Here is a 72,089-nt window from a genome sequence, read left to right on the forward strand (position 1 = left end):
GTGGCAGAAAAAAAAGATTCCAATAATTTGAAAATAGATCAATAGAGAGTATGCAATCTGAAGAACACAGATAAAAATAATGAAACATTAACACTCAGAGAAATGTAGGACACTCTTCACTATACCAACATCCATGTAATAGGAGTACCGAAAGGAGAGAAGAGAGAGCAAGCAGCAGCAAAAAAAATATTTAAAAAGAAAAAAATGGCTGAAATGTGAAAAACAAACACAGGGAGTCCTGAGGGAAAACTTACCATGAGGGAGTCATAGGCCCTGATGGACATTCTGGACCCAGGCAGGCCCTGGGTTGTCTTGAGAAAGCCAGCTCTGGGCCCGGTACAGCTGATGCTGGCAATCCTCTGGCTTAGTTATCCTTGGCACAGGGAAGTGACTCACTTCCTGAGTACATGACATTGAAAGGACAGCTGAATAATACATGAGAGTGAGGGAGGGAGGTGCATGTGTGCCCTTATTTAGCACAGAGCAAGTGTGTGCAATTTACTCACAAATTCTATTCTTTGGAACATTGTGTACACAGAAAGTAAAGGAAAAGAGAGGCCCAAATTAGTATGGGGATGAGATGGTGTTAGTTCATGTAGAGGTTTGTAAGCCATAGGGGTGATTTTTAAATTTTGTTCGAGATAATTGTAGATTCATGTGCATTTGTGAGAAATAATACTGAGAGAACCTGTGTATTCTTTATTTTATTTAAAAAATATTTTTATGTTTAAATTATAGTTGACTCACAATATTATATTAGTTTCAGGTATACAACTCCATGATTACCCTGTTAAACCTAGTACTCACCTGGCACCATACATAGTTATTGTAATACATACATATTACAATATTATTGACTATATTCCCTATGATGTACTTTACATCCCCATATCTATTCTGTAACTATCAATATGTAGTTCTTAATCCCTTCACTTTTTTTCACCTATCCCCTCAAACCTACCTCCTATCTAGCAACTATCAAAATGTTCTCTGTATCTAAGTGTCTATTTCTGCTCTGCTTACTTGTTTGTTTGTCTGTTTTAGAGTCCACGTATACATGAAATCATCTGGCATTTGTCTTTCTCTGTCTGACTCTTTTCACTCAGCACAACACCCTTTCGGTCAATCCATGTTGTTGCAGGTGGCATAATTTCACTTTTTTATGGCTGAGTCATATTATATTGTATATATGAACCACATCTTCTTCATCCATTCATTGATTGATGGACACTTAAGTTGATTTCATATTTTGGCTATTGTAAATAATACTGCAACAAACATATAAATATATGACTTTTCAATTTCGTGTTTTGGTTTTTTTTTTTTTTAATTAAATACCCAAAAGTGGAATTCTTTGTCTCTTGTTATAACCTTTGTTTTAAAGTATATTTTGTCTGGTATAAGTATTGCTACTTCAGCTTTTTATTTCCATTTTTATTTTCATATAATATCTTTTTTCATCCCTTTACTTTCAGTTTGTGTGTGTCTTTTAATCTGAAGCGAGTCTCTTATAGACAGCATAAGTCAGGATCTTTTTTTTTGTTATTCATTCAGTCAATATATATCTTTTGATTGGAGCATTTAACCATATACATATAAAGTGATTGTTGATAGACATTCATTTATTGCCTTTTATTACTCACATTTTGATCTTTTATTCTTCTTTTTCTTCTTAAATAAGAACATTTACCATTTCTTGTACCACTAGTTTGGTGGTGATGAACTCATTTAGTTTTTTCTTGTCTGGGAAACTATTTGTCCTTCCATTCAAACTTTGCTGGGTAGAGTGATCTTGGTTGTACATCCTTGTTTTTCATCACTGTGAATATTTCTTTTCAGTCCCTTTTGGTCTGCAAAGTTTCTGCTGAGAAATCAGCTGACAGTCTTATGGGCGCTCCCTTCTATGTAACTAACTGCTTTTGTCTTGCAGCTTTTAATATTTTCTCTTTTAACCTTTGGCATCTTAATTATAATTTTCATGGTGTGTCCTCTTTGGCTTTATCTTGTTTGAGATTTTCTGTGCTTCCTGGACATGTATGTTTATTTCCTTCACCAGGGTAGAATATTTTCCATCATTATTTTTTCGAATAAGTTTTTGATTTCTTGTTCTTTCATATTTCCCTCCAGCAGACCCATAATGTGAATGTTGGTACACATGAAGTTGTCCCAGAGGCTCCTTATGCTATCCTTATTTTTCAAGTTTTTTTTGCTGTTCTAATTGAATGTTTTGTGTTTTCTTGTCTTCCAAATTACTTATTTGATCCTTTGCTTTATCTACTCTACTACTGATTTTCTATAATGTATTCTTCATTTCAGTTGGTGTATACTTCATTTCCTTTTTGTTTTTTTAAATTTTTTATTTATTTATCTTTAGAAGGGAAGAGAGAGAGAAATATCAATGTATGGTTGCTGCTCCTGCATCCCCTCCTGGGAACTGGCCTGCAACCCAGGCATGTGCCCTGACTGGGAATTGAACCATGATCTTTTGGTTCACAGGCCCATGCTCAATCCACTGAGCTACACCAGCCAGGGCTATACTTCATTTCTGACAGGTTCTATTTTATACTTTCTCTCTCCATTTTTATGTTGTCTATTTTTTGTTGAACTTTTCACCAAGTTTTCCTACATTTCTCTTAGGTTCATTGGACATCCTTATAAGCAGTGTTTTGAATTTTGTATCTATACCTAGTAGATTGCTTACTTCCATTTTGTTTGGGGATTTTTGTTCCTTTTTTTTAAAAAAAAATTGAGACATATTTCTTTGTTTTCTCATTTTGGCTGCCTCCTTCTTGTTGTTGTTGATATTTATTAGGTAGAGCTACTACATTTCCCAGTCTTGATAGAGGAGCCTCGTGTAGGAGTTGTCCTACAGGGCCCAGTGGTGCAGCCTCCTCGGTCACCTGAACTGGGCCCTCCAGGTGTGCTCTCCCATGTGGGCTGTTTCCACCCTGCTGTTGTACTTGAGCCTTGATTGCTGTTGGCATGCCAATGGGAGGGATGTACCCTCAGCCTATCAGCTACAAGCACTGGCATAACCACAGTGGAGGGTCAGCTGTGCAGAGGCCAACTCCACAGAGCAGAGCTTACTTTAGCAGGAATCAGGTGCCTGCTGAGTCCACTCCTTGAGTGTGTTGCTCATGAAAGTGGTTGAATGGTGCTTCCATGTGGGTCTGAAACTGTCCATGGGTGCGCTGGCTCTGGAGCCTGCTGGGATGTACAGGTCAAGGTCAGCCACCACCCAGCATGAGCTACAAAGCAATGTGCAGGTGGCTGCTACATGTCTTGGGCTTAGAGGTGCCTAGGAAATGACAAGCTGTGAACCAAGTTTGACCACCACTAGTGCCAGGCCTGAGACCACTTAGCAAGAGGTAGAGGATGTGCAGAAACCAGATAATGCTTGCTTGAGAGTTTTTAGGAAAGTTGGCAGAATGAGCTGTTTATATGAAAACTATTGGAAGGGTCTTGGGTTGGCCCATAAGTTAGATGGGAATGGATCTCAGGGAGTCACCAGGGTGGGGTGAACAGTATTAGCCAGGTTGATGGAGACTCACATAGGGTGCCTGCCTGTCTGGTGGAGGAGGTCTTAGCAGAGGAACAATGGCCTCTGCCAGCACCTCTCTTTGGGAGAAAGCTAACCCTCTAGCCTTCATCCTAAAACCAGATAATTTAGGGTCTCCCTGTGTGCCTCTGATGCCTTTTGAGTTGGTTGCCCCACTGCTGGAGCTGAAATGGAGTGAGCCTGAGTAAATCTGTGTGCTGGCCCTTTAAGAAAACCTGCCTGGGATTCAAGGAGCCCTCCATCTCCCTCAGCCAGAAGTCATGGAGATCTTTTCCTGGCACTGGAACCCTGGCCAGGGGTTCTGGTGTCAGGCTGGGAGCCTTGGCTTTTTAGGGAGGACCTCTGCAGCTGAGATGTCCCTCCTGATTTTTACGGGCACACATGGGTGTAGGGCCAGTTCGTTCTGTGTCTTGGTCCTTCCTCCCAGTCTTGAAGAGGCTTCTTCTTTTTATCCTTGGTTATAGGACTTCTGTTTGGCTAGATTTCAGGGAATTCTGACTGATGATTTTTTTTCTGTAGTTTAGTTGTAATTTTGATGTGGTTGTGGGAGGTTCCATGTGCCATATTTACTGCCATTTTGACCAGAAACTCCTAAACCTGTATATTCCTTACCCAATTTCCCCTATTGGCGACATCTTGCAAAACTGACATGCACTATTGCAACTAAATATTAACATTCATACAGTCAAGGTCCAGAACATTTTCATCACTAAAAAGAGCTCACATGTTGCCCTTTTATAGCTATATTTACTTTCCTGCAGCTTCCACCTCCTCCTGACACCCAGGCAAACACTAATCTGTGCTCCACTTCTATGAGAGCAATGACACGTCACTGCATAGTGAGATGGGAGAGTTTGAAGAGCAATCAATTGTTTAAGATCAGTGTTTAGAAGCAGTTAGAAATTTCAAAGAAATTTTATGCAATTGGGTCAATACTGGTTTTAAATATCAAGCAATATTGTTAATTCTTAACATGCATTTAATATTTAGCTATAAAAAATTAGAAAGTTTGAGTAAACAGTTGATAAAGAAGTCAACAAATGAATTAAATAACAAAATTGGTCAGCAAATTAAGTCCTAGTTAGTTAAAAGACATGTGCAAGAAGCTCTCCTAGAAGGCATCAAGAAGAGTTACAAGTGTGGGGGGAAACATTGAAAAGTAAGGAACGACATGGACTATCATTTTTAATTTATTACAACAAGCAGGTGTTCCCCGCACACAAGCATCCCTTCACTAGCTAGTCAGACCTTGACGGACTGAAAGAACATGGCCTCTGTGGGTCTGGAATGTACTCAGTGAGAAGGGAGGATATCCAGGGTGAGGAGGGCAAGAGTCTCTGGGGTAAGCTTGAAATACCAAACACCATGACCCAGATGCTAGACAGCTAGAGGAGAAAAAGCGCACAAAAATCATAGGTTGCAAACAAAATAGAAACTCGACTTGTTCGATAACCTTGCCCATGAACAATGAATGTTTTCATATATGAATAAGAGTGAAGAGAGAGTATGGATCTGTTATTTTCAGACTTGGTGCACAGTCGAATTACCCGAGGAGCTTAAAAATGACCAGTGCCTCATTATCCTCCTCAGAGCTGTGGTTTAGTTGGTTGCGGTATGGTCCATCCAGGCACCAGGATTTTTAGCAGCTTCACAATACTGATGGACAGCTAGCTAATCCTGAGAACAATTAGTTAGATGTAGACTAGTTCAATATTGCAAGATAGATGATATAGGTATTTGTAAATGATGATTCCTTTCTTTCAAAAAATTCTTGAGTTAGAGGAAATAAGTTATTTTATAAATAAGACAATTAGAACTGAAACAAAATAACCCCTATGAACTTACAGCATCTGTAGAAATGCTTCTCTGCTCTCCCTCCACATTTGAATCACTGCAGAGGGCACTTGAAATATTCTAGTACCTGGCCTCCACCTCAGATCTGTGTGGGCCCCTGTCCCAGACAACCAACATTTTTGAAACAGAGGATTCTAATGTGCAGCCAGGCTTGAGAGCTGCTGAAGCAAATTGCAATATTCAAGTAGATGTTACCACGTGCCTGAAATAGATGTCTTAGCTCATTTGGACATGTGAGCTCACTCATTTAAAGTGAGTTCAAAGTTCCTGGTAACTAATTTGAAGGGGAAATATGTTACATTGTTTCTATTTTCTAAATGAAGTTTATAAAACTCTTAATTAGAGATGATATATTTATGGAATGAAATTTAAAAATTGATTTTTCCTGGGCTGACTCTCCTATAAAGTCTTAAAAAATGACTTAGGGCTTCACCCAGGTCCTTACAAAAGACACTGGTGTGTTGCTCTCATAACCACTTTTTACAGAGACCTGTTATGGATGTAGAGAACATATTATTAAAATGGGTCTGTAAAGAAAGTTTTAGCCAGGTAAAGAAGCCAGGAGACCTGAGAGAGAATGTCTGGGAACATTCCCGAGACCTGATTTGCACAGCTGCTCCAGGGTTCCATGAAGACACAACGTAGAGATCTCTCTTAGCTTTAGCCAACTTCCTGAGTTACCTGAAGCTGATCTGTGGCCTGGGGAGGCTGATGAACGTAGAGGGAGCAACTTGAAGGGGAAAGGCTACTGCTGAGACATAGGAGAGGTAAAGACCTGAAAGGACCCCAGTCATGCATTAGGCCATAAATAAAAGGGACCTGAGTGGCCATGATGAAGTGTGACAGTAAATTTTAAAAAATATTTTATTTATTTAATTTTGGAGAGAGAGAAAGGGAGGGAGAGGGGGAGAGAAATACCAATGTGCGAGAGATACATCAATTGGTTGCCTCCTCCATGCTCTCAACCGGGGACCTGGCCTGCACCCCAGGCCCGTGCCCTGACTGGGAATCAAACTGGCCACTTTTGGGGTTGTAGGCCGGTGCTCAGTCCACTGAGCCACACCAGCCAGGGCATGTCACTAAATCTTGCCAAGCACATGTGCCTCAGAGCATATGGCTCTTGTCGTAGTCAATGAAAATACCTGCTCTACAGCTATCTGAAAGAAAAGTCACCCATGAAATAATGTCCAATACATACTCAATAAGAACTGAAAATATCTGAGAGTTGAAAAGGAATCTAACAGACAAGTTTATTTTGGAATTGGTTCTGTCCTAAAGTATCCCTTCTGATAACATTGGTTGCCTCTTTACCATTGGGGCATTTCTCTTCATTGGTTTGAGTTCTCCCTGAATTTCTTGGTGCTTTGCCCCACTAGGATTCATGGTAGGAAACTGTTGGTCCATTTTCCTGGTGAAGAATAAGAAAAAAGAATCAATAGTTTCCCCTGTTGGGGAGGTTCATATTGTGAATTCTCAATGTTCCAGCTAAAAGTTTCTAAGCGCAAGTGGTGTAACTTCCTTGTGCCTCATTTAATTATCTACAAAATGAGGATACTTGGCAATTGACAAAGTTGTTGTAAGAATTAAAGAAGATGATGTTTGCCAAGGGCACTAAACAATCTCTAACACAAAGTAGTTGCTCAATAAAAGCTAGCTATTTTGTGGTCATCACAGATTTTGTAATCATCATCACTATCATCACCACCACCATCATCATCACCTTCTTCTTCTTCTTCCTCATCATCATCCCCAGACTGTAATGTAAAGGCTTCCCAGATAGCAAAACATTAAGACAGAAATTTATTTCTGAAGTGTCAATTTTACTAAAAGATCAAAGAGTTGGGATGAGAAGAGACACATTTCTCATTAAAATTTCATAAACCCATAAAACTTCGTATTAGCCTCAAAACCTCAAAGGTCACACATCCTTTCTCCTCTGTCATCAGTGGGATTTTTCTGGAAACTTTGGGGAGAGTGATGGTGTAACAGAACTCTAGGATCGAGTACAGTTTCTTTCTTTTTGAGGAGAATTTCTAATTCCTAGTAGAACATATACTGCACTTTGAGTTCCCAGTGATAATGGTGTTGACATTGTTGACAGGATGGTTGAGGAGTTAACTCAAGGGACCGATGAACAAGCTAGGCCCCTTATGTGCTTGGCAAGGGCTGCCACAGGGAAACAGATGCTGAAGCTGTGGGGTTTTTTTGGTTTGTTTGTTTTGTTTTTTGAAAAACAGCTGGGAAAAAAAAACCTACCAAGCCTTGGTGAGGGCCACGGCCGTTGACCTGCTGCTGACCAAGCTGCTACAGGGAGCCCCAGATGCGGTTAATACTGAGATGTGGTCTTTCCAGGATCCTCCACACATTCCATTACCTAAGTCTGAGTCACTTGAAGGGAGAAGAGTACATGTGTATGTGCATGCAAGGGAGAGGACTGGGGAGAGTTAAAATTAGATTAGGATTTATGGGAAGTGATGCTTTTTTTTTTTTAATCACCAAGGAGAGGGACTAATGGTATCTGTGGTGCATCCCAATGGGACTAGCTGCCTGGGAAATCAGAACAGATCTTTGAACCAAATGGAAGAGAGCCAGTGGTAAGTAGGCAACCAAAGTATTGGTGTCCTAGGCAAGAGGACCAGGGAAAGACTTGGAGCAACTAAGTGTTGCCAGAATTAGTAGTCTCGAGTTCTCTCTCAATTCTCAGATTTTTGGAAACTTCATTAGATGCTTGATGGAATTGAATTCTCTTAATTTTCACAGAGTAGTTATTCTGTATGGACTCAAAGGTGAGCTACACTGAGTGGATGCCAAGTTTTATTCTTTAGTTGTGACCCACGGGAGGATGTCTCATTTGCACTGGTTTTCAGTAGAAATGGAGGCTACAGGTAAAGCTGGAGTTTTCATCCGCAGTTTGCACTTGTCAAGCCCTTGACCTCATACGAAATCTACAGTCTTAAAAACGCTGGCTTGGCAGGCAGCTGCCCACGGGACTCGTGCGACGTTTTGAGCCCTGAAATTTTAACCAGCTTATGTTTAGTTGCCTAAGGCTGTTAGTATATGAATTATACTAGTACCTACTATATTAACATCTATAAGTATTCGAGTCGCCCTCTATTTCCCACTTTTACTTCTATTAAAGAATCTAGTAATAAAGAGGTTAAACATTAAAAAAATAAAAATAGTTACATAAACTGAACTAAAGTTTTGCCATTTTTCTAAGATTGAATGGAAAGAACATTAAAGTCCACAAAATACCACAGGGACAAATTCTTGTTTTCACGAAGCTTTTCTATTTTGTTTCAAAAGAATCTGAATAATATCCTGTTATAACAAAGGATTGCAGTGAATGTCTGAAATGAAAATGGTAAATGATTTTGGCTCAAGTATATTTAAGGTGACTAGAAAAAATATGAACTTCTATGGCCTAAAGCATAAAACATGGGCCTCCTAATAAAAACATATAGCTGTAATAAATTACAGAAACTTGATAGAAAAAAGATTAAATCACTTTATAGTGAAGGGAATGTTGCAAGAAAACTTCTGCTTTACCTCACGTTCAGCAACATCAGTCACTGACTCACGGCTATGAACAGCCTTCCAAACGTCTCCTCTGATATCATTCTTCTTGTATTTGATGCAGGCTAGTCCAAACCATCACAATTTTATTTCCTTGAATAAATACTGCTGTGATAGCTTAATTGGGCTAAGCTATAAAATGTGAATTCTTAAACCAATGACACTGATATTTATCATTGCATATGGAAAATCTGACCAATTTCCAGTAATTACTGGGTATAGGATGAACTTAAAACCCTGATCTTATAAAAGCTGATTCATGTAAAATTTGTAGTTCATCAAAATACCATGAAATAGTTTTCTTTTTCAAAGTATAAATTTTTTTTCATGTGAGTTTCCACACATCTTTTGGGGGGATGTATGTGGATAATTATCCTCTTTGTCTTCACTCATTCAAAATATTGGTGGCTCTTCGTGGGAATTGCTCATTCACAAATGCTGGAGAGGCACAGGCTCAAGGAGCCACGGATCGTGGGGGCACCTGTTCTGCACTGGCTCTTAATTTGTTTAGGATTTTTTGTCTAGGACGTGTTCCTGGTTAGTCAGTGTCCCCTACATATGTCCCAAATAAAAAAAATTCCAATCATTTAGGGCCCATGAAAACTTTTTCTTCCCTAAGAAAATTTTACAATTTGTGTTTTCCAATACTGAAAAATAGTATATTGACATATTTTCCAGCTCGTAACCAATGATACCCACTCATAGAAAAGATACAGATAGGAACTGATTTGCTGGTTTGTTTGTTTAAAGATTTTTGATATATTCTTACTTCTAAGTTACCAGCTCCTTAACTTACATCCTTTGCTGTGGACCGCCTTGGATTTCGCGTGGAAATAAAGTTGATGTAAGCAGACTGACTCTCCATGACTTCCCCACAGTCCCTGCCTAGGCATGGCTGGGCTCATCCAGATTTGGGATGGTAGCTGCCCAAGTCAAAGTGGATCTCTTGTGTCTGTGCAAACAGACAAGCATAAAGTAGTCCCCCTTCTCCAGGGGGGGTGCATTCTTAGACATCAAGTGGGTGCGTGAAACCACAGATGTATGGAACTCCATATACACCATGTTTTATGCATACATACCTATGATAAAGTTAAATTTATAAATTAGGCACAATAAGAGATTAACATCAACTACTACTAATAAAGTAGAACAAGTATAATAGTATATTTAGTAACAGTTACATGAATGAGGCCTCTGCCTCTCTCTCAAATATCTCACTGTATAGTACTCGCCTTTTCACTTTCAGGAAGCGCTTTCCGGCTTCTCCTTGGCATACACGAATCGAATCCTCAGCACTGCTACTCTTGTGCTTTGGGGCCAGTGCTGAGTAAAATGAGGATTACTTGGCCAGACACCCCTTGAAAAACAACCCGGTAGTTCAGGCAGCTACTGCGTAGTGAATGGAAAGGAGCGTCTCCCCCAGGGAAATAGGCGTGGGATGTCGCGAGATTTCATCACACTACACAGAACAGTGTACAATCTAAAACATAGGAACAGCTTACTTCTAGAGTTTTTCATTTAAAAATTTTGGTTTGCAGTTGACCATGAATAAATGAAATGGCAGAAAACAGAACTATGGATAAATGAGGAATTACTGTACACAGAAATAAAGCCTTTTAATGGTTACTGTCCTCAAAGAAGTTTTTAGGATCAGTAGGCTGGGCCTGCCCACATTCTTTCAAGACCCACTCTCTGTCACAAGAAAATTCAATAAACTCATCTGTGCTAATTATTATAGCCTTTCTATCTGACAAGGGTGCCTTAATGCGAGGAAATTCTGAAGACAATAATACTGCAAAGCATTGTATAACCCTGCACAAAAAGTCCTAGCACTTTGCAGACGAATGAGAGATAATTTAGGATTCAGGGGTTTTGTTTTATATCTCTCCAGTTATCTCCAAAATAGTTTTCTCCCAGATTCTTTATTTGATGACTTAAATGCATTTTCAGAGGTCGACGACAATGTAAATTATTCTCATTTAGGGCAATGCAAATAACTTTAGTCTGGCGGGGAAAATAAATCTCTGTTAAGTGGGAATCTCATTTGAATGGGTCTTAACTCCTTAACTTCTCCTGGGTCCTCTGCTATCTGAGAGGTTTTATATCCAATCTGAACCCATGCCTTCTCGAATCAATGCTAATTTCAGACAGCTAGTCTGAATGTAGGAAAGAGCAGCTCTGAATCAACCAGTGGTGCTTGGGAGGAAGGGTGGGTGGAAGAAGAGCCAAAGCTCTGATAGACATCCCAGGTCCTGCGTGCTGTCTGTTTACTGTCTTGAAACAGCAGGACTCTCAAGAGCCAGCCTTCCCAACAGGACAGTGATGTTATCTGCTGGCAAACTTGAAAGCAGAATAAACAGCACATTCCTCTTCCTTCAAGTACGTCACACTGCTGATTTTTTGCGTGTAAGAATTTACCAGAGAAATCTGGAGCCACTAAATGTTACTTGCTCAACCATTACCCTGTAACCATAACATTTAGTTAGCTCTTTGGAAGAAGGAAGCAAGATGAGGCATCTTTTAAACGATCCAAAAGCCTTCTAGATAGCAGATGCACCCACTGGAACGTTGATGATGCTTGTCATTTTTTGAGTCTCTAACTCAGGGTTAATTTTTATAAGCATGAAACTGCTCTGAGACAGGAGGTAAGCTGGACTGCCTCAGTATCAGTAATTTCTCATTCTATCAAAGATTTCCTAGGATATAATACAAATCCTGAGAAAGTAGGATCTTTAAAATATTTAGAACAATAAGCATCCATTGTTAGGTTTTTAGTCAAACCAGTACTGTGTCCCTCTAAAGCTTATGTGTTGAAACTTAATCTCCAATGTGATGGTATTTGAAGATGGGGCTTTTGAAAGGCCATGAGGGTAAAGCCCTCATGCATGAGATTAATGCCCTTATCAAAGAGACTCCAGAGAGTTCACCTGCCTCTTATGTCATGTGAGGGCAGGGGTTGAAGATAGTCATCTGTGAACCAGGAATCGACTCCAGCAAGACATCAAATCTGCTGACCTTCACCTTGGACTTTCCAGGCTCCAAAAACTAAGAAATAAACTTCTCTTGATTGTAAGAAATCAGTATATGGTATCAGTATATGGTATTTTGTTATAGCAGCCCAAATAAGATGGAGGATAGAAAAATACCAGGCCAGCGGTGGTTGCTACATCATGTACAGTAGTCTGGAAAAACTGACATGTGAGTGGATGCCTTGAGGAAGTGAGAAAGAACATTCTTTCAGAGAGAATAGGTACAACGGCCCTCGGCAGGATTGTTTAGGGCATGTTCAAAGAACAGCAAAAAAAACCCCCAAAACCAGTTCTGGCCCAAAGTGTCACTGGTGCTGAAGCTGAGAAAGCTGTTGTAAAGCATTCATTCCATTGTATAAATGTGCCACAAAATTTAGCTATTTAAATGATTACTGATGAAATTTAAGTTTTTCCATGCTTGGCAGAAATGAACAACACTTATGTGAGTATTTTGGTGTCTGTACCCTAGTCACATAAGCAGTTTCTCTGTAAGTAGACATTTTGGTCATACTCATTCTAGGTCGTTCCCAATTGTTTTTCGAAGTGGGTGTTAGGGTTTTATCATAAAATGTTAAGATTTAGCTTTCTTCCATTATAATCATCACATATATTTTCCTTCTCTTTTTCTTCCTGTCTATTTATATCACTATTTTGGTTACATAATCATCCATGTTTATTTTCGCAGGGTAAATTTGCTTATATCCAATCAATGTTGCCATGTTTATCTCATTTCTCCACAAGAAAAAATCAGAAGGGCAGAGATTAAGTATTGCCTAAATTACTTTTTGTTTGCTTACTTTCTACGTAACTGTCATTCATTTATCCTTAGACACGTTCATGGCACTATGAACTCCTATAAATATGATAAAATGTAACAGTCAGTCTCTCAGTTCTGTTTTCATTTTCTTGGAGATCTCCTTCCTTTGCTCTTCTGCTCATGATCAGATTGGTTGCATTTATTAATTTGTCTACCCCTCCTATTAGGAGGGCAGGGACTATTACTTCTGCATTTTTATATGCCTATATTTTAGAGAGTACACTAAAGTTATACAGTATGACAACTCAAAATTTATTGATTTGATCTGCAAATTGGGCTGTGGATATTTATACTGATATTTTTTAGGTAATTAAACTGAGTCTGTGAGATGTTAGCTGACTTGTCTGAGGCCACCCATGTGGCCCGAACAACGAAGGCTGTCATATTGTTTTTGACTCAGGGTGGTGTTTCCATTTAAAAGACAAGTCTTTCTAATGCAATGAGATTACCCCTTGGGCTCAAGTAAGCCTTGAATCTTGGAAGTGTCCAGCTGTCCAGCAGGACTTTCCAGTTTGGGCATACTTATTTTTGATCTGTTGATTACTGAGTGCTGTCACTTCTAAGGCTGACTAAGGAATGAGAGCAAAGGGTCCAGCATCATTGCTTTCCACAAGCTCAGCCTCTGTGTGGTTTGGATTTCTAGACACGCCAATCTTTGAGCTGCCACAGTTTCTGCCTACTTGACTATAATAAATTGCGTGGGCACTGTTATTTTTATTGTTACTTGACAACTACTTGTTAAAATGAACATGGGCTCTTTCTGGTGATTACTTAAAGAGAGTACTACCTATGTTTTCCTCACCTGTACTTCTCACATAACTGCTAGAATTCAGAACTCCTGTATCAACAAGTGCCGAGCTAGGTAACTTAGGTAGGCAGCTGAAGTTCAACAAAGGTCAGGGATAAATCACAGAAACTTTTGGAACTCAGTTTAACATAATTACATGGGAAAAGGGTAACAACTAATTCTTGATTATTTTGGGCAGGTAAAGAAAGGGATTATGGGCTAAGAGATATTGACACAGGAACCTCGAGAGCAGTCAGTATGTAGTCACTTAGTTTTCATTTCGTTTTTGTCTTGTATCTACTTTTGTTATCATTTGTCTCCTATCAAGTAGGAACCTTGCATTTTATTAATTTTATCACACCTTGGACATAACGAAGACTCAAAAGGAGCTTGTGAAATAAAATGAGTAGACTCAAAATCTCATTTCAACCTTTACCCTTTGACCTACAGTACAAAGTGATTAAACAATCAAATGTCCCAAAAGCAGGCAACCAGAGAAAGACAGACATGAAGGGCCATTGGAAACTATCAGCCAGGTAATCAGTCTTAGAAAACTGAATGTCTGTATGTATACCTGGTTCTTTGCAACAAATAAAATATAACAACAATGCAGTATAGGGACCAGAAATTTGGCATTTTAATTGAAAAACTTTCATATTTTCTTGATAATAGTATATTTAACATAAATATTTTGTCTACTTATAATATTTGTGTTTCCTTAAAACACTTATTCAATCAGCATTTAATAAGTTATTGCCCACACAATGAAAACACGCTGGTCTTATTTTTTAACAATTTAAATTTTATTGACTTTGTTTGCATAATAAGGAATCCATGACTATAGAAGTTGCCACTTTAAGTGACCACAGAACAACAAAAGATATAATTATTTTACATGATCATTACAATTTTATAAAGTTAGCTACAGCATACATATGTTTTACTATAAACTATATTCCTTTGGCCATATGTAAGCTGTCAGTACTGAAAGGTGTTTGAACATGAACCCCTGTTAGCAATGTATAAAGGAGAAAACAAACTAAGATTGTTTATAAGTATTTTACCTTTTAAAGTCCATGTTAACACTATTTTTGTCTGTTGCTATATTATATAGTTCTTAATACTAGGAAATGTGTTTTAACATTAAACAGTGGTACCTTTTCCTATCTTGATCTTAATTATGCCAGGAAATTACATTCGTTCATTATCAACCTTTATCAGAATGCTAAAAGTTTGAACCAAACATTTTTAGAAAAGCTTCTGAGCACAATTTCATGATAAATAGTGCATATGTATACTCTATGCACAGTCTCAAAATTTGGCAAGATGACTGCAGACCTCAATTCTGACCAGGAGAAAGATAAAGTATTAAGGATGTAAATGAGGGGGGAAAACCAAAACCCAGTACATGATTTTAAAAAATGAGCTAAAATTTAAATAGAAATACAAATATATTAACAAACTATAAAAATATTAGTTTAATATATATTTTTTGATTTTTGCTTACAATCCAAAGTTTGAAATATCTCTTGTGATGACAGGCAATTGAAACAGTGATGGGGAAGAAATTGATAAACAAGCTGTGAGGGGAGTGGCAAGTAGATCCATGTGACAGGTGAGTTAATTACTGTCCTTTCATTTCGGCCACACTGTTGGATTTTGGTTTACTGAATCGTCTATTACATGCTGGTAGAAAACAACATTGCTAGCTTATTTCCAGCATGTGGCCCTGGGTTAGCAAAAGAAAAAGAAGGAGAAACTCTGTTATATTTTAAGAGTGAGTGAAAGCTCTTGGGCCCAATTTGTCCCTGAAGTCACTCTGGGAACCCTGTGCTGTGTTTGCTGGAACAGCACCAGGAACTTTTGCATCCATGTGACGGGGCAATGACGAGTGTCAGGCTAAGAATGGGAATCTGTCCCCGTGAGTTTCCTGCTACCCCCCCACCTCATTTCCTCCCTCTTCCTTTTTCTCTTGCACTTTCACACACATCTTGTCCTATTAACTTAAGGCACTTTGCTAGGGAGATGAAAGAATTAGGCAAGAATGCACAAAGTAAGAGGTTCTTACCATCTCAAAGAAACATTTTGCCTGTGACAGAAAAGCACCATGTTGAGAACTTATTTCTATTAGTTACTTACAAAAATAATATAAAAATTAGTAATAAGCTTTACGGGTAGCTGTTAAATTGCCTAATTAGTGTGATCTTAAAAAACAGTATTTTAACTATCCTATTACACATAGGCCAAGGAGCATTTTAACGACAGCATGGGTGGGAGCGGACGCTGCCCTTTCCTCTGCCATGTGGACGTTGCTCCAGGCAACTCACATTCTGTCGGTGGTGGGGCTACCAGCATCCCCCTCTGCAAGGGTAGGAGCCCTGGGACCTGCCCTCAGTTTAATCACCTACATGCTGTGCTGGCGTGGCAGGGTATTTACAGATGAGAAAACCGACAAGTAGTGTTTAAACTGCAATAGTGATACTAAAGGAAGAATGTTTTAATATTCCTGAAAAACATTATAGGTAGCATTTTCTTTGCAGAGTATTTAAATGGGAGATTTCAAAGTAGTCTTTTAGCACAGCATTCTGAGCTTTCTCTCTCTTTCTGCCACAAAGCATGGGGTATTTCCTGAATGTAGAAAATGAAGTGGTTTTCAGAAAAGTTTGATCCCTCTCTCTGATATTCCCTTCTAATCATTTAAATGTCTCTAATGTAAAAAAAAAATCACCAGCTAAACTGCTTATACATTTTGTATCCAATGGGGTGACACTATTCATAAGAGTTTTTAATAGGATTTTAGAACATTTTAAACTAAGTGATTTAAACTTCATTTAAAAATCCTGTTTTACAGTGACCCATTTTCCCTTGATGTCAGATTCACATTAATTTAAAAATAAACCTCTTTAATAGAAATTCTGAGTGAGATTGACTTAAATGTAAGTAATGTAGGAACATGCTGGAAGTTATGTAGCACTACATTCAAATGCTGACTGTCAAAAATTAAGTGCCTTCTCAAGGAAGCTTTCTTAATTGTCACTGCTTTTCCTCTCCATCTGCACACAGCTTACAAAAACGTCACGTGTAACTCAATGATCACTCTTAAATTCTTACATTGTTTTGTGCAAACACACAGTTTGTTTTCTTTTGGCAAATGCCTCATTGCTTTAATGACTTCTGTCCACAAGGAAGAAAATGGAATTAAGTGAATATTCCTTCTTTCAAGACGAGCTATATTTATTACTGGAACGGAAGTTGTCATATCCGTGCTCGTTAGCTTTGAACTTCAAGCACGACTGCTTTTCCTCCAAAGACTGTTTCTCTTCAAATGACTGGCACCAGCAGCATAAGCAGGACTGTGGAAGACAAAGGCACTTCTTACGTATTTACATTGGCTCTCCTGTCACAACTCCTCCTGCTCTCTAGGTTTCCCACTTTCTTTGCATGACTGGGAGTTCTTGGGCCACTTTCTGTCTATGGTCTCTTATTTTTCCCCTTAAAGCCATATAATCACATAAGCAGCACATGATTATGATTTTTTAACAAGAAGAGCACAGAAGAAAAAATATATATAATTAAAATTCCTCAACTTTTAGTTAAAATGAAAAGAGAAAGCCACTCTTAATTCTTGATATTTGACCTTGACTCCTTGAGAAATTTTATAAATATGTAACATTTATAACATAACATTTTATAAATATGTAAATCAAGACATTTCCTACACAAGTAGAACTATCACCACATACATATACAGGTGACTAAACATGAGCACATGTGTGGAAGTGTGTGTAATTAATTTTAATAAAACCATAGTATATATACTACTTACCAGCCTGCTTTCTCTCACTTGACAGTGTTATAGACATCTTTCCCTATCAATGAATTTAATATTACATTGCCAGTTTTTTCAGCCACATGCTAATCTCATTCAATACTGTTACATAATTAGGTTATGCAATATGTCAGTGTTTCCATGTTATTTATCCAGTTTTTTTCTTGGATTTTTAAAAATTCAAACTTCTTTCATTCTGTTTGTTTTCTGAGAATCTATATGTATAAGAAAATGGGAGGCCCACTGTTTTATGTTCTGTAAAATAAGGGTGTTGATCTAGGTGAACTTTCTCTTCTAGCTGTAAAATCTATGAGTCTATGAGTGGGCAAGGAAGTTTATAGACTGCATTAGAGTTTACAGGGAAGCTAAGTTCTTGGCTTTCCAATAACGAACTACCAAGAACAAATGGATCATTCCCAGAGAAGGGGAGGAAATATATTTTTGTACATTGGCTCACTGAAGGAACAAGTGGATGGATGTAAGAATGTTACAATGCAGGCAGATGAATGAGGAATAACTAGACACATTCCACACTGAAAAGCACATCTCTGCTAAGAAACGGGACAAGAGGAGATGAGACCTGAATTAAATTTGTTTGTTTGACTTGCCATTCTCATGTCCATGTGAAAAAGAGATCAATGTGGTTATAATCCAAATTGCGCTGCATAGTCCAAAATCTACCCAAAACAGTGTCAGTGTATTTAATTTATGTTTAGCTCTTATTCATCATCTGATGTCTATCAGACATCAGTGCTTGTAAATTTTATTAATTGTATAAGCAATTCTAAAAGTAAAAGCTATTAATTTTATAACTGAGAGGTTGAGGCAGTAAAGATTGGTTGACTAAGATTTATAGACAGAAATCAATTACAGTGATTTGCAAACAAAAGTCATATTTTATAAAAGTCATCCATGGTGTAATGCAAGGGAAAACTGTAAATTTACTAGAGCTCTCTGGACAGATAGAAATATTAATAGTTTGGAAGGGACATATTGGATGCCAGTTAAGAAGACCTTTTTAGTTTGAAATACTCACTTACCTTAAAGCAATTTTTGAATCTTTTGCTCACCAAATACAGAGCTATTGGGTTAATGCAGGAATTCAGGGACGCCATGTTGATGCCAATATAGTCCAATACCAACAAAAAGCTGCAAAATATAAACCAAGACATGTCTGTGAAAAATATGCTGTTCTGAGCATGTATTCTTTACAGACCCTGGTGTTTTTGTGAAGAAAAAAAAATTACCCATATACAATGGTTTTGACTTTATTAATGGTCTTTGCTGGTAATGTTCTTTCTCTCTCTCTCTCTCTCTCCTCTCTCTCCCTGCCATGCCACGCACTCTCCCCTAACACCATGCCCAATTCTCTTCTTTAAAACAAAATTTTATTTAAAAGTGCTGTGTCTGGCTGGAAAAAAAAAAAGAAAAGGTTTACCATGTGCAAAGAAGAATCAGACCTGATTTTTCAAGCTTGCCACTCATTTATCTGGACAACTCTGGCTCGCTATTTACTCCCAGGTTCCTGCCAAGTTCCCTCTACTCCTTCCTTTGAAATAGGAGTGGAGGAAAAAAAGTGGGGATCTTAATTGCTTATGATCCTTAATTGCTTAAGGGTCAGAAAAATGGTACTCCCTGCTTCTGCCTATGAAAGGAATCAATGGAAAACTGCTGCATGACATTTATTTACAAAACTATCTCTACTTTACTTTTCTTACCTCAAGAGTTCACATCTTTTGGGATCAGTCTGGTCATAAAGAGTGAGCTTCAAAATCCTGCTGAGGTGAAGGGGAAGCCAACAGAGGGCGAAGACCAGGACCAGGCAGAAGACTGTCTTGGCCACTTCCCGTCTCTGAAAGCAGACCACAGTCAGACCCAAGAAGGATGGTTCATCACAATCACGGTGTTGTCCTTTCCCACACAGAATAGTCAATATTGTTTACAGAAAGTCAGTGGTGATTTGTGAAAATTCAGGACACTGAGCTTTACATTGAATGGTTAGTGTGAATTAAAACTAAAATGACTAGAGATTCACCTTTAAAAAGTAATGGCTCTTTCTAGATTCCTTAGATGATATAGAATATGTCTAGATACATAATGTAAAAAATACCAGAGCAAGAAAAAAGGAGATATGTTCTGGTTTAAAACAACTATAATTTACCATCACAATGCCTTTGTTGTTCATAATCATAATTGTAATCATGAGTTAGCAAATATTTCTACTTTCTTACCTGCTTTAGGTGATCGTTTAAAGCAATTTGCATTCCACTCTTCTTTCTCAACATTTCACAGGTCATCAGGGTATAAAAAAATGCAGTGATGGCCAATGGCAAGCAGAAATAGAAGCTGAAGAGCCACCAATCTTTAGCTGTCTTATAAAACTATGGGGAAGAGAGAACTTTGTGATTAATAGTCTTCTGTCAGAAACTCTTACATGACAAATGTTCATAACAATTCATCATGGAATAATTATATTCTAACGTAGATCCATTTTATAAACACTATGTAGAATCTTTCAGATCATCTCTACTGAACAAATAATGAAATACTTATATTAAATAATACAAACTTTTCCTAAAAGGCATTTCAACTCTCAAAAGCAATGTGCTATAAATATGCCTTAAAATTTAATCAGTTAGACAAAATTTAAAATATTTGGCAATTCAGATATTTTTATCTTCATATAAACTAGGTATCTTTAAGCTATTCTTTTTATGAAATATATTATGTAAAGACATCATAGTGTTTAAGGGAAATTTTCACCCTTTAACACAATTATTTCATGGAAAAAACAGATACCAAAAAGGTCTATGTTAATCTCAGTATGTTAGCTCAGTAATGTATAAATCTAACCTACCAATTAAAAAATCAAAGTTGCTTAAGACATGTGCCTTTTCTCTTATACCTTTTCTGTGTTTGTTTTTAAATTGTTGCTGTCTATATATCTGAGTGGGAGTTGATAAGAAAGGAGAAAAATCAAGTTTCTTCTCAACTTCATATTAATGTCCCTCTTTGTTTTTTTGATTACCATCATACATGTCCTGCATGAAGTTTTATAGCTTTCTCATGCGTGGAATGGGAAATAATCATTGGTGACCCTAAGGTGAGCCCCTTTGCATTAACTTCTCGTCATCCATTGTGTTGGAAAGAGCTTTTTGCACTTGGGATCTATCTTCTGATGACCAGCATTGCTCTTCTTTTCCTATCGCTGAATTAAATGTCCTTGAATAAATTATCAAGGTGAAAGCTGCGTTGCGATGGAAGCTTTCTCTTTAGAGAGAGGACAACCTTCCCTTTCAGAATCCATCCACACCTGGGTGACTTCGAGTTGATAAATCACTGAACTAGCTACTCCCTCTGCTGTGTTGTCTTATGTAAAAATAAAGTAGCTGTCGGTCCTTGTGAGGATTTGAGGAGAAAAGCTGTAAATTCAGACTCGTTCTCTCGTGTGAACCTGGCTTATCTGTATCCCTGAGTGCCTGAGCATTCTCGGAGAAGCAGGGGCCCAGCTTATGGCAGTTTAGGTCATTAGTCACTGTTGACCCTGCAGACCAGGGATCTACACTCTTAATTTATGCCAAAAACAGTCATAAATCAACAGGCTCCAAGAAGGGGACATCAGAAGAGAAATAGCTAAATATTTGTAAGGGAGGAACAGGGAGGGGGGAAAAAGTAAAATTTACCTGCATGAAGGCAGTTTTCTGAATGGGATGAAGCAAGCAGATCCTCAGATTATTTCCCTTGTAATCAATGGTGATCATATCAAAAGCCACGGCCTCAGGGATGGCCAGGACCACAGAGACCACCCAAATTAAAACAATTTCTACTGCTGTCCATTTTGGAACCCCGATTCCTTTAATCCGACTCCATGAGGCCACGGCTCGATATCTGCAGAGCGAAATAGAATTCTTTGTCAAGCTGGCAGGGCCTGGTTTTGTTGAATCACATAGTTTATTTTCTAAGTAACGTAACAATCACTAGTAAAGTGTTCGGGATATATCTGATTTAAACACACACTCTCACCTGTCAATACTTAGAGCACACAGACTCAGCACTGTGATTCCCACGGAGGCCTTCTGAATGAAAGGCACCAGCTTACACATCTCAACTCCAAAGGGCCAGTCCTGGGCGAGGAGCTGCATGGAGGAGACATGAAGGTGAAGTTCTGTTAGGGAGATTTTCACAGGGCACCCTCTGAACTGTATCACTTAGTGGAGAGCAATTAACATGCAGAGTAAGATAACACACTTCAGTTCTTACTCTTCTCCTCCTGGACTACTCCTTTGAAAAGCACCAGTGTTCGATGTATGAAACAGGAGAACATATTGGGAATAATGACGATGCAGCCAGTTCATGAGTGTGTTACACATCTGTAGTAGCTTAGGGTGGGATCTCTACCACGGGGACTACTGGGGCCAGTCCCTGAAGCTCCCCTTACAAAACTGAACCTGAAGTGCAGAGAACATTGCTTATTATGTTATGGAGTCTCCAGTGCTCAGGTCACGGCCAAATCAAAGTATAGTTTCATCAAAAATAGGTGATACACATTCCTTAGCCAGGAAGAGTACTCCTATGGAGAACTAATTCTTTACCTTAGTCAACTTACTTGACTGCACAGTAGCTCAGCTGAAATGCACGTTGCTTCTGGAACACACTAGGCACACTCCAGCCTTCAGACTTTACTCTAGACCATTCCCCATCCTGAAAGTCTCTCTCCCCACAGAGCCAGTAGGAAAATTCCCTTGTCTCCTTCCCATCTTGCTCAAATCTCATCTTTTCAACAGAATCTACCCTGACCACGCTAAGAACGGTGACCAGTCAGGCCTTACCTTACTCCACCTTCCTTTTTGTCTGTGGTGCTTACTCACTCCTATCGCTTTTATTATAATATTTACTGGTTGGTTTTGTGTCTGGCACTTCTGGAATATATGCCAGAATATGGGCTCTGCATCTGCCTGATATACTACCTGGCTCATAACAGAGGCTTAAATATATATTCCAGCCCCCAACATGTGTGGGCACTGGTTATACAATGAGCAAACATAGTTCTTGCTATAATACATATATGTGTATGTTTGTAATAGATATAACATACACATTTCTCTTCATTTGACTTTCCATTATATAACCATTTATTGTTAAGCTCAGTTATTTTCTTTCTGAGGACAACTGGGTGTGCCCCACACTGGTAAATGAATCACTTTAGGTAAACATCTGGATCGAATATTCATGAGGTTTTGAAAATAAAGAAAAATATTTGAAATCTATGTGTCTTTTTTAATGTTTTTAAAAAATAACCTTCCAAAAGTGAAAACTATTTTGAAACACAATTGAGTCTTTCCTTTTTTTCATTTGTGAAAATTCTTTGTGGAGTTTGTCAAGCTGGATGATTGCTCTATAACCAGAATAGCCACAAAGGTTGAAATGTATGTCTCAGTATGAATATAAGTTGGAAATCCAACATGGGACCAGTTTCCTTTATAAGTCATATGTGAAAAATTACACTGATATGTAGGACAAATATTGGCAAACTTTCCATAAATATGCTTATTCCAGGGTCCTGAAGGCTGAAAGGGCCAGCCAGGTAATACAGAGAAGTGAAGGGAGCCGGGCATAAGAAAGTCATCGGTATTAGGAAGAGAATAGGGAATGGTGGGGTCTGGGGAAAATGCTGTCTAAAAGGAGCAGCTGCTAGTAAACATGACATGATTTTTGCCAAAGGACTCCAGATATAAACATCTCTTGATTTTTAACCAAAAATGAAAAATTTTATATGAACTGCCACAATTTATAAAAGTTGTCAACTAAATTATGTTTAAAACACATTATCAGATAACATTATATTAACAAAATATATCTGTGGGTCAGACTAGAGCCTCTGTCTTGTGATTTCTGGATTAATCAATGAACACATAACTGCTTATTTGTTCATTCACCCAATAAACATTTATTGAGTATCCATTATGTACCAGACACTGTTCTGAGTCCAGGGTGCACATCATATCAGTGAACAACTTAAACTCCCTGTTCTCATGGCGCTTAAGTATAGTGAGGGAGGCAAACAAAAACCACATAAACATTTAATATGTTGTCACACAGGGAGTGTCATCCTACTAAGGGAGTTTGGTGGAATTTTGAGTGCTTTCTGATAGGCCTCTGAGCAAGGTCTCTCTGAAGAGGCAACATCTGAGTAGAACACAACTAAAATAAGAAAGTAAGCCACACAAAGAACAGTCTGGACAGAGAAAAGAGCTGGTGCAAAGGCCCTGGGGTCAAAATAAGCTGGGTGAGCTGAAAGGGCAGGAAGAAGTCCACCGAGGCTGTAGTGGAGTGATCCAGACCAAGTGTCTAGAAAATGAAGTTGTAGAGAAAAATGTTTGACTTCTTTCCTTCTTTCTTTCTTTCTTTTCTTTTCTTTCTTTCTTTCTTTCTTTCTTTCTTTCTTTCTTTCTTTCTTTCTTTCTTTCTTTCTTTCTTTCTTATTTCTCTCTTTTTTTTTCTCTTTCTTTTTTGAGGAAATCCATTGCAAGTTTTTTTAAGAAGGGAAACAGAGTTATCTTATTTATTTATTTTTTAAAAAGCACTCTAGCTGTATTTTAAAAAAGACAGTGATTCACTCTAAAAAAATCAATGTAACATTTATGCGGGGTCAAGAAAGGAAGCTTGGATGAGAGCTCGGGGTTGAGCTGGACCCTGTGGTGGCCTGGAGCTGAGGAGAGTGGGTTAGAAACCAGAGACTTTTTGAAGGTAGAACCAGTGAGACTTGTTGATGGGTTGGATGTCGGGTGTGACAAGTCAGCAAACTCAAAAAGGTTTATCATGTGAAAAGTCTTCCCTACTAAAATAGGGAAGACTCAGAGTACCACAGGTCTGAACCAGCTACTGAAACTGGAAATGGTGGCATTTGTGTGGCCTGTCACTACCAGAACCAATAAGGAGAGACAAGGATTGAATCTTTATGGGCACTTTACTCACATGCCAGATTCAACAGTGGGTTATGTACCCTAAAATCCATCTTAACATCTCATCTCAAGCTAACCTTTATAAGGAGAAGAAAGGGGTAGGTAAGGGGTTTGGATAAAAGGTTAATTAGATAAGAGTTTCAGTCCTCTGGAGGTTTTCCTAGTATTTCGTTATCTGCTGACCAATTATTCTTTATCTGAATCAGGGACAGACAGACAGTCCCTCCCTGGAACACAGTGGCTCAGATACCATCTCCACCTCCACGCTTGCAGACCCCCTGGGGCACAAAGACTGAATTGCTGGTCAACCTCCTGGAGTCCTGTAATTCATGCCTTCCAGTTCCTGGAATAACCACTTTCCACATGCATTAATCATTTAAACCTGTTACCTGGAACTACAGCTAAAATCTTTAACTCTTGATTCCCCTAGCACTACAAATTCAAGATGCTTTCAAATAACTGTCAATTGCCCTTGGAAGCATTAAAAAAAAAGTTTCAGCCAATTACAAGGACTCTGCCAGACCCAGCTTGGTATAAATCGTCTACACAATATTCTGTTTAATCATACTGATTGTTCTCAGATATATCAGGGGTAAAAAGGAAAAGGAAGAAAAGAAAGTAAAACTTTTCCCTTCAAAATGCAGTCTCATTTCCCACTTCTTGAATGTGGGTTGAACTTATGATTTGCTTAAAATGTGGTGAGAGTGATGATGGGCAACATTTGAGACTAGTTCATCAAAGGCTTTAAGGCTTCCTTCTTGCTCTCTCTTGGGTTGCTCACTCTGGGGGAGGCCGGCTGCCATGCCGGGAGGACACTCATGCATTCTTCAGAGAGGCCAACATGGCAAGGACCTGTGGCCCCTTGAAAACAGCGCGCACTAATTTGTCTGGTGTGTGAGTGAAAAAGACCCTCCAGCCCTAGGTAAACCTTCAGATAACTTCAACCCCTGCCAATATCTTGACTCCACAAGAGACCCCGAGCCAGCGGCTCCTGAACTCTTGAACACGGACGTGGTGTGAGATGCTAAATGTTTGTTTGAGCCACTCAATTTGGGGGTAATTTGCTATTCATCACTTGACAACTAATATATTTGTCCTTGATCTCTCACTTAATAGATCCACATTTGAACCCCATGTTCTGATTCTGGAGTCTGCAGTATTTTTAAGAAGCTGATCTTGAAAAAAAAAAAAGAATGTTTAGAATTAAAATCAATATGAGTATTTTTATGACCGGGTCTATGTGTCAAAATTTTCTTCTAACAACCTCATTATTTTATCTACTAAAAGTCCAAACATTTGGATATTTTCAAGTATTTTATTGTCTCAAACTATTTCCAAATATGCAAATATCAGTATCACAGAAGTATAGCCATCGGGTGGATCAAGATGAATGAGTGTGCAGGCCACTGAAGGGAAAGAAGTCTGGCCGATGAAAATGAGCTCTGTTCTGAGTCCAGACCCTGTTTTGTGGTTTCTATTGTTTTTGGCTCAGTCTAGAAACTGGATCGTTGCTCTTCATACCACTGGGAGGCCTGCGGCTCAACCTCTGACCCAAGTTATCACAGAGGATGAGGAAACACAAACTGAAAACTATAACAATTTTCTTCACGTTCTGCACAGAGATAGCCAGAAAGCTAATCACAACTGAGAGATTGCAATGTTCTAATCTATCCTTGCAAAGGGAACTGCAGGACAGGAAGCAGCAAACTTTTTGAGCTTTCAGGACTTCAGGTTTCAGGTGAGACCCAAACGCTGCTGGTCCTTAGGGGCCACAGAAGCTGGGGGACTGCGTGACCACTGACACGTTTCTTATTTTGTAGCGAGAGGGACGACTTCGATGATCTCTGCCCCTGCAATCAGATGGCTTTGTGAAGACATGGAGACATGGTTGATGGCCGTGGTAGAAACCACCCCTTCACTGATGCTCATCTCTCCCTTAGTGGCCTCCAGCAAGAAAGTCTGAGCAAGGCAGTGCTTGGAGCTTATTTAAAATGCAGGGATCAGAAGAGAACAAGGGGACAGCGACCAGAGGGGAGAGGGGAGGGAATTTCAGGGGGAAAAAAGGAAGGATTTACAGGAACTAGCATAAGGGGGGTGGAAAGGGGAGGGAGGTGGGGAGCACGGGGGGGGGGGTGGGCTGCGAAGGGAGTAAAAGAAAGAATACTGTAGTTGAAAAATAATTTAAAAAATAAATTAATTAATTAAAAAAACGAAATAAAATAAAATGCATGGAGAACAACCTCTTGTTTAATGGTAAACAAAGCCCTGGGTGAGGGAAAAACTGTGAAATTAAAAAAAAATCACTCTCAATGAAGATGCCCTTTTTAAAATTTCATTTAAAAATGTTCTTATGGGTTTTTGTAATTCCTAGAAATTAATCATTTCACTATTTAGTGACAAAAATAACTTACAATTTGATGTCAAACAATATAGTGCTCCTCTTTGTGGAAGACATTGATTTCCTTTACTGCAAGAGGGAACAACTATAATTTTAAACCCAGTGATAACATTTTCATTCTTTATGTTTCATTTTTTCCTTTGGACTTTACCCCATTAAATTAGATATCTCCAGGGCAAGGTCCGACTTCTGAAGACAAATCAAGCATGTAATCCAACAAATCTCTGTAATCAAAGAAAGAATACTAGGGCTTGCTATTGTTTCTAGGTCCCTGCCACATGAATTAATTTTTTAGGTCTTGTTTAAAATTATGTTTGAATACCTATAACTTATCATGTAGCAAATGTGAACTGGTTGGGGAATATTCCCATAACTAGTGCTGGTTTTCACATCCTAATGGCTCATCCAGGGGAGAGCTTCTGTTACTTTGGGTCCAGCAGGCAGTGTGGTGTCCGTTTGAAGAATGACAGCCTTTGCTGGTGCTGACCCCTCGTCCTAGGCTTCTACTGCTTCCCTAGCACATTTCTGTTGTATGAATAAACACAAATAAGTAAATAAATAAATAATCACCAAATTGAAAAGAGACATGACCATAATAATGATAAAGTTTCTATTCAAGGGTGGCCATGATTTCATAATTTTATGTTGGAACAACTGTTTAAGAAAGGAAAAGAAGACAACAGAACCAAATAAATTATTTTTGTATTACATTATAAAATAAGTTTTAGATTATAAAGTGTTTTTAAAATTTCTAAAAGGATAAATAGCATGAACAGGAAATAAATATCTTTTCTTTCAGGGTATTGTTAAGCAAGTCCTATGAAATCTCTCCAGGTGGGGGGGATTTACATTTTTCATGTCTCCTTTTAATTAAAAATCACATTCTTGAGGAATTAAATGGAGGAAACCCTGTAATGCACACCACCCTGTAATGCACACCCAAAGAATTAAGCCCCTTAAAAGTCTGAAAATTCCAAAGTTAACCATTTTATGCTAACAAATGTTCATTTGCCTCATTAACCATATATGCCATTTTCTTTTACTTTTTCTTTTAAAATAAGAGTAAACACTGAGTTTTAAGTGCTTATCTGTTTAAGAATATTCTACTACAGCTTTAATGTCTAGTATGGTGCCTGGCATACAGTGGCCACTCATTTAAATGCTTGTTGAATAATACGAGTGAATGAATGACCTGATGAATAAATGAATTGGATCTGAAAATAGAAATCTTACAAAACATTGGTCATGAGCTTTTCAGTTCTCATATCTCGAACAAGTTCCTTCGAGAACTGAGATAACTTTGCATGTATTGTTTCGGCTTATCTAGTCCACATCCTCCCCCTTCCAGATGAGCAGGTCTTGGTGATGCAGAGCACCAGAGCCTTGAGGTGTGAAGGCTGGCTAGTCTATGGTCAGAGTTCTGCCTTCCAAGCAGTCTAGACAAGGTCAAGAGCAAAAAGTTCTCTTCCACCCTCACTTTCCTACTCAAACCTGTCAAGGAAATGACTGATATAAAGTAGAACCCACTGTTTCTCACTTTCTACTGGGTCCGTGAGGAGCTTTAGTTGTAAGTTTGGTGGATGGGAACAGTATTAATGAAGACAAACCAGGATTCATTTGCCAGGTTGCTGTCTGTTCCAACTCATGATGAACTGTGACCAAGTCCTTTCAAATGACTGGTATTACATTTTTACAGTAAAAATCAAAAGAGGGAACGAATGAAGTAGTTGTATTTCACAACTTTAGAAAAGGGTGAATTCTTCCGTTTGTAAATCTCTGTTTCCTGAAGGAGATAAGAGTTGCTCTGCATTGGAACTAGCATTCTAATAACATAGTGTAGGCTCATTCAAGGATTTTCTCATCAGAGCTCCCTTCCTTTTTGTAGTCAGACATACAGAGAGAATTCTAAGGGAAGCTGCTAGTCAAGGGCATAGGAAATATTTTCTTGGCAATCATTTTACCAGTGCCCTAGGGGACAAATATCAATTCCAAGTTCCATCTTGCATCCATTAAAATGCACTTAATCACTTAAAGATTAGGTCATGTGGCTCAGAAATTGTGGGTCAGATATGATGTTGGGTTATCTCCCAGGAGTGCCACTTAAGTGGAGCAGACTGTGAACACTGCCCTTTGCGTTGTGCAAGACAGGGGCTCTCTGCCTGAGGACCCCTTGCAGGTGCACCCACAAAGCAGAGGGCCTTCTGCTGCTCTTGAAAGATCCTTATGACTTGCTGACATAGAACAATGACTCCACGAACCTGAACTACATTTCTGGAAACAAAATCTCTAAAAGAAGAAAAGAGATAGAAAAAAGATAAGTAAATCAGTCATAGGAGAAATTTAAGTTCACTTGAAATGTATTTTTCTGCCAGTGTTACATCGAAATTTATTCCCAAGCCTGTAACAGGTAAATTAATAAATTATCTGAATTAAAAAATATATATCCACAATTTGTGCTTAAGAACTTTCACTGACATATTAACATTACATATTTTGAAAAGTTTTACCTAAGAGCATTAAGAAATGCTATTTATGAACCAAGCTTAATATTAGAGTCACTTATTTGCACTGGCTTTTCTGAGAAGACCGCCATGATACTTGAAAAAAACTGAAGAATTATGACCTCATGTCCTCCTGGCTCACAAGGAGACTCAAACTGAATGAATTCAACAAACCTTATTAAGTAATTCTATGTCTTGCTCAAACTGTATTCTATTCAGGGAGTACCTTATGGGACACGCACTGGTAAGCAACGAAGAGGAAAAGTTTGCTAAGGAATCCAAAAGCCCTTTAAGACAATTTGAAAACACTGAGTGAAGAGAAAGAAGACAGGGTACAGTGTAAATATCCAGAGCAAGTTTTCCTCCTTTCTGGAAACTGCAATGGAGCTAAAGAGGAGAGAGGCAGAGGAGTGCCACAGACAGGAGGCAGGAGTGCAGCTGCGAGTCTCAGGGACAGAGAATGGCTTGAGTAATGCTTCAGTCAACTTGGTTAATACATTTCCGACTCAAGAACGATCCTCTTTCTCTCTCTCTTCTACCATCACTTTTTGCCCATTTTCTTGTTTCTTTCCTTTTTTCACCAGAGGATCTATAGGGAAAGAGGAAGAAGAAATCTCTAAAATAAAAGCATTGAAAAGAAAAGAAGTCTAAAATTAGAGAAGTTGTTGGCAAAGGTATACCCATACGCCACACTCAGTTATCTTCCAAACATAACCAACCTCTTTTTAACTTGGTCAAGTACAGAAGGAAAATGTTTCACATCATAAATTACATCTTGAATCTTATTTCAGCTCAGGCTTTATCTGTCAACACCCTTTAAAGCACTTAATCACTTATTAGCATTTGGCATGACTCTTCAAAAACAGTTGACTATAGCATGTTAGCCACACAGAGATAACCTTATATGGTTTTCTTTGTGAGGTGAAGAACATGGGGTCTTGGCCCTGACACAACAGGGCCTTGGCTATTTCATCCTCTCGCACAGCCATGGAGATCTCTTCGGTCTTGAACGACTCATTTAAAGTGAACAAAGGAAAAATGTGAAGCCTTTGATATGTAAGGCTTACCATATTGAAAGAAACATTTCCTTAACATTTTAAGAGGCTTAGATTTATGAAGTGACCGAGCTGTAGATCAAAGACAAACACAAGGCATACCCCAGAGTTAACCTAAGGAGACTTGCAGTGCCTGAGGCCAAGTCTTTGCCGACCGATTTGTCATGGGAATCCACGTGTGAAGCCGTAAGTTGGAAAAAGGAAGTCTCGAGTTTCTGGGTTATATGAATTCTGCTATTGTCTTGTTATTCACTTATGACCACTATCCTGATACAGAAAGGGGGACACGCTTCCCACCTTCTTTTTTCATCTGGACAGTTATAAAAATTTAAATTAGAGAAATCCCACGCCTTGTGTATAATACCGTTTGTTAGCGCATGTGTACTGCTGTTGCCTGTTGCAGGTACCACATGAGGTCGGCAGGACAGTTTTCTTTGAATTACTAGAGTTGATGTCATTCAAAGTAACAGTCTTCCTCTTTATTAGTACTTTTCAAAAGATAGTACTTTAAATGTGCTTAATTTTTTCTGATTAATTTTTTTTTTGCTTTAAATAAGTGAATCTCAAAGATATCTTATGTTCCACCCTGTTCAGTGTGGCTCAGTTGGTTGGGTGTCATCCTGCAAAGTGAAGGGTCACCAGTTCGATTCCCGGTCAGGGCGCAGGCCTGGGTGATGGTTCCATCACCAGCTGGAGTGTGTATAAGAGGCAACTGTCAATGTTTCGCACATTGATACTTCTCTCCTCCTCTTTCTCCCTCCCCTCCCCTCTCTTTAAAAATAAATAAATAAAATCTTTTTGAAAAGGTATTTAGTTTCTATTTTAGGTTCAGAACTATTCTGCTGCTAAACATCACAAAATATTAATAAAATATTAGTAAAATATCTCCTTTACTTAACTAGCCATGGAAACGGTATTATTATCCTAGAAGAAATTAGACTCTCCTACCCAATGATACCATTGCTTCTGTTTACTGATGGGAAAATTATAACTTCAAAAGTTCAGTTTGATAGTGTTTTCATTAACTTTTACCTCTAACTTATGAAACTAGTGAATTATACACAAATGTGTTAGGTACTACAGGCAGCCCAAGATCAAATAGTGAGAAAGGTAACTTTGTTCTGAGAGTTTTGACTGTGTCACAAAGAGAAAATATCTGATTACCTGCCAAGGTCACTCGACTCCACACTCATTTGTGGGCTCAGTGAAGCAATTCCACATTTTGACCTGCCAGCATGTTGATGATAGACGTAGCCCTTCCGTAAGTAGTTAAACGTTAAAGATCAGCAGTTTTGCCTCTCGGAGCTATGAAGGCAGCCTCCTGCCTCTCGTACTAGCCTACAGAGTCTTAACAGCAAAGCCATCTGACCACCAGCTTAATTTTCAATAAACTCTCCATCGCCATTGAACAACTGAGTACACTCAGATCCTTATCAAACTAATGTCCATAGCAATATTTACCTTATCAGCTTACAAGCATATTTGTTTTCAAAAGCAATTTGCTTAAACATGAAGAAAACTATATTTGAAAATTAACTCTATTAACTCAGCCATGTAACTATAGCACAGAGAAACTGTTGAATAAAATCCACAAATAACTTACAAATGCATTATTTGCTTAAGAAATTGTAACTTCCAGAGAAGTTAAATGAAGTTAGAGAAATTTTAATTTTAACCTGCAATCAGTGTGTAATGAATATTAATCACCACTATACCAAACCAAGGCGAAGCAGCTGACCCACCAACTAATGATACGGAAACTTTCACAGCATCTCAAGTGCACCCAGCTCTTCTGCTTCCCACGCAGCTTTGATGTTGCTTCTAACTCGGGACTCAGAGAGGCTCTCACAGGCAACAGGCAAACGTCTAGATTACCCATTCATTTTAGTCTGCACAGGAAGCACACATATAAGTAGCTGGGGAATAAGGAGAGATGTGTCCTCACATTAAAGACTGTGTATGTACCTGGCTGTCGGGTCAGGCACATATACAGACCACGTAAATATTGGCATATGTAAATTTGAGATAGACATCAGTACACGTGTATCTCTATGGAGATGTTATATCAAATAGTGATTCAGACTAGGCATGTAACAACGCTGAAGCACAATATGACAATATCTACCAGAATTACAAGTGCACATGCTCTTTATTACTGGGATGGTCATTCTAGTTCTAGAATTTACTCTTCAGATAGAGTCACTCAGGTGTGTAAAGCCATATGTACAAGGATGTACTTATAGTCATGTCTATAAGGGTAAAAGCTGAAAGAAAAACCTAAACAAATTTCCATTCTTATTCATACACATGCCCTCCATCCAACTTATTTACTATTTGCCAGGCACTATACCAAATGACCTTTACCTATCTACTTGTGTATGTATTATATATATATGTGTGTGTGTGTTATATTATATATCTACATATAATTATATGTATAATTACGTATCTGTATATAAAATATATATAATATAGAAGTGTAATATTATATGTACTATTATATACATCTGTTGTCTATATAGAATATATATGACATTCTCTTTGGATGACTGTGTTTTTCATTTTTCCTCTGGGCAGTCTTATGCAATATGGCATGTGATAACCCTGGTGTGTGCTGCTGGGAAGGATAGATGAGGCTTTTATTTGGGGAATGTTCACATGAATATTTGTGCCGAGTGTCCTACAGGACCTCTCTGGCCTTCAATGCAGGATTTCCCCCCGACACAGGCGACCTGGTGAGAGGACCGCCTCCCTCTACCCACAAGCTTCCAGAGTCCCAGTTCCTTGGGTGAGTGGATGCAGAGCAGATGCATTTCCTAAGGCCCATCAGCCCCTCACATCAGCACACCCCTGTGATGTCCTGTTTGGTTCTGCAGCAGTATCAAGGACTATGGCTTCCAGCAAGGTTTATGACACTTTGTGGTTGCCTACTTCATTGAACTCTAGGTTTACTGAGCTCCAGATTAATGGAATAGATTCACTTTGACATTTCTCGGCTCCTGGATGTGCCAACAAATTGGCTAAGATTCTCTGAACCCCCAGAAACTTTGAGTGGATGCATATGTATGTATATTATATTACATATTAATTATAATGTACATGTGCATTACATATAGTATATTAGTTACATATAATATAAATAGTTAACTGGATCCTCAAAGACAGTTGTAGTGTCCCACACAAAAAATTAGAAATCATTAGTGTAGGAATTCAAGTCTCCACTTTAGAATAAATTTAAATGGTATTCATAAGTTATTTAAATTACTTTCTGTGACATATAATACCTGACTACTCTGAAATTCTAAATCCATTTTCAAAAACTTACTTATATGAATTCACAATCACTTAGCACATTAAATAGCTTTTTTAACAAGTCCTAGATTAGGTGTTTTGGGAAATAAAGCCTTTGGTAAATGGCTATTATCAATATTATAAACTCCAGACTATCTGAGGGGAATTTCAGGATACATATTCCAGACCATTGGAAGGGGATTTCAGGAGACAGAAGTCCTAGCATGATTCAAATTAAAACAGAAAGTGCTTGCCAAGTATCTCCCTGTGTGGCAGTATGTCACAATTCCACCCACACTCTCCGATGCAGCCATAATAATACTCCAGGCTGGAGAAAGACGTGCTGGGTCTGAGCTCACTCACGGCAGGGGGAAGGAGAGGACCACAGGTTCTAGGGCTAGATGGCTTGGGTTCAAGTCTCGTTTCTTCACTTCCTGGTGGTGTGACTGGGTAAGGTACTTCACCTCTCCAACAGGTGTTTTCTCCATGAAATGGAGGGGGACCACACAAGTTTTGTTGCAGTGATTCAATGAAATAAACCAAGTACCTAGTGCATAATAGGTTGTAGCTGTTATTGTTATTTTAGATCTCAAATGACACCTATGTATACATACTGTCAACCATAGGCTACCAAGTAGGATTCAATGATGGCAAGTGTAGTGATGAGACCTAGTTCTTTCTGATGGATTTCTTTATGACCAATATAGAAGGCTAGATGGCCAGTTGTAAAGACTCATTAGCTTGCTTATCTCAGAGGTAAAAGCAGGATTAACTGTTTAGGATTAGACTACCGTAACCCTAAACAGGATTAGACTACGGTAAATGGCTTCTGGCAAAAAGGATGTAACTCTCTACAGAAATCTAAAAGGAATTTGAAATGAAAGTAATCTGTGTGCTCCCTTGGAAGTGGAATATTCTTTGGCTTATTGAGTGTAATAATGTGATGAGAGGAAGAATAGAGTGTGGACCCGGAAGAGCTGATTACATCTTGCCTGAAAGCAGCACCCTGACGTGTCTCAACCTCAACTCCATTCAGACCTTCAGCTGCTGGCTGATTTAGGAAGGTTTCTAACCGGGCTGGACATGAGGGATGTACTGGGACCTCCCAAAATGAAAGTATTACAAAATTCTATGCTAGTTGAGCAAAACTAGATGTAATCTCCCTTTTAAGAGTGATGTTATTTCACATATTTTAAAATTTCTCACAAAACCTGGTACTCTGATGTTTCTGAAGTCAGTTTTGATGAATTGAATTGAAATTCCTCTGCCAAACTGAAGTGGTAAAACTTGGTTTATGGAACTCCTTAAGAAATACATGGGTCACTTCTATCCCAAATGGAACTGTGGCTGTATTTAAGGGGCTCGATTCAGCCTGTGCTTCTTCCAGAAAACTTTGAGTTTATAAAGCACCAGTTGTCACACAGAATTTTAAATTGTTTTCTATTTGTCCCCTATTTCTAGAAGTATTTCCTTCTATAGCCTAGATAGTAATTGAAATCCCATCTCCATACCTCAGGAGTCTCTAGAATTGCCTTAAAACATGGCTATTTGGATTAGGATTTTCAGATTCAGGAAGGGCAACTTAAAATCATACCTTGTGATGATTTCTTCTGCCACGAGATCAAAGCATCCCTTACAAATCTTTCCCAACACTACATCCCATTTTTTTCTCCTGTACTGAGTCCTGGACTAGCTTTAGATAAATCTGCAAAACACATTTCTATCCCCTTATACTTTGGTTCTGTTTTTATGCACCACTTTCTACTGCTGATCATTGTGGGGAAGCAGTTTTATATATTTGCTCAGTTCTTTCAAATTTTCCACCTCTTTCATTTAGGCTAGTTTTCCTTACCACCACAAAACCTCAGTAAGTGGGCACAAGCAGCCTGGTGTAGGGTTGAGCACACTGAAGCCCAGAGACACAGGGGTGTCAGACTTCCAAAGCTGTATGGAGTCCGGTAGTAGTATGGGGGTTTGTGTCCTGGCCTTGCTCTCCATGCCTGATTTCTCCGATGCCTGCGGTACTCACATAATAACGTGAGCTACTGAAATCACTCTTTGCAGACCTTTACACTGAGTGCTCTTGGTCTGGTCCATGAAGTAATCTGTGGGGCACAGCCAGCACGTCAGAACCAGACAGATTCGCCTGATTCCTGCCTCCAACTCTTACACATTGCGAGACCGTGATTATCCCACTAATCATCTGTAAAGTGCAGTAACATTAACTTGCAGTAATATTAAGAAGGAGTAAATGTACAGTGCTTGGCTCACTGTAGGCCTCCAATAAAAGGTAGGAAAGATATAGTCATTCACAGCAGGGGAACTGTGTCCTACTTACCAGCCTAGGTCTATTTCTTCTGGGCCACTTGTTTCCTAAAAACAGATTTCAACTCCTCTACCCAAAGGGTCCTCCAAGGAAATGCTTCTCAAGATTAGTTTGCTTAAGTCACTCAGGTATCTTAAGAGGCAGATTTGATTTAGTAAGCAATTCTAACAAGCTCAGGTGAAATCAGTCCTGCTTTTGGACCACACTCTGAGCAGAGAGAAGGCATCCAGTGAGCTGGACTTGAGGACAAGATTCTTCAGGACCAGTGGTTCTCACATTTCACAATCTATCATAATCACATGGAGGGCTTTTAAAATAAACAAATATATATGGTGTCCCACCCCAGAGCAGGTCTGAGGTGGGGCCATAAAGTGTCATTTCTAACAGGTTCCCAAGTAATGCTGATGCTGCTAGTCTGGGGACTACAATTGTTCTATACTTAGCAGGGGCAATTGAAGACCAGAAGGAAATTTGGTTCCAGTGATAACTGACTTTCTCGAGAAAGCTCCCTCCAAAGGCCTTCCCATTTCCTGCTCCCTAACCATTCACCTTCCCCTCCTGCGACAGTTGCAGGCGTCCTTTACCTTGTAGACATTGATAGGGATGTCAATGATGATGTGCAGCAGGTCTCCCAGAGCCAGGCTGGCTATCAAAATATTGGGGCCGTTCCTCATGCACTTGTTCTTGTAAATGATTCTCAGCAGTGTGGAGTTTCCGATGATGCCCAGCACAAACACTAGGCAAGACACCACGGTGTTGATGTACTTGAAAGTCTCTTTGATCTCAATGGATCCCTCGCACCGGGGAGTGTGAGGCGGGGCTCCAGCCGGCTTCCTTGCTTTAGGCATCTGCGGAGGTACTGACGACCAGGGCACGCTGGTGTTGGACCTCGTCGGCCAGGAGAGCTTAGACGGGGGCGTCGTTATCTCTCTGGTCCCCAGAAGTAGCGGGGTGGCCCCAGCCATCGGTAATCCCGTCTCTTCTCCTTGGACCTCCGCCACGCAGCATGCAAAGATCAGGGCCACTAGGGCGCCTCCGCAGAGGCTTGGCAGCGGCTGCATGCTGCTGCCTGCTCCAGTGAGCGTCCAGTGGCCGCTCCGAAGCTTTCGCTCTGGAAACCAGCAGCGGAAGGAAGACAGGACACTAGGTCAGCTACCTTAGCCACGCCCCTGCAAACCGCTAGGTCGGAACGCGGCGGCGCTGCTACGATCCGCGCGCAAAAGTAACTCAAGTTTGCGCACCAGTAAACAGGCCGGTCTGACCCGCCCGTGTCCGTCGGCTGAACTTCCAGAGCCAGCTTTTTTAATGTTTTTTCTCCGCTGCGTCACCCGCACCTCCCACCCCTCAGAGGTAAAGGACCGGCAGTGGGGCGGGACATTCTGAAAGGGGTGTGCCCCCGAGAGAGGGACGGGTGTCCAAGACAAATCTGAGTTCCTTGGTGTACCAGGAGGAAGCATAAACGTTTTGGCTAAGGACGCTTGCGACTGGGGAATCAAGGCACCCAGAGGCCAAGCACCTCTGCGAATCTCTGCATTTCGCTCCCTAGAGAACCCGGACACCCTGCCTATCAGTGCCCAGACTCCTCCTGGTGGGCGACAGCCGCTACTCCACCGCCGCCGGCGCTCAAGTTCCCAGGCGCCCGCAGCAGTGCGCGGGCTGACTCGGAAAATCCTGGAGACTTTTCTGTTCCGTCCGCTAGGGAAGACTATCAATTACCCACCCTCCAGGTGGCTTTAACCACTCACACTCCCTCCTTTATTACAATCTCAATTCCTGTGTCTAATTGTTTTTTTTTTTAACCCCCAAACTAGTAATTCAAGCTGAAGCCCCAAGACAAGGTTCAATCACTGATTTTAATTCAACACGAAGACCGTTTAGCTCCTGATGCGATGCACCAGGTGCCAAGCGACCAGGGAAGGCCTCCTTCCCGGGACGCACTCGGCTAGCGGCTGGGTTCCTCCTGCTCCTGGAGCAGAGGGCGTGTCCCCTCCCTTCAACAGCAGGCGGGTCTGGCTCTGATGAAACGCTAGGAAATGCCAGATCGTGTAGCCTACACAGTTTACTCGGGGTCTTTGCTGTCCCTAGACCAACAGTTTTATTCATTCGTCCCTTCCCCATCAATCACCAGGAGTCCTTTCGCGCCAGCGGAATGCGCAGCAACCTTTCCCCTGGGGCAACGCCTGGGCGGCGTCAGCAGGAGCTGCCCGCGGGAGAGCGCAGTCGCGCAGAGTTCCCTGCGCGTCCCGGGCGCCCCTTTATTTGTCAGAGTTCCGAGTTTTTCAAATCACGTGCGTAAACCAGGGTCAAGTTTCTACGCACTCGGTGACGCGCTTGGGCTCCACTAGAACCGGGATCTGTATAAAACCTGTTAGCACAGACTTTTACTGCCTCGTATGACTCCCCCCCCCCCCCATTAAATACCCCGCGTGATATCTAAGACCTGATTGGTTTGGGGCGCTGCTCTTGGCCACATTTTTGTTTTGTTCTTCAATTTCGCCCCTAACACGGAAGAGTGCGATGGACCCTTTCTTCTCAAACCTTGTCACTGAGCTGTGAATCAGGGACTAAAACGTCTCCCTCACCGTCTCCAGCAACGGCTATTTTCTCTTCCTGCTGAAGTCCCACCATCTCAGGTACTCGATACCTATAGGGACCCAAAAAATAATCACAAGACTGCCATTCAAAGCCAGGATCATATTTGTCAGGCAGAGCCATAAAATAGATTCTTGCTACCCATTCCTGAACTCATTTTTTATGGGAGGGAGGGAAACAATAGAGACTGACAGTTTTGCTCAAAGATTGTATGAAACGGAAGTCAGAGATTTAGGCCGTGTGATGCACATCGGATATTACTCTGTTGTCTTCCAGTCAACTGGTTCCACCTGTGAAATTTCAGCCCCAGGAGGAACCATGTCATGTAGCAACTCACCTGCAGACTAGGTGGCTGGTTCTTGGCTTCACAGCTGGTTAATGGCATAGGCGAGACAAGAGTCTTGAATTTTTGACTTCTGTGCAATGTCTTCTGGGATAAGAGTAGTAGAAAATCAATTTCTATTTTAAAAGATGAACTTTAAGTGTGAAGTATGTTCTAAAGAGCCCAATTAAGAAGTAAGGCAAAAGGAATGAGAAATATGGTCTAGGGTTGTGAGTGCTAATTCCAAATCTGGCTATTTTGAGGGCAGTACTTATCCTCCCCGTCTGAGAGAAGACAAGGTCAACATTGAATTGCTTCAAAGCTGAGCCAAGTAACAATGTACTGAGCTATGTAAATGAGGAATTAAAAGGGTGCTCCATAGATTCATTTGGAATATGAATATTTTGCTCAGGTTTGAATTTGCCTTCTTATACAAGCCTTCTTCCCATCATTTCTAGAGACCCTACTGATGGGACCATTTTTCTTCCCTCCCCGTTCACTCTCCCATCGGCATGGCCACCAGGATTCATCTTGCCTCCATCCAGTCTTGGATGCCTATTCTGAGCTTCACTGCGATCTCTCTGTTCGCTTTTCCCACAGCACTGAATGACGGTTAAACACAACTGAGCACTTGATCACATAGAGGCTTTTATGGGGCACCATTGATTTCATGTGAATTAATTTCTTTTTCCAGGATAGGAACAGAATTGTATGTTGTTTTGTTACTATCACAATGCCTGCCGTAAGGTTGAACTCAAGACATTTTTTATACGTTTGATAATTATATTTTAAGTCATTTAACTTTATTTTAGTAACTCTAGCTATAGGGCTCAAAAACAATAAAATAGTTTTAAGGTAAAAATACACTTTTCTCAAAAAGGAATTTTAAAATATAATGTCAGCTACCTATGATAGGGTCTACCACCTACATTAGGCACCTCATTTACAGGATCTCATTTATTCCCTCACAGCAGTCTTTGAGTTAGGAATTGCTTTTCATGGTTTCTTCTCAAATCCTCACCTGAGAACATGCATGTTGATTTTGGAGAGAGGGAAAGAGAGAGAAAGAGAGAGGGAGAGAAACTTCTATCAGTTACCTCTCATACGTGCCCTGACCTAGACATGTGCCCTGACTGGGAGTCAAACCCATGACCTTTTCAGTTCATGTGAACATTTTATTCTTTGATCCTCATGAATGACTGTAATCAAATCCCAAGAAATTGTCTCCGTTTCCCCCTTTGTAAAGTGGAGGGAAATAATGAGATGATCTCTAAAGTTACTTCTTGCTCTGACACATCAGTCTGACAGGCAAATTCACTGACCTTGAAGAGCAGAAAAGGGAGAATAGATCTCAGGACAGACTCTTCCTTTTTAATTTCTCTATTCATGCCTTGGGCAATATTACTACAGGTACAAGGTTTTTTACCTTATTCCTTAAAAATCCCTCGATAAACTTTATTTGCAAATTCACCAGTAATTGAAGTACAGTGTAAATTTTATTTGTAAGTTGGAAGCAAGGGGTGGCATCAAATTTTAATAACTTTACTGAAAATTTTTGAGTGTGAGCTAATTCAGCATTTAGCATTTATGAAGGTTATTTTTTTTTGATGTAGTAAATATGGACTGCCTTACAAAGTGACTTTTAGAATGACACTTTCTGAAGTGCCCTAGGAGATGCATCAAAATCCCACACTGGCTAAGATCGCCTGTCAGAGACAGAAGGGGTGGAGGACAAGGTCCCACTGTCCCTTTTAAATGCTTGAACTAGAAGGTCCCGGAGACAGGGCTGCATGTACTTCAGAGTTCATTCCTCAAAGAGCTTTGCCATGGGGGGCCTGCCCAAAGCAAACCTTTTCCCCTGGTAAGAGAACAAAGAAGAGCCCTTTTAGGCACTCACAAAAAGCTCATACTTTCAAGTAATCCCCTTGGTATGAATGTACCCTTCGAAATCTCCCTTGCATCCTCTAAATCATGACTGTTGAGGGACAAGGTGTGTGAAAGGCACAGAGCAAGCTGCTTCAATTGCCGCTCCACACATCCCCCTAGGAGCAGATCCAATGATCAAACAGTGGTTGAAGTAAGAGAATAAAGATGTAAAGTGACTGCACGAATCAATAGCAAACAGCCTGAGAATCTCTATAGCTTGGATTTTCACTTAGATCAAGTGCTCTTTGGGTCTTATCGTTAAGGATGCTCTTTTTATTCTTTTAAGATTAAGATATGATTTTATATAGTTAAATGGACAGGGCATCAGTGCACAGTTTGAAGAGTTTTGACAAATGTGGGCATACCTGTGACCCATACTTCATGAAGCTTTTATGAAAATACATTTATTCTTCTAAAGTTCAAATTTTGAAATTTTTGGATTTGGATATTATTTCTATTAAAATTTTAATGAAGGCATAATTTCTGCTTTAGCAACTTTCTTTATACTTATTATCAGCTCTGCCATAATTTACGAATTAGGAGTGTGATAGTAAGTGAGAGAATCTGAGATTTGAAACTTCGTCAATGGTTGCCTATTTCTAGTTCCTGCCTCTAAAGTCAGGAAAACTTGGTAGACTTACAGTAACTAGAAATAAGATATAATTAGTTCTTTTCTGCTGACAATATATGAGAAACAGCGAGGCTGCCTCACGTTCTTTATTCTGTCTGAAAAAGGAGCATGGTTCAGCTGCTCCTACTGGTAGGCTACAGTCTACTTTAATTAAAGGATTTAATTAAAGGTGTTGTTCTCTGGTTTATGGCTTAAGTAATTTTTATATTTTTTCTTTGATGCATTTTTTTACACCAACATTGGTTAAATAAAAAAGAGTATAACCCGGTCTACAATCTCTTTACAACTGTTCTCAAGAACACTTTGGCACAACTTTAACAATATAACAGTATTAGAAATTCCTGTCTAAGCAGGCAATCCAACCTGTGTTTACTTGCTTTATCAGTGGACAAGTGACATTTATGTAAATTGTTCTTAGGCTATTCAATCATAGGCAAAATACTGCCATTACTTTATAGTAGAACAATCATCACTAAGGTACTTTTTTGAGAGATTGTTATTTCATATCGGATATAATTTATGATGAGTTTATGGGTCATCCCTTTGAATTATTTTCTTTAATTTTCACAATTCCTTATTTCTATTCTTTTAATATCCTAATGGTGTGTGTAAAGGGATGTGCAATAGTCAAAGGAAGTTAGAAAGAGAAGCTTTGGGATTTAACAATCTATTGTTGAATAAAGAAGAGTTGCTATTTCTTTAAAGAAAGAAAAGGATTTTTTGGAGTACAAAGTCAAGAAAAAATTTCTATGGGAGAAATAGACAGAAAACTGTACTTGAAAAATAACTAAATAAAATTTAAAATAAATAAATAAATAAAGATTTTCAAAAAATAAAAAGAACTGAATTTAGTCAGTGAGATATTTTTATTTCATTTCCACTAATAGTTAAGATCTGGATTTTAATGAAAATATTTTCAGTCAAAATCTGCCAACATCTTTAAAAAGTGTCCTATCCTTTGAGCTCTAGTTCTAGACTAAAACTGCATGAACCAAAATATAAAGAGAAATGATGATATTTCTAAAAGTTTATTTACTGTACACTAGATGGATAATTTGATCTCTAGCCTAATTAACAATAAATAGCTCAGAGCTTTCACACAGGTTTGTCAAGATCATGGGCCAGCGGGGGCTTTCAAAGCCATTCCCAATTTCACAAAGCTGTTTCTGGTCATCTCCCTTAGAGATGCATGTGCAGGAACTTGCCTGTTCTCTTTCAGTCTTACTAGGAGGAACAGTTGTCATGACCCGTGGACACAGGGCTTCTGAAATGGTTTTATCAGCAGTGGATTTGCCAAATGTAATTACTCCCATAATCTCACCGGCAGTGCTTTGGAGACATACTTCCTACAAGTGCAGCAGGGCACAGTAAGGCTGGCACTGGAGGGGGGGGGCACTGCCGAAGGAGTGGGGCAGGAAGAATATAGGGATGGGGAATCTATCCTTTGGATATCTACACTGTTTACTTTTTATTGTGGTAAAAACACATACATAAAGTTTATTATCTTAATCATTTGTAAGTGTACAGTTCAGTAGTGTCAAATACATCCACGTTGCTGTATAACACAGCTCCATAACTTTTTCATCTTACAGAACAAATTCTGTACCCATTAAACCCCATAAAAAAACAACAACCTCCCTTCCTCTCCTTCCTTCAGGTTCTGGTAACCACCATTCTACTTTGTTTCTAGGAGTTATGTTTCTTTGGATATATCATATAAATGAAACCATACTATGCTTGTCTTTTTGTGAGTGGCTGTTTCACTTTTCCTTTCAAGGTTTATCCATGTTGTAGTATGTGGCGGGATTTCCTCCCCTGAGCAACATCCCATAATATTCCATTGCATGTATATACAGCACTATAGTTTGTGAACTCATTTATCTGCCCACAGGCATTGGGTTGTTTCACTATCTTGGCTATTGTGAATAGTTTTGCAATGAACATGTGCTATAGACTGAATGTTTGGGTGCCTCCAAAATTCATGTGTTGAAACCTAATCCCCACTGGGATGGTATTTGGAGGTGAGCCTGTGGGAAGTGGAGGACTCGTGAATGGACTTAGTGCCCTTATAAAAAGAGGTTTCGGAGCGCTTCCTCGCCCCTTCTGCCACTTGGGGTCATGGAGCAGGAAGATGGCAGACTGACCCAGGAAGGTGGTTCTCACCAGACACCAGATCTGTCGGCCTTGATCTTTGTTTGACGTCCCAGCCTCCAGAGCTGTGGGAAACACATTTCAATTGTTTATAAGTTACCAAGTCTATGGTATCTTTTTGCTCTAGCAGTCCCAACCTGGATATGTAAATATCTCTTTGAGACTCTGGTTTTAATTCTTTTTTTAAAAATTTTATTTAGTTATTTTTCAAGTACAGTTTTTTGTCTATTTCTCCCATCTAATTCTTTTGGATAAATACCCAGAGTAAAATTTCTGGATCATATGGTAGTTCTATTTTTAATTTTTGAGAAACTTCCATACTATTTTCCATAGTGATTATACCATTTTATATTACATTATTTAAATAAAGTAAACTAGTTCTCAGAAAATAGTTTATAAAACCATTGAATAGAAAAATATCAACAGTTAAATTATAAGGTCATGCTATAACTATTCCTAAATGCATCAGGATTGAAATAGCTGTTTTGTTTTTAAGATTCCCCCATCTCATTTCTTACTTTGATAACAAAGAGGTTTCATGCTAAATAAAAGAATAAACAAGTAATTTAATTTCTAATGTAAATCGCAGCACCAATCCTTAATGATCCTTTCTTATAGAGCTTACACGAGAAAATTGTTTGGTTGTGACAATGGGAAGGTGTTTACACTTGGGTGGTGTGGAGTGTAATTGGCTTATAATATGGTATGAGGTCAAAGCTTCTGTGAAGCTTTACCACTTCTTTTCCTTGCCACCACCAAAATGCATCTCTTCCCCTTTGGCTTTCTGATATCTGGAATTCCATATTCACACTCCTTTTTTGAGAGCAGGTTCTCCTACTGGGGAGATGAAGAGAATCGTCAGGTGGGACAGTGCCAGGAAGAACTGATTTCACCTTGGAGACTGATAGTGACTGGGTGACATGAGAATGGTGTTGAGGAACACTGGGGACAATGGGCACCGAACACCAGGCAGGCAGGAAGGATATAGGAGAGGGAGACCTGGTGATGGCCCATGCTGGCTCAGGGACTCCCACAAGGCCACGACAAGGTGTCACCTAGAACTGTAGTCATCTCAAGGCTTGACTAGAGGAGGACGTGCTTCCTGCTCACTCAGGTCACAGGCTTTAGCTGGCCCATTTCCAAGCCCTCACACATGGCTGATGGTGGGTCACAAGTCCTCACTGGTCAGAGACGTCAGTCTCTTGTCATGTTGGCTCCTGCATAGCACAGCTCACCACCTGGAACTGAGTTGGTAAATGCCCAGAGGGCAGAGCAAAAGTGGCTTCAAAATAACATACTTCTCTGAGAAGCTGGTCTAATAATTCATTACCTTATAGCTCTTCAATGTCTTCAGGCTAGTTAAAATAGACACATATAAGATTACCTATCTCTCATCTATCTATTATCTATCATATTCAACAGAAAGGTTGTTTTAAATGATCTAATTCTCCACTCTGAGTGGTAGAAATCTGGGATTCAAGGATCCCTGTGGGAGCATTGAGTCCTCAGGCTCCTGATCTGTGAGACTGAGCAAGTTCAGAGATTTTCAAGTTGAAATAAGAAGAAGGTGGAACTCTTCAACTATATCCATCCTTCTTCTGGATTGGTATAGGATCTGGGTAGGCCTGAATTGCACAAGAAAGCTATTAATAGACTTGTCTAGAGATGTGAGGATTGGGGACGTCTCTGTCGAGGAACTAGGTCAAGGGCAAACAAGGGCAAAGGTGCTCAAACACATTTGAAATAAATCCTTTTTTGTTAATAGTGAAAGAGACTAGCTCTGGCATGTGGGTGAATTTGACAAACAAAAAGTTGATAGAAAGTTTTACATGATATTTTTCCAATTCCAAGGAAGTTGAAAAAGTGGGTGAATGGTTATTATCATTGGAGTGCTTTGGACAGAACTTATCCTGAGTAAGAGCTGTGACATGTTTAGGCTGTCACATTTTTGTCTTCTAGCCCCTTTGCCCATTCGTCCATCTAGATATTAACAGTAAATAATTCATCTTCTGAGGGAGTTAAGTGTTTATGTAAAAATACTGTTACTCAGTTATATTTAATATTTTATATTCAAGTATGTAGACCAGAAATTCAATGAATCTTTTATCTTATAAAAAGTTGTGAATAAATAAGGTATCACTTTTGTTACATGTACATATATGTGTTGGGTATTTATTACTATATTATACCATCATATTTTTTAAATTGTCATGTTAATCACTGTCTTATGTCAAGAACTAAATGACTGGATTGTTGGTGGTCCTCATTTACCACCAAGAAATATTCTGAGGAAATATTTCATCCTTCTGTTCACCACAGGGTGGTTTGGGTATTGTTACCAAATGTTTTATGTGTATATATATATATTTATGACAGTGTTGTTGTGTGTGTATAAATTTAACTAGAACACATGATATTTTAAGAAACTTTGTTTTCGAAGACAATGTCTTTTCTCTAAAATGTTCACCACTGAAGGCATCAATAATGTGTTGGGCTTAACATTAGCTCTAAAAACACATTTAAGTGACTTAATCTGAAATATAATGGATTTGCCTGAAAAACAAAATGACCTTTTTCCTTCAGAATTAAACCTTTAAATTAATTTCTATAAGTATCAAATTTACTTAGAGCCTCAGTCAATACTAAGCAAAAGGCAAAGTAGACTCCAAAGCAGTAAGGGTTGATTCAGTGGTAAGCATTTTCACTTGAAAAACTCAGTTGTATTTAAACATGTATTAGCTTTAAATTTTAGGTTCCGACTCTGATGTAGGTCAAAAGTTAGTGTTACTCATTTCTTGTTACTATGCTGCTGCTTTCAGCAAATTACTGGATGTGATTGACACTGAAAATACTCATGGATATTTTACAAGACCTGGAAAGGTCTTGTTTGTGTAACATGAACAAATATAACATAGGTCTGACACCATGAACCGTTTATTGTTATTATTATTTTAATCCTCCTCCAAGGATATATTTACTGATTTGAGAGAGACAGAGAGACAGAAACATGAATGTGAGAGAGAAACATCCATCGGTTGCCTCCCGCAAGTGCTCCAGTCAGGAATGGAACCTGTAACCTAGGTATGTGCCCTGTCTGGGAATCAAACCTGCAAACTTTTCGTGTATGGGACCATGACCCATCCATCTGAACCACCCAGCCCAGGCTGTTTTGATTACTAGACATCCTCACAGCATACAAGTGAGAAGACCAAAATATACAGGATTCCATCTTCCCAAACCATCACAAATATGATGTAAGGGGAAGAGGGGAAGATGAACCTATATGATCTGGTTATGGTAGAATGTACCTTTTCATCCATCCATGTGTGAATATATTCTTTGATACTTAAAAATGCTCTGTTGGCTTTAGTTTGGTCTTATAATATAGCTTCTATCATCTTTAGTGGCCTTTACTTTCCTAAAAGTACATTAATAGACTTCTCCTTCTGGGCTAATATTTGCTATTAATTTTCTGGACTAAATATTTATCTATTTTAGTGCAATGAGATATTCATTCTCTAAGTGCTTTAGTAGACAGGATGTTTGTACAAGGCTGATTTGGACATGGAACACAAATTATCCAAAACCCTCTTGAAAACAAGACTATAAATAAGAGAGAATCCTGCCCTTTTGCAAGCAAGGTGTCCCAGAAAAGTGAAAAGGGTATGGACCTCAGCAGCTCTGAATCCTGGCCACTTACCTAGCTGAGAAGCTCAGGTGAATCATCATATTGCCATATATCTCCTAGATAATAGGGACAATAAGAGTAGTACCTTCTTGAAAAAGTTAAATTCTATAAAATTTGTAAAACTTCAGTAGAAAGCCTGAAATAAAATGACAGTCTAGGAAACATCTGAGATAGTTTTTATTAATACATTTTCCGGTTCCTGGAAGGTAAATATTATGGTGGGTATGCTTGTTAGACTGAACAATGGAGGCTCTTCAGCAAGGGCTTATTTCTAATACACTTGATGCATTTGTGAACTGGTTGATGGCTACATCTGTTCAGTCACTAGAATTCATACATGAAGTATGCTCCCAGTAAGCTATTTTTTGAAGAAGAGTATGTAGATAACTGGACCACAGTGGTATCGGTTCCACATTTTACTTCAGAATATTTCTTTTTAATTTTATATTTAATATTATTAAACATTTGTAACATGGTACCACAGGTCAGCATAATTGATTTCTCCATTCTTTGGATGTTTGTTCTGAGGAAGACAATAGCATTGTGATGAAGAATAGGTTTTGGGTGGAAACTTCCACAATGGTGACCGTAGACCTTCCACATACATCACTGCAGATCTGAGACCAAAATCAGGTCAGAAACTCTGATAGTTTGTAACTTGTTAACTTTTCAAAAGAACATGCACAAAGCTAATTTAAAGCCAGCATGTATTGATTTATCCATTACGTGCCAAAATAGGACTCTTTGAAATTCTGAGATGTTCTTGGAAATAATGAGACTTGGATAAACACTTTCAGTGCCCAAACTTTGGGCTTTGAGGATTTTAACACAAACAGCTGGGTCTTGTTATCGGTGCCAGTGGAATTTGCAACACTGTCTATTTCATGACACTTCCATACCTACTTTTACCTTATAAGGTAAAGACTCATCCTCCAAATGTGTATTATACTTAGGCCTATACTTAGCAGCAAAATAATGATTTTTGCAAGCTAAAGAGAAACAGAAATTTAGACTCCAGATGCTGTTTTTGAAAAGCAGCATCTAAATAGTTGCTGTCCAATGTCATCATAATGTTGACTAAGATAACTCCAGACTGTTTTCCTAAAGCCATTATATAAAGCCAGATTTCTATTTTTAATACACCTAAACACTTACGTACATAATTGGGACCAAAATAAAATGAAACGTTAATATTGTAAGGACATTGATGAAGTGGCAAGTTGATATTTAAAGTCATGCCCCCAAGTCTGCCTTTCCTCATATTGCTGAGGAATTTCTCAAATTTTATATAACAAGTCATATTAAAAAAAGCTTCTAATCAACCTGCTTATAATTGTTTTAATACTTCAAAAAAAGTTCCTGACCTACACATATTTCTTCCTCCCTGGGAACTGTTTTGACCGTGCAGGGCTGGATCCCATAAAAGACCATTTTTGTCTCTTATGACCAAGCTTTGGTGGCCCCAGCTGACTGGTAGGGAGGTGTAAGCATTATATCAGTGTCTTTTTCCTAGTTTTACTGTTGTTATTTTTTAAAGTAGACCAGGAAAATAATATTCCATAACCGCTATCAAATGGCAGGGCCAGTGTGCAATTAGGATAACGTAGCCAACTAGCCAAAAAGGTGAAGGAGAGCTCCTGACTTTGAGTCCCTCTGTGTAGGTTTTTGAGGCATAACTATAGCTCTATTTTTTTTTTAGCATTGAAATAGTGGAATATCTAAGAAAAAGAATGTTTTTTTATTTTGGCATCTTTCAATAGTATAATAATCGAAATAGTTATGACCAGTACAAAAAGCATGAGTAAGAGTCGCAATAGCTACCCATCTAAACTAAAACCGATTCCATCACTTGCCTCTCTTAATCTGAAAAATTATATACCTTACTATTTGATTGTTTATCCATCTCACTCCATTGGACTATAAGGTACAAAGGCACAAACTGCTTTTTATCTTGTTTTTCACCATATTCATTGTGCCTAGAACAGTGACAGGCTCCTGGCAGGCTTTCCACAAATATTGGTAAGTGAATACATTACCTAAATTTGAAGTTGGTAGTCATTAGCATATCTCTCTTCTAGGAGCAAGAAGGAGGTGTTTATCTCTGTGAAATATTAGTGGATTTAAAAAGTGAGTATGTATGTGTGCATGAACTAGAAAATAAGAGGATTGGAAATAGAAACCAGCTTTTCCATTAGTGATGGATGACTCCTATGACCTGGCTAACCTATATCCTTTATGTCTTTGCTGCCATGAAATTTTTTAGGGGAAGATTTCCCTACACCCCAAATAGGCTAGTGCTTCTAAGTGCTTTCTTATCACCATAATAATTGCATTGCATTGAATTTGCTTATTTGCTTGCCTGCCTTAATGCCGTCTACAATTTCCACCATGTCTAACACCATTACCATCAGATTCACCATCACCATCACCACCATCACTACTACCACTACTACCACCACCATCATCACCATCGCCATTACCATTACTATCACCACTTCCAAAGATTATAGATCCCTTGAAATCAGGAGCCATGTTTATGCATAAAAACAAGACCGTTTTTGAACAGATATACTTAGTTGTGTATCAGAGTTTGAAGTAGAAATATATGGTTAATGTCTCTAAAACTTAAATTAAAATATTCCCTTAAGAAATTCTAGTCTTTTTTTTGGAAAACGAATCACTTGAATTTGCTTATTTTCTATTTTAAATGTATGTAGATGCTACTGTGATTAATGTAATAAAAATTTATTGAAGTAAACTTCAATGAAGAAAAATTAGAAGCAACCTACTATAACCATTAAAAATTGGTGAAAATGTGATTTTATTATATCCAAAATGTAAAATACTAGTCACTAGTGACTCAATCAAGTAGATCTATATGGGAGTATGCCCACAGTAGTTTATGTGGAAGAACATTCTTCAGAACAGAATGTATAGCTCGGAATATTTTTTGAAATGTATATGTACATGTATATGTACAGACATATGGGCATATATGGAAAAACATAAAGAACAATTTAAAACCATACATAACAAATCATTTATAATAGTTATATTGGGGTTGTGAAGTGTAAAGAAAGGTTATAAATGACTAACTTTTTAGTTATAGAAGTATGCATTACTTAGAATATATTTTAATTACTATGCAATTAGTTAAATCTATGTGCAGTTTTTCTCTACATTGTACCAGGGCTGATCTGTGTTACCAAGAGCACATGACAAACTCATAGTATGTGACCTCCAATGTAGGAGACTGTTCTGTGCGGCGTGGGCCCAGCCCCCACTCGGAGACTCACAGGACCCACGCCCTCGGATGAGTTCTCCCTTGGGGAATCAGGCCTGCACTGTGCCTAGGCCACTTTGAGACTTGCTTTTTGCTAAAAACTCCCTCACCTGGATTTGTGGCAAACATTTACTGCAAAATAACTTCCTAAAATCCATGCTAAGCCTTCCAAGGATGAGTGTAAGGGGTTCGACCACTTTTGCCTTTTCATTTGCAAATATCCCTCTTCTGTGAAGTTATTAGCAGCAGTGGCTCCTTTGTTTTCTGTAACTGTAAAAGGTAACCACCTAAAGCGAACCTGTGCATAGTAAATGAGGACCATCATGTAATGTGCTGAGAAACCCAGTAAAGGCTGGTCACAGCAAGGGCCAAGGCTTTTGCTCCCCTTGAGAGAAAAAGCCATGCTGTCCCTTTCCCTCCACTGGACTCGGCAGTCTGTGTGAGTGTCTCATTTCATCCATAATGACGTGGACACTGCAGGCCAGTGTCTGCATCACTTTAAGATTAGGTCATAAAAGTCACTGTCTCATCACTTGTTGTAAGAGAAGCTAGCTACCATGTTGTAAATACCCCCATGGCTATTCCTATAGAGAAACTGAGGCCTCTGGCCAACAGTCCATGAGCAACCGAGGCCTATTAACACCTATGAGCATGAGCTTGGTAGTGGATCCTGCAGACTAGGTCAAGCTATGAGATCATGACTTAATCTCCAGTCAACACCTCGACAACAGCCTGCTGAGAACCCTGAACCAGAACTACCCAGCTACACCACTTCTGGATTCTTGACCTTAGAGATGATGTCCTCTAATAAATGTTTGGCATTTAGTTGTATATAGAAGTCTGTAATTAATACAGTTAAGTTAGTTAAAGTGTTAGGTAAGTGTTTATTAAACAAATGCCCAAATTAAATTTGATTCCTCAAAATACATAGATGCACACAAAAATGGGAAAGTAGTTTTGAAAACCATTGAATCCATAGCAGCTTTATCCATGATGTGTGGTCTCCATCTACAGATATGAGAAGCTAAACTACTGTCATACAGAAGGTGTGTGTATAATAAGAAATATATTAACATCGTAAGAATAAATATTATTCTTGAGTTAGAAACATTGTAATGGACCATTGTTTATAAAATTGAAGTGATTCTGACTTCGATTCAAAGAAAAGCAACTGCTTTTTGTAAAATGGTTTATTTTTACATAGCCATATATAAATATTTATAACATGTATAGTCACATGGCCTTCTATATGTGTGTGTTTATACACACTAGACATACACATATGTGATATACTAATATGAATTACATTGTTTAGTATTTGATATACTAATATAAATGACATTGTTTAGTTTAAACATAAACTAAAGCCTGCAATACAGTAAAAAATAAAAAAAGGACATATTGATATTTGTTTTTTAATTTGGGAGGTATATGGTTATGTTCAGAAGAATCTACCTATTTATGACTCAGTGTTTATTAGATACATAGAAAACCAGGGCCTTTTGGACCAACTTTTCCAACTGGGTCACATGACTACATTAACAAGCCAATGACCCTGGTGTGGATGAGGGGAAGAGGCATTTGGTAAACAACAGCGAGAGATCTATACCAGAAAAGAATTCACTGTACAATTATTTAGGGAAACTTCTATCCTGAGAAACTGGCTTTGATCTTGAGGCGTGACTGTTCAAGTTGCTGTGTTATTTAGGGGAGGGTTTTCTTAATATCTTCTGCTTTAATGTTGCATCGCCCTACATGGGGGTAGGGGCAACAGGCAGTGTGTGAAGCATAACTTACTTATTAGTTTTCAAAATAACATTTCATATCTGAGGGAGGAATGGTTTGCCACACTTTTTATTTGTAATTTTTCCTCCATATCATAATTCTCTTCCTTGATGCTAAAATTCCTAATAGAGCTCTTGCTGAATTAGATACAATCCATGCATTCATTTCACTCATTCACTTGTCAAGAAACTTTGAGCATCTGTCAGGCCGCTAAGAATTTATGCAGCTGTTTCTCATTGGTACCATTTCCTCACCTGTTTCCTTTCACGTCTTTCTCTCTGTATCTACTCTATATTGGATCATACGCTCTGCGATTTGGGGCAGTCATTTCTTTACTGGGAAAACCCAGCTTTCAAGAAGATTCTACCTGGTTCTAAGTACTTTACATGATGACATTTGAAGGCACACCTTAAAATAAAACTAAATGCCAGAGGATTCTATATTGTGGGATCGGTAACTGAAAATGTTCAAGCAGCCAGTTATGAAGAGCTCCAATTATTATAGCTACCAGCAAACATGCACAGATAAAAGTTTTCGCATGTTTTTTTTAATCACTCTCTTTTGTGTGTTTTAGTGACCTTTGGCAATAGTTCACTAGCCAATGGCCGGATGCAGCCATCTCAGGCTCTTTCTTCTTCTGTCTTTGTTTTAATAACATATTCAGTAAACACGTGTTAATTGTCCACAAGCAAAGGAGGAAAAAATTGAAGCAGGCTTGGTGCAGCCTCCTCGGGCCCTCACACTGCAGTTCCATTGATCTGCGCTCAGCTGTGTCCTGTTTCTGCTCACATTTCATGTCGGGCTGCTTCCCTCTCGGTTAGGGGCTTGCAGACTCCCACGGCCATTAGGTTCTGTCATTTCACGGGTTTGACAAGGATGTTATTTCGTACTGTCGGCTACAGGACTTGGGTTTGTGTTGAGTTGGACGATGCTTTCTTCCAGAACTAAATTCTGTGTATTCTTTGATCACTTGTTAAAATATGCTGATAAAAACTCAATCTATTTCCAAGATAATCAATTTACATGAGGCCAGTTATCTTCATGTTGGGGGGGCATCTTTATGCTCTATGCTTTAAAATTGCCTTGGGAGTTTTAGATTATGAGATGTTTATCTGAATTTTTTTTAAACCTGTGGTGGAAATTTGATCAAAATTTGAGGTCTTTGATTAGGGCCCACCTTGAAAAGGGGGTGGTTATGATCAGGGTGGGATGGGGGACAGAGACCTGTCTTGCCACAACATTTAAAAACCTAAATGATATTTGGAAGATTTTGGCCCACTGACAAACATGTTAATAATCCCACTGTCAGGGGACTCTTATGAAAATTCCCACAAAGGCTTGTATGAAGTAATTTTCAGAGGGGGAAGTTTCCTTATCATCTTTGAATTTTATTTCGAATTCTCAACACGCACACACTATATAGGATCTGTGACCCTAAATAAAAGTGTCACAGATCTGAAAAAATCTTAACAGATTTTTTTCAGATAAGAAATACAATAATAAATTGTTCTCAGCTTATAAAAATTAAAAATAAAATTATTTAAACATCTGAGCAGAGAAAACATAAAATAGCATACAATATCATCTTATGAAACAAGTATTTAGCCTTGGCTGTGTGGCTCAGTTGGTTGGTGCATCATCCTGTTCACCAAAAGTCTGCCCATCTGGTTCCTGGTCAGGGCACATACCTAGGTTTTGGGTTTGATTCCTGGTCGGGGAGTGTGCAGGAGGCAACTGATTGATGTTTCTCTTTTTTCTCTCTCTCTCTTCCTTCCTGTCTGACTAAAACAATAAACATATCCTCAGGTGAGGATTAAAAAAGTGTTAAAATTCCACAAAAATATTTAAGAAGACAAACATCTAAGAAATATCTAGAACCTGGTCACTACAAGCTTGTTCATAAGATTTGACTATGATCTATAATCTTTTGGCTGTTGATAGGCATGGTTTTCATAAACTCATCCTGAAACATGTGTTTGAACCAAATTTTTGTCATAATTGCAATTTACCTCCCAAGTCATTAGAGCAATGTAACAGCAAACTCCCTAAAGCCTGCTTCCCTTAGCTAATATAAGTCGGTTATTTTTCTTCTTCAACTGAGTTACTTACATGGATGACATTTGTTTGAACCACCGGGTATTTGACTATTAGGAAATCTGCACTGCTTTCTCAGTATCTTCTCTGTCCTTTCTTATGAGTAGAAAGAAAAAGTGAGAGGAAGAACATTATGGGTTTATTTTTTCTGGGAGTATAGGATGATTAGTTATGTCTACTGGAGGTGAAGTAATTACCATGTCATTATTAAATAAGTTAAATTTCCTCTCATCTAATAATTATAATCTCTAGTTAAACAGATTGGCTAGCATAGCCCAAATCATACAGTAACAGCTCTCTTTACTAAAAAGTATTAGCTCACAAACTAATTTTTATATGCCTCTTTTCTGAAAGACTCAAGTCTGTTTCTGATATTCGAAGATCAAATAAATCAGAGTCAGAATCCAACTGTATAACCAGATATAATTATTTTGGTGAATTAGATTATCAGAAAAATGTGAGGAGAGAGCCAGCTAAGAACAGAGTATGGATAGACCCAAAGTGGACACAGAAGTCTTGCATTTTAGGCAACGTCCATGTCATAGCTTCAGGGGACCAGTGGTGCTCAGAGTTTGGGAGCAACGCTGACATCAAAGACAGTCTTAACCTCTCCCCAAATCTTTGCAGTGTGTTTCCCTGCATCTAATGTATTAGGACATACCTACCTAGTGGCATATAGAAAAGGTATGAGAAACATCAATCTCTGTTGCTTATTTGACCAGATTTACTATTTAAATAGTGTCCATCTATTGAGTGAAATCTCAATAATGTGTCATTCACTTAATTTCTGTATATGTTCACTTCATTAAAATGTGTCGAAAAACCCTGTGAAGGAGGTATTTCTCTAGCATTAAAGATGATACTGAAGCTCTGAGAGGGTAAGTTTGTGCCTCTCACAACAGTGCAAGTAAGTGAAAGAGTGAGAACCTGAGACCAGGTCCGTCTGACTCCAATTCCACGCTCTTAACCAAACGTTTTGATCATGTTCACATTGACGCTGAACACCAAGGCCCATTCACAGGTCCCCTGTCTGCCACCGCTGACACACTGATGGGAAAAGACAATGAATATGATCAAAACCCAAAATACTAAGTGAAATGTTCCAATGATCAGTGTTGGCCAAAGCAGTTTTTCTTTCAATCCCTTTTTTTTGACAGAGCTCAACTTTAATATTTTAAATATACAAATTTAAAGTTCAAATCTCTTCAAGATTCAAACAAATGAACAAATCAGGAAGCATAATGGCTTTTGGAAGACATCCAGTTACAATAAATCTGTCGTGACCTACTAAAGGATATATGTCACATTGAAGAAGCAAACTTTGATGTTTTGCCAAGTATTAAAACATGCAAATTTCCCTTGTGCTGCATATAATTAAGAAATGTTGATGACAGGGCTATTTTAAAGACTCTGCAAATAGCCTTATTTGGAAATATTTCTTTCTGTAACAACCTTAAGGTAATAGCAACTCATAGGCCCATTTCAGAACACCCAGGTATATCATGGATAGGCTGAACTTCAAAATTTAACTTGTGGAACATTTATTCTGCTGGGCAGAAAACTAGATTGGAAACTTGACTTTGGTACTTCTAACTTGTGTGACCTTAAGAAAATTCTATTTCCTCTGAGCTTTAATGTTATCATTTTGTATTTGTAGAATAATACTTTTTTCACAAATTGGTTAGAAGGATTGGATGAGATCATAAATAAAAATGCCTCATCCCTTGTAAGGGCTCCATGATGCCCGTTTTATAGAATTGCTATGCAAATTATAAGATAATGTTGCTGAAAGATTTGCACATTGTGAGCACTCAATAAAGGTATCTGACTCTCTTCTCTATGCATTTTTTAAATTATGGTAGCATGTTGGACTTAAAATTCTCATGTACAGACCTATGTTCTTATGGAAAGCAAACCACCTTGATATTCACCATTACTACAGCTACAAATGCATTAATTTATTTAGGAAAACAAATATTTATTAACTACTATGTTCCAGGCACTATGGTAGGTTCTAGGGGTAGGAAGTACAGATGGGAAATAGATATGATTGTCACCATAAAAGAGTTTCATTGTAGGTGTGTGAAGGGCAGAGAGAAGGCACAAAGGAAGGAATGACTAAATCTAACCTCAGAAAGGAGTTTAAAAACTTTTCATAGGGATGGTCACACTTGAGCTGAGATATAAAGGGTGAGAGATGTTCTCTAGACAAAAAAAAGGAAAGCAGGAAATTTCAGAAAAATGGACCAGCTAAATAAAATTCCCTGATATACAAAAGCTAGAACATACACAGGAGACTTCAGCATCAGTATTGATGGAATGGAGGATGGAGGAGGGGCATTCAGAGTAATCGGTTTGTTAAGGTAGACATAAAGGTTCCTAAAAGTTCTAATACACCAACATCAGAGGACTGTATTTATGACCTAGGTGTGGAGAGCATGTGGGTGTCACGGTAAATGTCATGAGCAGATTAGACCAGAAAATTTCTTTCAAAGCCAAATTGATGATGAATTGGGATTGTGAGTGAAGGGTTAAGTCATGATGGACAAAGATAACTTAGGCAAAAATTTTCAAAGTTTGGAATCAACATGAAGAGGTTTTGGCTTCAAATATCAACAGAGGAGATGGGTGGAGGTAGAGGAGGTTATTTATGACTCTGCATTTGCAGTCTGTGCTCTTGATATTTGAGTGGAAGGGAATGAGAGGAGAAGTCCGGGGGCCATTCTGACATGGGTGCATGTTTAGTACTATCATTAGAGAGGCCCAGAAATTTTGGAGGCAAGATGATGAGTTAAATTTGGACCAGTTAAATTTATGGTGCCTGAGAGGTATATATGTGTGCTATGTTATTGAAAATTGGAGTTGTGAGTCTGGGGCTCACGTTTTAGATGCAGACACATGTATGGGGGTTATCAGCATCCTGTTTCAATGCTCTGATCCAGGGTAGGTGTGGGGAGTGAGAGGAGAAGCTCGTTCACACACAATGGGGGAGGAGTGGCCACGGAGGTGGGAGGGGAGTCAGAGAGGCAGAGGGGAGAGTCAAGATGTAGTCCTAAGGTTCAATTATGATGGTAATTGAAAAGTCCACTGGATAAATTTTTGTTTTTAAGTCTCCATAGACACACAGTTATTTCTAGAAAAAAATATCCTAGGATAGAAGAGATGGTATCATTAGTTTGTCTATTCTCTGTTCTGAGGAAAATAAGTATCTGGAAATGACCAGTATGCACCATAAAAGGCAACTGTTTGAATTGCTGTGTTATCTTAATTGGTTAGTCTTTCTTTATGCAATGTCAAAATTATTTTAGTGTTTTTAATAACTAGTGTTTAATAACTAGTGTTTTAGTGTTTTTAATAGTTTGAAGTAACTAACATGTACAACATGTCCACAACATCCTTTCACACTTGCTAGTTTATTTTTCTCACAACAGCCTCATATTTATTTTATAGATGAGGAAGTTTCTTGTAAATAGGTTAAAGGAGTGGGCACAGATCATCAGATATAGTTGGGAAAGCTGGAACGGAAGTGTCTTAATTCAGTTGCTATAACAACATACCATTGACCAGGGGGCTTAGACAAACACATTTATTACAGCCCTGGAGGCTGGAAGTCTGAGATTGGGGGGTCAGCATGGTTGGGTTCTGGTGAAAGCTTTCTTCCAGGCTTGCTGATGATTACTGTCTTACCAAATGCTCACTGGTTAGGGGAGAGAGAGAGAGAGACAGAGAGAAAGAAATGGAGAGAGAGAGAGAGAGAGAATGAATGAGGATGGAAGATCTGGTGTCTCTTCCTTTTTAAATAAGTGCACTAATCCCAAAACGGGAGCTCCGCCCTCATGAACTGACCTGAACCTAATTACCTACCAAAGTCCCTGTCTCCAAATACCAGCACACTGAGGGTCAGGGCTTAAAAAATAGAAATTTGTGCAGGGGGGCGCAGACATTCAGTGTATGACAAGAACCATAGTTATTTAAAAAGAGTAACAGCTGTCGGTTATTGAATGCCTTCTAAGTCTGGACAGTAGGACAGGAACAATTATTTTACACCCTGGAATCCATTTGGCATATGATGCATGTTCAATCAATACTTGGAAACCTTGCTAGGAATACCAACATAACTATACACAACACCTTTTTGAGTATAGAGTTATAGGGAAGGTTCAGTATTCCATTGCAATTTCATAAATATTTATAAAGAGAGATAGAAGAATAGAAGGCTATTTCAATATTTTAATGCAATTTGTCATATAAAGTACTTCATTATTGGTAATATTAACAGGAAAAGCTTGAAATAATAATATCTTTTAAGTGTTTAATATGAACCAAATCCTATTTCTGGTGTTCTGTATTACCTTATTTAATGCTTACAATGACTGTGAGAGACAGCTGGTCCCAAACGAGAAATTCAGGAGAAGGGAGATTAAATAACTTGCCCAAGGCTAGACAGAGGTAAAGCTCGTTTGGAAAAAAGAGGAAACCTGAGACCAGAGTCCAGGCATCATTAGCTGCCAGGTTAGGCATGCCTCTCACGTATGTCAAATGGACTTCTAGTAATAGTGCCTCGTTTTGGTTAGATCATGTTGCACAGATTAATAAGGGTGTTTACTGTAAATAAAGGTCTTGTAAACGTTAATGCACCCAATGTCAGGAACGACTACATTTACCCATACCTCACATCTAGATAAAAACAAAAATATCTTTATTGTTTTCTGTTAACTGCAGATGTCTAGATGGTTAACAAAATGCTGACTCAAGTCAATAAAAAAAAGGAAACAGAACACAGGCATTTTCAAACACATTGTTATTAAGCAAATGTTATTTCTTTTCTAAATTATACAAACTTTTTCTTAACGGACTCAATTAGTCTTGTAATTTTATGCTAATTATATGAATAATATTAATTCAGGGAGCACTATGTCTTTGCAAAGATCTGCCTAATATATTATAAATTGCTTTTGCTAAGTATAAATGTTATTCCTTTGATGGAAATGTTTAGATTGCCATTTAAGGCAACAGCAGTCTAAAATAGCGATCAATTTCCAACTTAAGTAATTGCTGCCTATTGTAGATGTTACATTCTGGTTAAACACTCTTCTTTCATCTACAAAACTACTCTTTGATTAAACTTTTCTGAAAGTTTACCACTCTGTTCTGTAGAGCAATATTTTGCTGTGTGGATATGATGGAGAATAGTGATTTACCTATGTTTGCTCTAATCTACAGATAGACTTGAACCTATTAAATTACGTGTATCTCGTCAGATTAAATATCCATGTAGAACTGCAACCATCTTTAAACCTCACGGCAGTAAAGAAGTGTGTTGGCATAATCATTAACAACGAAGGGTTCTTGAAGGCTCCTGGATTTCATCTTTTTCATTATCATTGATGGAACTCATCTACAACTTTATGAAAGCTCTTTAGCCTGTTAACTTTTCAGGTGAGTATATTGGATAGTATACTTACCAGTTTAAGTATCTCATAAATATTGAGTAGTACTGGTTTTATTTTTCTTTTTTTAATATTTATTTATTTATTTTTGAGAGAGAGGAAGGGTGGGACAAAGAGAGGAAGAGAAAAATCGATGAGAGAGAGAAACATCGATCTACTGCCTTCCACGCACACAGCCTGAAAGGAAATGGAATGTGCAACCCAGGAATCAAACCAGTGACACTTTGGTTCACAGGCCGGTGCTCAATCCACTGAGCCACACCAGCCAGGGCTGAAAATATGTAGATCTTTGAGACAATCATTTGGGCTCATTTTGATTACACAAATTGACAAATGTACCTATTTGCAGATTCCCAACAAAGTCATGTGGACATCCGGTTTTGGCTCCAGCATTTTGTGAAGAACTTACAAGTTATCACTCCCATTCTTACAGCAAGAAAAAGATGAAAAAAAAAAGAAATTCAACAAATTTTCAGAGAACTGAAATCACAGGGCAAAGTGTGACCCCAAAATCTGGAGACACAGGTAAATTCAGAGAGTTGATAGCCAATACCTGCTTCCCTGGGACTGAACCTTCGTGAACTAGGCTCCAGCACTATAAAATCGGATTACAGCTAAAAGCTGCCAGACTGACACTCTCTGTAAGGAAGAATATTTAGGGAAGTCCAGGTCAACAGAGGAGACAACTATCGAGGAGGCTAGAAAAGTTTTAAGCCTCCGGCAGCTATAGCTACAGCAAATATTGAACATAACCCAACTTCTAAGCTGATTCATAGAAAACATCGAACTGAAGTCCCTATTTCTCTCAGTTCCTATTGTCTGATAGCCCATGTGCATCTTTTTGCAAAATGCTACCAGTCATGCTAACAGCCAAGAAAAACCCCTGTACAAACTGAAGAGACAAAGCAGACATCAGAAGCAGACTCATATATGACACATCTGTTGGGATTATCAGACTAAGACAGTCACGCTGTGCCACTATCTGGCACCCTTAGTCATTCCTTAAGTTTGACTCTCACACACCCTGACTCATGTCTGAAGCACTAACACTTACAAAATAAGACTCTCTTAAAAGCCGCAAGTATCTGTACTATTGTAGACACGTAGAAATGTCACAGACACCAAATTCAGAATTCCTGTAGGGAAACCGTACACTTGTTTCTTTACAAAAGAGTTGTTAGCTAAAGAAAATACCAAAAACCTCGCAGGCTAAGCCAGACCAAACTTGCAGGGGTGTCCAATCTATAGCCCATGGGCTGCATGTAGCGCAGGACGGCTGTGAATGCAGCCCAACACTGAATCGTAAATTTACTTAAAACGTCATGAGATTTTTTTTGGTGTGTGTGATTACATGTTGCAGTGTATTTACTGTGCGGCCCAAGACAGCTCTTCTTCTTTCAGCGTGGTGCAGAGATGGGAAAAGGCTGGAAGCCCCTGTTAATCTTGTCGAGTTTGCTGTCCTCAGCTGTTTTCTTAAATCGGGGTGGGGAGGAGAGAGAGGGAAGGAAATGATGCACTGGGCGTGGTGTAAAGCTGGATGTGTCATCACTTTCAATAGTTTGGTAACTTGTAACAAATATAGTTATCAACACTTAGGAAAAGGTTTATATTTAATATTGTTTCCCCGGGAAATCTTTAGCTTTTCCAGCTAAGATTGGCCCTGCTGCTCAGCTGCTTGTTGTTCACTATGATTTATTGCTGATCTCATGAATCATTTGCATCTTCTATATAAGCAAAGGGGGAAAAAAAAAACTTCCCGTTGATTTTAATGCTATGTCAGTGACTGGGTGTGAAGCCGTAGGTGATAACCTCAGCCACAGGCCTTGAGCCTGAGAGTAGAAAAGACTGATGTGTAGAGCACAATGACAGGAATTCAAGTTAGCCTGTAACAGAGTTTCTATTTCCCCAGAGAGAGGTGTGGGAAAGACAAGGGAAATACACTGACGTTATTGGTGATGTATTTTTAACAGTTGGTGCGCCCACCCTCACTTCCATTGTTGAACCGCCATTGTTTTTTTCCAGAAGACTCACACTAGGCAGTTTCAAGTTTATACAAATGATTTATTTCCACACTTGAAAGGGTTAAAATGGTTTTTTAAAGCAAGCATTTACTTAAGAAAAAAATCCAAATAAGTCCTATACAGGATGGAGAACATAATCTAACACTATTCTTAAAAAGCCTTCATTTAATTAAACTTTCTAAAGAAAAAGACATTTTATTGAAGTCAACATTGCTCACAACTCCAAGAATAACCAATTAGAGAAAGTGTATTTAAACTGGGGGTGTATATTAATAACAACATTAATGAAAGCTTTATTGATTTTATATTGTCTCTGTATTCATGCAAAAATAAAGGGGTTGGTTTTTACTGTACTTCTGATTGAACAACCCCCTAAACTTTTAGAGATATATCAAATTCATTTTTAGCTTTATAAAACATTTTCAACACATCCCAGTCATACATATCTGGTGAACTTTTAACTTTCTTAATAGCAATTAAAGTGGGGTGCGTACTAATTGTGAGAGAAGACTTAACTGCTTTTTTCCTAAAAACATGTAAGCCTTACCTAGACTACTTAATGATGTCTTGCAAGTCTCACTGAAACAAGTTTGCTTTCAGGGACCAACCAGACTAATTCTTCCTAAAGTCTCTGATATGCTAGACAAGATTCCTCTAGAGAAGTGCAAGAGAGTTTGTTTTTGGGTTGAACTAGATTTCTTTGGGGCTCAAGTAGGATTTTTAAAGCTAGAATCAATGGTGCTGTGGGAATAACATGTTTGGGTTTGGTAGTCAAAAAAATTTGGCTTCAAATCTCTGCTCTAAAAATAGGATTGAACTTGGCCTTAGATACCCACATGTCCTCCCTGAGGCCCATATCCATCCTGAAGCATGGGGATAAACACAGAGTGCAGGCCTTCGTACGTGGTAAGGTGCTCCAAACCTGATGTTTCTGCAATTTTCCATGCCTTTACATATTAGTGGTTTTTCAGGAGCTTTGAAAATAAGTAGTAATTAATGAATCTGATGTTCACATGTGATATACTATCTTCTCAGTGAAGTGGGAGCTTAGCAAGACTATCAAGTATATTGAAAATTGAAATGAAGGTTTAGAATAGCTTTTTGCTCTGTCTACAGGGGCTTGATATCTTTATTATAAGAATATTGATGTTCTGGTTTCTTTTGTTCAAGCTCAGGGCATGTCACAAGCTCAGGGCATGTGACAGTCACATCTCTGCTGCTGACAAACCCACAGCCAGATAGTATGTGAGATGAAGTTGATGCTAGTGGACATCAGGGAAGAAAATATGCTTTTAAAAATCATTTATCGTGTTCTCACAAAGCTAAAAAATCTACTTTTGGAGATAAGACATGGAGATTGGCACGCTGTTCTTCACTGGGTCCGTCATTCACTCATTTATTTAGCACACACTGAGCGCACATCTGGAGATGCAGAGATAAATAAGGGAATGTCTACCTGTGTCAAAAATGAACAAGATTAATTAAATTAATGCCTTCTGAGTTTATCACTTGTTTTAAAATTTTTTTTTATTATTTTAAGGCACTTAACGGAGGAGGAAGACCAGTGAACAAGTGCCAATATTATGCTGTCTACAGTATTACAGAGGGCGCAGCCACACAGGTGTGTCACTTCCATTTCTCTTCAAGAGAAAACCTGAGACGAGGAAGGTATTTAGGTGGCAGCCTCCAGCGGCAGCAGCGTTAGGATCTGCCAATCATGTTTGAACTGGTGCTGCCCTCTTTCTGGACAGCTGCCATTAGGGAGGGAACACTGCCCAGAGAGTGTGGCTGGCCACTGGCCAGCACGAAGCTCTCTGTAGCACCAGGCAATGCAATGCAGCCCTTCTGTGGCTGCCTTGCAGCTCCCTGGTGGGCTGGCCGACACTTTCTCAGAGCTGCACTGCCATCCGTCTGAGACTCTGCCTGTCCTGACTTCCTTCTGTCACTCTCTCCTTTTCCAGGAATTTTAATGTGAGTTTCAGAGAACAAAGCTGAGTCCCTCCGCTTGTTAAGATGATAAGAGCTGTATGTGCTGAAATTCAGGACCTGGTTTCTTAACATGTGAAGAAAGCTCAATTGTATTAAGAGAAAATAAAGCCAAATGCAGGTTGATGTTGAGAGAGAATCTCAACATCAGATGGTGGAGATTCATCCACAGGATGGGGAGAGAATCCAGGCAACAAATGAGACTGATGGTTCCTGAGTATTGGCCCAATCTCTTTTCTTCTCACACTTTGGGGGTTGACCACTTCCTTGGGTTCTAGGAGCAAATAAATTTCCCTTTTAATAAATCAGTGCAAGTTGGGTTTTCATTCACTTGTCACTAACATGTCCTGACCGCTACAGCCAAATGGTGCTTGTAGCTTACCAATAAATGAAAGAACAATGAAATAAAGGGAGAATTTCCTTTAATATGGGAAAGATTTGAGCATGTCTATGCTGAGAGAAAAAACCAAAGGATTCAGTAAAATGATATATAGGAGTGATAGGGTGTGGCTGCTGGGGGCAAAGGGGTTGGGAACCTAAAGCACCCCAATGAGGGATTAACCTGAATAGAAGGAAGGACCCCCATTCCACGCAGACAGAAGGAATGAGGGGGTGGAGGAGAAACAGATGTTGGTGCCTTCAGAGCTTACCCGTGAGAAAAGTTGTTGCCAAATCTTACCTATTGTATTTTCTCAGGGAATATATTTGGAGTGAAAGGAGATGTAGTAGGAAATTTTAAGAGAAGTCAGAGTGTAGTCGGGGTGGGAAGGTGAGAGAGAGCAAAGGGGTCCAGTGGGGACCCGGAGACCAGCCCTGGGTGCCCTGCTGTGGAAGACGATCCATTCTAGGTGGACTGCAGGCGTGGCTACTCCGGTTTCCCTGTGGTGGTAAGCAGCTCTCTGCTGTAGCGATCAGAGTGGATTTTTAAAAGTTAAAAAAAATTAGTAGACCATTTTCATTTTTACCATTTATCATTTTTTTAGAGCAGTTTTAGGTTCACAGCAAAATTGAGCTGAAAGTGCTCACATATTGCCTCCTCTCCACACCGCCTCCCCGCCGTCACCCTCCACCAGGCTAGCACGCTTGTTACAGTCCACGCACATACACTGACATGTTAGCAACCAAAGTTTATAGTTTACATTAGGGCTCACTCGGCCTTGCACATTCTATGGATTTTGACAAATGTATCATACGGACTAGCTTTCCTGCCTCAACACCCTCTGTGCTACACCCGCTCCTTCCTCTTCCTCCAGCCACTGGCAACCAGGGGTGGATCTTTTTCTTTATTTTTTTAAAGATTTTATTTATTTATCTTTAGAGGGAAAGGAGAGAGGGAGAGAAATATCAGTGTATGGTTGCCTCTCCTGTGTCCTCTGCTGGAAACTGGCCTGCAACCCGGGCATGTGCCCTGACTGGGAATTGAACTGCCATCCTTTGGTTCCAGGCCCGTGATCAATCCACTGAACTACACCATCCAGGGCCAGGATGGCTCTTTTTTAGTGTCTCCATGGGTTTGCCTTTTCCAGAGTGTCAAATAGTTGGAATCACACAGTATGCAGCTTTCTTTCAGTTTGCAAAATGCATTTAAAGTTCCTCCATGGCTTTCCATAGCTCGATGGTTCTTTTTATCACTGAATAACGTATCCATTGTAGCAGTTTGTTTACCTGTTCACCTCCTGAAGGACATTTTAGTTGTTCCTATGTTTTGGCAATTAGAAATTAGTCTGCTATAGGTTTTTGTATGGATATAAATTTTCAACTCATTCGGGTAAATACCAAAGATTGAGATTGATAAATCATATGGTAGGGGAATGTTTGCTCAAATTGCCTTCCAAAACAGCTGTGCCATTTTTCATTTTTGCATCCATTTTAGCAATGAATGAGAGTTCATGTTGCTCCACATCCTCACCATCAGAAGCTGGTGTTCTGAGAGGCAGGTGGAGGGTCCCAGAGTGTACCGGAGGAGCCCAAGGAAGGACACTGCTGGGAATAATACCAGGAAGTAGCTGCTTGGGAGAAAACGGGGGGCCCGGTAGCTGAACGAAATGGAAAAGTAATTGAAAGTAAGTAGTGAGAGAGTTTGTTGGGCACACGTCAAAAACTGCATAAAAAAACCCCAAGCAAACAGTGTAAAGGAGTGGAATGAGAAGCCGGAGGTAGAAGGGAGAACAGGGAGAGGAGCTTCATGGTGCAAGGGAGGAGCTCATCCAGTTACGTGTAGAGGTCACTCCAGGACGCCACAGAGGTTTTCCCAGTGACCTACTCACACATAGATTCTGAGGTTATTCACAAAGTTTGCTAGATCTTCCTATATGTGAGTCACCAAGTCCCCCAGAAAAGCAAATGAGGTGGTAAAACTCACATGCAGAAAGCTGATTTAACGCCATAGCAATTAAAACACTATAGTATTTAGTGTTTGGGGGGGTAGAAATATTCTGGATGAACCCAAATTCTTTGATGAGGATAGAGGCCATTTATTAGATAATGTGATTAAGTTTTCAAGTAGAAATCCAATTGTACCCTTCATCTCATGATGCCCTGGACCTAACACATTGTTTATCCCATCAAGGGGTCCTTGTATGGCTCTGTAGATTCAAGTATAGATTGTATACTACGCTGCGCTGCTGATTTTCATGGATGTGCTGCAGAGTCTGGCCTCTAGGCAAAGTACATTCCTTTGAGGTTAACCCAGACAAGGCTTTATGGAAAGCTCTGCACAAGGGACAATGGCCCCTGGATGCTGCTCTCTAGGCTGCCTGCGTCCTCAGCACACAAAGACATCTCAGAAACACACTGGATTCCCACTGTAAGAGAAAGAAAGAACACCCATCTTGTATTTTTCATCATCTTTATTATTTGGTTGTTTATCCTTAGAGATACTTTTGAAACATCCAAAAAGTAAACCGCAATCTTAAGCAACACCTCAAAAGGATAGAATTTATCAAATGTGGCTTAGCTCTAATGACAAAAACTAGATTCGAGGAAGCAAGGAACTTTAGTAGCTTCTTTCATTTCGAGTATTCAAATGATCATTTCTTAAGAAATTGACACTCTTAAGTGATTCCAATTAAGAAAACACCACAGGCCTATGAAGATGAAAAATATGTATATGATACAGCCCTGGCTGGTGTGGTTCGGTGGGCTGAGTGTGGGCCTGTGAACTGGAAGGCTGCAGTCAGGGCACATGCCTGGGTTTCAGGCCAGGTCCCCACCCAGGTGGGGGCCTCATGAGAGGCAACCAATGTCTCTCACACATTGATGTTTCTCTCCCTCTCTTTTTCCCTCCCTTTCCCTCTTTCTACAAGTAAACAAATACAATCTTTTAAAAAAAAGATGAAAAATATGTGTACTATATATGTATTTTTTGAGATTAAGATACACAAATAGGAGGCAAATGTAGGTTTACAGTTATTCGTATGGAAAATAATATAATAATAAATTATAGTACAAGAAACTGTTTTGCATATTCACAACTGGAAACCTACTCTTGCCCTACCCTGAATATTTATATATCTTTTATAATCAATTTATTTCAATATTTTAAAATAAAACAAATATTCAAGGAAGTAAATCAATCTTAAAAGACTGGGAGAATTGGGATTCATCAAGGGGAGAAGGGCAATCCATGGACACAAGTATGAACATGGCATCTTCTGCGGAATGAGGAGACTGGACCTTTTAGTATTTGTCAGGTTAGAGAGAGGAGAAGTTAAATAGCTTGGGCCACAGAGTGGAAACCTTTAAAAATAGGGCAGAGGAATTTATGTCCAAGATGTCCTGAAAAACTTACAGGCATTATACTGGCATAAGGAAGAGCATGCTAGTGGGAAAAGGAGCAAATTTGGGGATAGGTTGTGGTAAAGGGTATAAGGGAGGAATTGACCGCAAGGATTTAGGGACCGAGTAACAAATGTTTCAAGTGGAGCAGCAGGAACAGGTAAAAGGAAAGGAAGAGAACAGAAGAAAGAGTCAATTCGTAGGAAAAAAAAAGTTGTTACCAACTGCCCTTTAAATTGACTTTAAGGAAAAGTATATGTGGACTGCATTTTTAATGTGCAGTCTTTTTATTTTTTCTTTTAAATATACTTTATTGATTATGCTATTATAGTTGTCCAACTTTTCCCTGCACCTGCATCCTCCTTTCTCTGCCCTGCATCCTCTTTTCACCTGCATCCCCCCCACACCTTAGTTCAGGTCCATGGGTCATACATACAATTTTTTTGCTTCTCCATTTCCTATACTATTCTTAACCTCACCCTGTCTATTTTCTACCTACCATTTATGCTTCTTTTTCCCTGTACCTTTTTGCCCTTTCCCCCCTCTCCTCTCCCCCACTGATAACCCTCCATGGGATCTCTATTTCTGTGATTCTGTTTCTGTTTTAGTTGTTTGCTTAGTTTGTTGGAGTTTTTTTAGGTTCAGTTGTTGATAGTTGTGAGTTTATTGTCATTTTACTGTTCATATTTCTGATTGTCTTCTTTTTCTTAGATAAGTCTCTTTAACATTTCATATAACAAGAGTTTGGTAATGATGAACTCCTTTAACTTGACCTTATCTGGGAAGCACTTTATCGGCTCCTCCATTCTACATGATAGTTTTGCCTCATAGAGTAATCTTGCAGGTAGGTCCTTGCCTTTCATGACTTTGAATACTTCTTTCCAGCCCCTTCTTCTCTGTAAGGTGTCATTTCAGAAATCAGCTGATAGTCTTATAGGAACTCCTTTGTAGGTTACTGTCTCCTTTTCTCTTGCTGCTTTTAAGATTCTCTTCTTATCTTTAATTTTGGGTAATGTGATTATGAGGTGCCTTAGTATGTGCTTCCTTGCGTCCAACTTCTTTGGGAGTGCCTGAGCTTCCTGGACTTACTGAAAGTCTATTTCCATTGCCATATTGGAGAAGGAACTAGCAAATTCTATTTGCTAGTTCTCCTTCATTATTTTTCAAATAAGTTTTCAACTTTTTGCTCTTCCTCTTCTCCTTCTGGCACCCCTATGATTTGGATGTTGGAATGTTTAAAGTTGTCCTGGAGGTTCCTAAGCCTCTCCTCATTTTTTTGAATTCTTCTGTTCTGGTTGAATGTTGATTTCTTCCTTCTAGTCCAAACCATTGATTTGAGTTCCAGTTCCCTTCCCATCACTGTTGGTACCCTGTGCATTTTCCTTTATTTTACTTTTTATAGCCTTCACTTTTTCCTTTATTTTGTTACCATACTCAACCAGTTTTGTAAGCATCCTAATTACCAGTGTTTTGAACTGTGCATCTGATAGGTTGGCTATCTCTTCATTGCTTAGTTGTATTTTTTTTCTGGAGTTTTAATTTGTTCTTTCATTTGGGCCATATTTTTTGTCTTAGTGTGCCTGTTAATAAGGGGAGGAGCATTAGGTAATCACCAGGGTGGAGGAACCGAGGTCACTGCATTGTGGTGCTGTATGTGGGGGAGGGGTCTGAGAGGGAACAATTCTGCTTGCTCAACACTCAGCAGGCTTTCAGTCACCTCCTCCACTACCCACAAGCAAAATGGGTCCTTCTGGTGCTGATTCCCAGGTGGGTGGTTGTGGGGGCAACTTTGCCAGCAAGTCGCCCCCGTCCACCACGGATGAAAATGAAACTACCAAGACATGATCTGCTTGAGGAGGAGAGGTGGTCAATCTCTCACAGGAGAAGGACCAAGAGCCTTCTCCTCAATGGGCTTTTATTGGGTTCATTTTGCACAAGAATATAGGTAAGGATCAAACAATAGATAGCATTCAAAGAACTATGAGGGCTTATTCTCAGTCAGGGTCAGATAGCTAAAGAGCCATAAAACTTTGAGGAACACACTTCTTGCTTAGACCCTTATTATTTAAATGAGAGCATTCTAAACAAAGGTTTCACAGGATTTTAGATATTCTTTCTTAGGCCTGATCACCCAGAACCCGCTCTAGCTGGCAAAGGGCTGCACTGCCTTCCCAGTCATAGGTTTTTCAGCTTAAGTGGATTAGAGCCAGGAAATACTTCTCTCAGATGGAAATGGGGACTCAGGCTATGTCAGAATAGCCAGGGGTCGAGGGTCCATCACTCCCTCTTTGCTGCAGCCCCCTGAGCCCTTTCTTGAGGGCCTCCCAAGTGATCACATCTGGCTTAGGTTGCCCCTCCTCTGAGGGGTCATATCCATCTCTGACTAACCAACCGAGCATTGGGGGCAGGGGATGAAGCAGAAACAGTGCTGCTGCCAGAGATAAGCTTTGCCTCCTTAGTGGCTCACAGTCTGGAGGTGGCTCACTCAGCCTTATCCATGGGGGGCAGTTACAACTCCTGAAACCAGGCAGAGCGGTTCCCAACAGGTGGTTTTGTGTATGCTTTATGACCCTGTGGGTTTCTCAAATGAATTCTCTTGTGAGGTTGGGAGTTTCTCCTGCTGCCACAACACCCACAGGTTTTTTCAGTTGAGGATTTTGAGGCTTTCTTTCCCCACACTGGAACCCTGGGTTATGTGGTCTGTCTTGCTCCCCAGTTGTTTCTCCTGGTATATGCACAGCAAATGTGGGACTCCTCCAGCTGCTGCCTTGCCTCGAGTCCTCTCTGAAGGCTGCCCTTCTCCACCCTTCCTACAGGTCTGTATGAATGTTTCTTCTTTAATTCCTTGGTTGTCAGACTTCCATACAATTTGATTTTCTAGCAGTTCTGGTTGTTTTTTGTTTTCCGACTAAGCAAACAACTAGAACAGGAACAGAACCACAAAAATGGGGATCACATGGAAGGACAGCAACAGGGGAGTGGGAAGAGGAGAGATGGGGAAAAGGGATAGAGAATAAGTAGCATAAATGGTAGGTAGAAAATAGACAGGGGGGAGAGCAAGAATAGTATGGGAAATGTAGAAGCTAAAGAACTTGAGACATGTGGTCATAAACTAAAGGGGGGGTAATGGTGGGGAGGGGATGTGCAGGGTGGAGGGGAATGAAGAGGGGGAATAGAACAACTGTAATAGCATAATCAATAAACTATATTAAAAATAAACTAAAATTTAAAAACAAAACAAAAACAAAGTAAATTTGTTGTTGTCCTTCTTTTGGTTATGTAAGGAGGTGCAGTGTACCTACCTGTGCCTCCATCTTGGCCTGAAGTCTAATGTGCAGTCTTTTTAAAACAAACTTCTTATCATGGAGAATTTCATACTCACACAAAAGCAGGTAGGTTATAACAAGCCTCCAGGCACCCGTCACCCAATATCAATGCACAGCTGACCCTGCCCCTATCCACAATTCTGCCTATTTCACCTTATTTTTTAGATATCATTTGCCATACTAATATTTAACAGTGGTCATAGTACATTTTATTAAACGTTTACTTCAAAATCTTGTTGCATTTTTATTATATTTCAAAATTTATCAATGGTATAAAATAAGTTTATTTTACTTATAACGTATATGCTTATTTTAAATAAGGATTTAAGATGAATAAACTACTGTATTTTTAGGACTATAAGATGCACTGGACCATAAGAGGCACCTAAGTTTTAGAGGAGGAAAATAGGAAAAAAGTTCACAGCAAAAAATGGTAACGTATTTAATAACCTGTGACCCCATTCCACTGCCACTCCCCATCCACAGCAATCCAAGTAAGCTACATTCAGACTAGGGGGAAAATTGCATCTTATAGTCTGAAAAATATGGTAATAAACATGCAACAGTCATAGCTAGAATATTTAATTAAAGGTAAGAAATCTTTATTTAATATCTACTGAAATGCAAGGGCAGACCCCTGGTAAACATTTATTTAATTAACAGTTGAAATTCAAATAGTGACTGAATTTAAACAGATTACAATATAACCATCAACATTACTATTGGTGATACTATTAAGTAAATATAAAGAGTAGCATATAATTTTAAAAAATCATAAGCAATGACAGAGATATATTTACTCTTGAAAAATGATACATTTTGTCCACTTAGAGTTGAAGGCATGGTGATACTTCTTCCACAATTAAAGGTGATTTAATGGGCTGTATCTATTAGAGTTTTATTGCTGTCATACTAAATTACCACAAATTTAGTGGCTTAAATTGGCACAAATTTATTAATGTACACTAAATCACAAGTCAAAAACAGGTCTAACTGGTGTCAGCAGAACTGAGTTTTCTTCTGGAGGCTGTAAGAGAACATTACTTTCTTACCTTAACTAGCTCATGTTCCTC

General features: G+C 39.1%; 1 protein-coding gene and 1 long non-coding RNA gene across 3 annotated transcripts in view; one reads left to right on the forward strand and one right to left on the reverse strand.

Annotated features, from left to right (window-relative positions):
• Positions 1-14,403: 14,403 nt before the first annotated feature.
• Positions 14,404-37,277, reverse strand: EDNRB (endothelin receptor type B). The gene is made up of 7 exons (XM_037154198.2): positions 36,569-37,277; positions 21,475-21,587; positions 21,135-21,339; positions 19,683-19,832; positions 19,170-19,303; positions 18,492-18,600; positions 14,404-16,975 (listed from the first exon to the last, which is right to left on the reverse strand). Exons 1-7 carry the CDS (start codon positions 37,043-37,045, stop codon positions 16,841-16,843), a joined length of 1,323 nt encoding a protein of 440 aa, XP_037010093.2. The 5' UTR covers positions 37,046-37,277; the 3' UTR covers positions 14,404-16,840.
• Positions 37,278-62,776: 25,499 nt separating this feature from the next.
• LOC128627491 (uncharacterized) overlaps positions 62,777-72,089 on the forward strand; it is a 12,663-nt gene continuing 3,350 nt past the window's right edge. Inside the window, exons 1-3 of one of the 2 annotated variants that reach the window (XR_008391678.1) lie at positions 62,777-62,833; positions 63,468-63,548; positions 63,889-64,185. This is a non-coding gene — a long non-coding RNA (uncharacterized LOC128627491). Of the gene's footprint in view, positions 62,834-63,467; positions 63,549-63,888; positions 64,186-72,089 lie in introns of those variants that run through there. The other variant, XR_008391677.1, reaches the window with a different exon arrangement.

The sequence above is a fragment of the Artibeus jamaicensis genome, unplaced genomic scaffold (assembly GCF_021234435.1).
Source record: "Artibeus jamaicensis isolate MK-2021 breed Jamaican fruit bat unplaced genomic scaffold, CSHL_Jam_final contig_415, whole genome shotgun sequence".
NCBI lineage: Eukaryota > Metazoa > Chordata > Mammalia > Chiroptera > Phyllostomidae > Artibeus > Artibeus jamaicensis.

Coding starts and splice junctions, on each gene's coding strand:
- EDNRB (XM_037154198.2), bottom strand. CDS start 37,045: ATGCAGCCGCTGCCAAGCCTCTGCGGAGGCGCCCTAGTGGCCCTGATC. Junction 19,304..19,682: donor TAAACGATCACCTAAAGCAG/GTAAGAAAGTAG, acceptor GTCTGCTTTCAG/AGACGGGAAGTGGCCAAGAC. Junction 16,976..18,491: donor GATTCAAAAATTGCTTTAAG/GTAAGTGAGTAT, acceptor TGTCTTCCACAG/TCCTGCTTATGCTGCTGGTG.